At 40.4% G+C, this 72,089-nt stretch overlaps 1 long non-coding RNA gene across 1 annotated transcript; it reads left to right on the forward strand.

Moving 5' to 3' along the window:
* The first annotated feature begins 28,568 nt into the window (after positions 1-28,568).
* LOC110362883 (uncharacterized) lies at positions 28,569-33,882 on the forward strand. The gene is made up of 3 exons (XR_002420566.2): positions 28,569-28,802; positions 31,109-31,273; positions 33,283-33,882. It is a non-coding gene; the product is annotated as an uncharacterized LOC110362883 (long non-coding RNA).
* The last annotated feature ends 38,207 nt before the right edge of the window (positions 33,883-72,089 follow it).

Below are 72,089 nucleotides of genomic sequence, written 5' to 3' on the forward strand. Positions count from 1 at the left end.
TGAGACCCTCCCCATTATTTCCTGTCTCCCCCTTAGGCATGTGCTGGTGGTTTTGGATGTGTCTCATTGTAGACTCCAGGAGCTGACAGTGATTAATCTCTTTATCCTCTTGCACTTCTGTGAGTCATCAGGATTTAGTCATTATCTCTGTTTCAGAGTTGGCTGTTACGAGAAATTGCAGGAAGTTCTGTGCTTGGATCTCAATGACCTGCTACTGTAGGTGTCAGCAGCAAATGCTATTTTGCAATCCTTCTTCCGGTGTTTTCCACCTGTGCACTTATGTTCAGTCTAAATTCATATCAGCATAAACATTTTCTCTACAATTTATCACAGCCTTAGAAGATTCCCCAGCTTCTGTTTTCTAATACACTGTAGGCACGTTGATATATGCTGACAAGAACACAATAGTTAACTCTAATGATTCATGGGTTTTCGTCTCACAAATCTCCCAAGATCTTGGTATTGCCCCTAGTACTTTTGCAATATATTACAGTAAACTTTCCTCCTTCCTGCCCTAGGATTACGATTACTTCCTTCTATATAATGATTTTGTCTATAAATTCTAATCGGATCCAGTCTTCGTATTCTCTCTATTTTATTCGATTCTGGTGAGCTTTAGGATGTATTTTGCTACTTTCTCATCCTCCTTTACTCCCTTTATGTTATCCCTGTTTATCCAAGACAAACCAAAAAATATTCAGAGCAAAGGAAAGAGACACCTGCTGTTGGTAGGACAGACAGAAAGAAATCTTTTGAGTAATAATAAAAAAATGTTGCATTCATTTTTTAATAATATTCCAAATGCTCTTTGCTGAAGTTGTCATAATAGTCTTTCACTGACTTTGTGGCTGCATACTTGTCAAGGGCTACCTCGTGGCCTAATCAGAACTTTATTTGTTATATTAGAAATTTCAGGTGTCGTCAGATAGAGACCTTGATCCAAATTCTTAGTGCAGCTTTCATAATTGGGAGTGGAAACTGCACAGTGCGCAATGACAAATAGTTAATATGAAGTTCAGTTCCACAAATCTCAGTTATGAGAAAGTCGGAGTGTTCAGAGGAAAAGTGAGGTGTGCAAGAGTGAGGCAGACATTTTTGATAAATCCATATTGATATGAAGAAACATAGCTCAAAATATGGTTTCTGTTTCATGAGTGTATCAGCTGGTTCCTATGGTATTTTGAGGAATTACTTAGGGTCTTTTCCTTATTCTTCCCATGCATGTGTTCCTCTGAAGCTGACATGTTCTGGTTTTCCATTTTCATGGCAGTGTTGTGTCTTGCAGCACTGTGCAGAGCTCAAAGTCTGCATGGTCATCTTGTTGGATGCTTGACTGACCTGACGACCTTCCCAATCCCAAACACATTGGGGCTTATCCAACAGCTTTGTGAAGTCAGGGCCCCAAACCTGCCTTTTACTGTTAGGACTTTCCATTCTCATTTAACATTCAATTATTCATTTATTTATTTCTTGCTAAAGAATGTTTTAGTCATTAGATACATACACTTATACTGATATATATACTCAATTTATATATATTAATACATGTATATTTGCGTGCTATGAATGCACGTATAAATACATGTATGTAAAGTTTATCTATGTATACATATTCACATATATTTGTACTCTCTGTATATATTTATATGTAGAAAGAGAAATCTATATTTCTATTAAAATGTACATATTTAAGCATATAAACACTCCCTGGTTCAAAGGAAATGGACAGCTAATCAGGGATGCTCTTAGATCAAGTGGGCAACTGTCATATATTCTCTTGGCTTAAAGCTATCCTTATACAATTGGTATTGAAGGAGTGAATGTGGAAGGGACTGTTGAGAGGACAAGCAGAGGCCTTGAAAGTAAAGCCCAGGTTGGTGCCAGAGACCTCAAAGCTATGAATACAAATCACAGAAGTTAAATCACTAAAAAAGTGTGACCTTGACAGCTATGTAGAAGCAGTTTAGGGCTTATCCGATTTTTTATAGAATTGCAAAACAACCAGCTGCAGGTGTCCATGATGGACAGCACAGGCAAGGACACCTATAGATTGTCTATAAGAGTGTAATAACATTAACTCATTGAACAGACACCTCTCTTCAGAATGAGATCTGCAGAATTGGTCTCTGTGTTATCCTTTATAACTACAAACGTAAGCAGTGCTTTGTTATTATAAAAGAAAAATACACCTAAAGGGAGCAGCGGATGAACACCGTTGAGTGCCTGAGGGATACAGGTACAGATTGGGGGCCAGATTTGGCCAGAGTGTAATTCATTCCACCTTGGCCTGTGTGTACCAATTTCCTGCAGATGGAAGCCAATACATGTACGTGGATAAGGACACAAAGCAGTCTGAGCTCCTAGAAACCTCAAAGAGCCACTGTGCCCACTCATGCCTTGGAATTTTAAGTCAATATCACAGATTTCCAGAATCTTGTCTGGGAAGTGAGATGAGACCTATCATCTGGCCTATAGTAGGTCTCACAAATCCTTGTAGCTCAGTTTTAGTTCGTAAGGGTCCTGCCTTTCTTAATATCAACTGCTCAATGCCTTGAAGACTTTACGAACACTTCTTACTAAACACAGCTTCAACAGAGCTTAGGAAACATTGGATGAGCTGAAAACTCTCTTCAGGATTTGGCATCTTCCTTTTTTCCGTGTGAAAAACGGATTTTTAGTAGAGTTAGTAGAAGAAAATATAGGTATGAGGCCAATGGTAAAGAGTGATAAGGGAAATTTTTAAGGAAGATAAAGTGCCCAGTTATAATTTCAATCCTGAACTAAGTGCTGTTACATGTAACTACAGTCTGGCACTGCTTTTAATTCAATTTGTTGGGCTCATCAAGGAAAGTAGGCTAAAGCATGCATTAGTCTACTTTTTTACTTGACATTCCTGTGTCCATCAAGTAGTTTCAAGTAGCCTGCCAGTCATTTTGCATCAGGAATATTTTCCTATAAGTTAGGCCAAATCAAGCATGGAGAATTAAAATTAATTATTCAGTGAAAACAAAGGCTGAAGTGTGATCATGTTTGGCTGTGTTTGTTTGTTTGTTCCTTTCTAGGTACTTCAATTCCCCAGGCAGTGTCCTCCTCATGTGTCTGGCATTTTGAAAGGCAATGACAGATTGTAAATTCAACACAAGGTTGCTGAACCATTCAAGTAGAGTCAAGGGAGGCTTGATGAATTTCTTTTACGCATCCTGCATAAACGTCTATTATACAGTTGTTAACAACGTGAGTGATAGTCTGAAGTTTGTTGCAGTTGCGGTACGATCAATCACTGTACATCTATTTATATGGAAAATCTGTGCACCTCCTATGAGTTGCTTAAATGCTGTTGTGCATGATCTAGTATCCTTGAGGTAAGACAAATCCTGGCCCTATGTTTGTGTTCCTGACATTAAGCCTCAGCTTCAGCAGTTGTAGTATGTGAATATAGGTGTCCAGGACTACTTGAGATGCTGTAGGGTATCCGAGAAAACCCTGTGTAGTGGTTAGATGTGGCTTAGGCTTGTAATAGATCAATGGAGGTTCTTTCATATTGTTATGAAGTGATAGATTTTTATCATCCATGGTGGTCTGGCATTTCCTTAAAGTAGTTGGTTTAATGTACCAGAAATTGCAATACTAAAACTTCAAATAACCTATGCGTAAAGGCTGAAGAGTGCAGACTTTGTACAAGTTTTTTCTGAATTAAGTCCTGCAGATCTGGTGAAAAGGTATGCTCGTCTCTTTTTCTAATGGGATTATACATTGCACAGAAACCTATAGCCTCCAAGTTTAACGCCTGCTTCCATTCAGGAAGCTTATCCTTGTTGTTTTTAGTATGTTTACACTGAAAAAGAAAATTAAAAAAAAAAAGGGGGGGGGGAGGGGACATCTGCTTGAATCTGTTCTCCATATGTTTTGTTAAAAAAAGTAGATTTTTAGAATGAAAATTGGCTTCTCTCAGCTTGATCAAAAGTTGTGCTTCAGTGGTTCAATCTCAGAGGACTTAATAGGTAAACTGGCTGTTCCGGAGGTCAAAGCACATCCTGAGTAGCACATAGATACGGTAGAGTTGGTCCCTTGAAACACAAAGGACACCATAGTGGGACAGGAATTATGCCTGTACCAATAAGCTAAACACTGACCGGACACATCTGCCGATCCAGAACACAAGTACTTTACAGAGCAAAGCTACAGTTGTAGCCAAGTCTACAATGAAGCAGGCTGGACAAACAGAAGATAGTGGTCCATCTTTTTCCTGCTGAGTTTGCAAGTGTACAGAAATACAGTTTGCTCTATAGTAGCTCTGCCTTTAGCACATCTCTGAATATTAGGGAAACCGAGGCACAAAATCATCAGTCCTGGGCAAACGACAAAATTGTCTTTGTTAAGGTCTTTTGCTACTGGCATTTACAAGGAGACAAAGATGGAAAAGGTTGATTTTGTATCCTGTAATGGTACGCAGTTTAAATGCCAACTAAGGAAGAATGCAATAACACTGTGCAAATATCTGTAAACAGTTAAGGCAGGGAAGAAACAAGTCAAGGGACCATAATGAATGAGAAATTAGTAATAAAGCAGAGGACAATGTAGGCTCCATATCAGGAGGTTTTCATGGGTAATGCTGGATTCTTAATGCAAAGTTTTAATGGTCAGACAGATTGTAACATGGAAAATGTATTTGTATCCTGGGAGGCTGATTTATTGATATACATGGGTTAAAGGAGCTATGAAGATTATCTGGCCTAATTTCCTTCAGTATTTACCCAGGGTAAGATGGACAGGTATGAAGACTGCTTAAAAATCTTTATTCCTTCCCTAAAGCTTTTCCTTATTTTCAGTAAACTTTGAGCTTAGTGTGGTTATTTTCTAATTGTATTTCTTTTCTCGTCACCTGGTTGACACACAATGTACCATTGCTTTAATACAAGGGTGGTAGATCTGTACACCTCCATTCACCGAAGGCTGAAAGACTATGCTCACATGATTGCAAAAGTATGAAAACTGCTAGTAGCCCCAGAAATGTGAAGTCTCAAAGGATTTTGGCATTTAAAGTGGACCTTTACAGTAGCTGCTACTGCTTGCTTTAACTTGTGTGCACACACAGACCACTCAGCTTCCTACAGATAGCTTCAGCATCCTGGGATGTCTCCTTCTGACAAACCTGTTGTCTCAGATGATGCCAAAGTCCCAGAGGAGAGATATGAGGAGACGTGTGCCCAGGCCTGACATCTTTCTAGTGCTCTTGAGAAATCTTGGCAGGAGCAGCGGGCAGTGAGCAACTCCAGCTCTGGACTTGTGTAGGATGAGAGAAAATGGCCTCATGTTGTGCCAGGAAAGGTTTAGATTGGATATTAGGAAATATTGGATATTCATGGAAAGGGTTGTCAGGCATTGGAACAGGCTGCCCAGGGCAGTGGTGGAGTCACCATCCCTGGAGGGGTTTAAAAGATGCAGAGATGAGGCTCTTAGAGGTACATGGTTTAGTGCCAGTGTCAGGTTATGGTTGGACTCGATGATCTTAAGGGTCTCTTCCAACCAAAATTAATCTGTGATTCTATGGAGTGCAGAACATGGGGATGCCACCTAGGAATGCAAACCAAAGAAAAGTAGGGTAAGAAACACTCAGTTATTAACCATGCATAACATGCCAGCAGGGGAGAGTATTCTTCCAAGCAGGCTTTTCTTTCTTCTTCTTAACATATTTCTTTTGTATGTTCATTATTTGCTAAAAGGCAGAGTGACTTTCAAATCACTTGGGCTATCTGAAAGCTTCCCACAGAGATTAAACATCTCCTGCGTGGAGTTTTCTGTGTGCGCACCATCAAAACGTCAATCTGCCTTCACCTGGAACCAGAGTGGAGTATTTTAACTGGATGTCTTTATCAGATCTCTGCTGACAGCCTGTCAAAGTATTCCTGAAGAATAACTCATTTGCAAATGGCTTTCCTACCTCTCTCTTTTCCCTTCACTCTTTCTTTTTCTCTCCTGCTCTCTGTGTCCTTAAATTACATGCTATAAATAGGTCTTGACGATGGAGAGTTTGAAAAGCAGTGCATTTCATATAAATCAAGAGTAGGTTGTTGCGAGGGCTGGAATTTCCTGCAGAAAAAGGTGCATCCAAGCTGTTTTTTGCATAGTTCTGAGTATGACTGTCATAGTCTGTCATTACCTGTCCTGACTGCTGTCATGTTTGTGTTGGTGACTGGCTGACCATTTTCCATGCCGTTCCTAGGAGGAAAGATTATTTCCAGTCCTGAATATCTCTCGTCAAGCCATTGAGCTGTTGTAGTACATGAAGACTGATCTTACAATTTATTTCTCTTATGTATACGTGGCGTGAGGACCAAACTGTTAATCAGTACTGGGAAATATATTTGATTCTGGCTGTTAATAACACCCTGATATATCTCCTGAGATCATGAAAGGTTGAAAATTAAATTCTCCGTCAAGGAAATTTCTCCTGAACTTCCTTTGCATTTCAATGCTTCTAGCTTCAAGACCTGTGAAAAATTAGTATTTTCTATTGAAATTTCCCCTTACTTTGCATCAGAGGTCAAGAGCAAGGCAGTTTTTATTGAATTCATTTCCATAGGATGCATATTCTGTATCATTGGAGACATATTAGTGCCTCCTGCAAGGGGCATCCCTTATTCCCCTCTGACTTGTTTTGTGTTCCTTCCTACCATTTTGCTCACCTCCCGCCACCTCCTTGGGGGACATCTTACACATAGATATTTCAAAACTAAGACAAATTATCTGCCAACCCTCCGCTCTCTCAGATCTTTTCTGCTACTAAGTGGTGTAAGATTGGACTAATCTTTTCTCTCTCACACATCCACACTCTGTAAATTGAGTTCAAATGATTTGGAGGAGTATAAATCAGGCTGGCACCACTCTCATGAATATCTAATCAACCTAAAGACAGTTTGAACCCAAGGCCTTTGTGGATGCAGTTACTTGCTTTCAGTGTTTCTGAATTTGTTGTATTGAAGTTAATCAGAAAGAACAATACGAAGAATCCAGTAATAACCCGTATCTGTTATCTCCATACAGTGACGAGAATGCTGCCAGTGATGCAAGTCCCAGTGATTTCATATTTCTCCATCTGTGTATAGGCAGTACTCTGCTTTACTTAGACTAATTAATTGAAGAAGCTAGAGATAAACTAAAAATATATTCACTTATATGACCAGTGGCTTTCTTGCTTTATAACCAGTTTTAATTGGCAAAGGTTAGCTTTAGCCCTAGGAGGTGAATTTTCCTCTATAGCCAGCAGAGGAGAAAAGGGCAATTCAGCACAAAAGGCTGACAGAGGTGTTGATAAATCAGCCTGAAGCTGTTTAAAACAGAAAGAAGGGCTGAAAGCTGATACACATAGCACCAGCTCACAGTTTGGCTCTATGAGCGGCTTTTTTGTATAAAATCATGCAACTAGTGAGAATTCAAGCCTTTACAGGGAATGGGGGCTTTCCTTCTATTCTGCCTCTCTGATCATCACTTAATGCCAGGACTGTACCCTGGTAAATGTTGGGGTATCAGAGAAGCCTGCAGGACCACAGGAAGCCCTGGTCCTCCCACTGCCCAAGCCTATTTGTGCTGAAGCCACATCTAGTTGTGTTCTGTGATCAAACCACGGTAAGAGGATGTATTTGCATGTGCTAGTTAGAAAGGATGATTTTTGTGTCCTTGGCTTCTGAGGTGCAATTCTGTTGCCTAAATCACAGAATCATAGAATAGTTTGGGTTGGAAGAGACCTTTGAAGCTCATCTAGTCCAACGCCCTGCCATGAGCAGGGACATCTTCACCCAGCTCAGGTTGCTCAGAGCCCCATCCAGCCTGGCCTGGGATGTCTCCGTAGATGGTTCATCCACCACCTCTCTGGGCAACCTGGGCCAGCATTTCACCACCCTCACTGTAAAAAATTTCTTCATCATGTCTAGTATGAATCTCCCCTCCTTTAGGTTAAAGCCATTACCCCTTATCCTGTCGTATAGATGTCATTGCCCTTGGAGATGCTGTGTGGTAGCCCAAGAGGCCATCCATCAAGATTAAGGTCGTCCACAGGTTCTGTGTCATATCTGCCTGATCGTTTTGTGTGCTCTGGATTCCTAAGGCTGTCTCAGATGATACCAGGGTCCAATATTTAGGCCATGAGACTGTACCTTAAGTATCCAGCACACTCTGACCCTGGGCTTTCCAGACTGGTTCACAGTCAGTGGAGATCTCGTCCATGCAAGCAGTGGGGTTTATGGAATGATTCACTTGAATAATTGGAGGCTGCTAAAAAGTCCAACAGTGAGAAAACTATTCTGACTCTAAAAGGAGTCTTCAGTGAGTTTCTGAGACAGAAACTGTACACTGTAGATCCACAGATTTAGACCTTTGAGTTCATCCTCTAGTGTTTAACGAAGGCATTCCTTAAAGCAAACCCACAAACCCCTTGCTTGAAAATGGACTTTCGGGTTGTGACTTCTTTCAGGAAACCAGCTTATCACCCAACCAGAAGCATCCATGTTTGTTTGTTTGTTTGTTTGTTTTTCCTTTTTTTTTTCAGTGAGGAAAACGGGTTGAAAATAAATGATTAATCTTGAAGTCACTGAGACCAAATCTGAAGGCACAAATAGCACAAAAACCTTTGTAAGAGCTCCTTTTGTGCAAATCTAGTTACAAATGAAAGAGGTGAACCAGTGGTGAAAGTGTCAAAAAGAGGCTTTATTTCACTATGTGCTCATTCAGCTATGAATCAGCTTAAATGGGAATGAGATACTGGCATAGGAACTGTCATTGTTTTACAAGTGGTGTGAGGAAGGGATTTTTTAATCTGAATTTTTAAGTGAAAGCTCATGAATGAACATTTCTGTCTGAAGAGACAGGAGAATGATGTTATCTGCAGATATTTACATTGTAGTCAGAGACTGTAAATAATCTGATAAATGGCTTAGAGTGTTTAGAAGGACATGTTTGATTTAATAAGGAGCTAATTTTTTTATAGAGTTTTGCAGGTTGCAGTGCAGCCTGTTCATTGAAGAGCCTTTTCAGTGTGTTTGACTTCATTTGTCACCAAGAGAGATAGGAGAGAGTGGCACTTGTAGGTTGCATGGACGTCACAGACAACAGAGGTGGCTTCCTTCAGCTGTAGTCCCCTCTTCTCTGACAAGGCTTGTCACTGTATTGTTTTTATTCCTCTTAGCGATATAGCTGTACTAACAATATTTCCAATAAGGAAATCCTGTACTTTTTTGCCGACAGCATTGTGGAAGTGCAAATTATTTGGAACTGATCATGCTTTGCAGCAGATAAAAAGAAGAAAGGCTTTAACTGATGTTAAATACTTCAGATATTTCAGAGAAAAAGAAAATGTGTTAGACTTTGAATGAAAGACCAAAATGCGGGTCATTGGGTGATAGATGCCTTTGTTTTGGAGTTCTCCTCTCATCTGGGATTGTGAGTTAGTAGACAACAGATTTCTCTGGTGCTGAGGATGATTTTGCTGTTTTCAGTCTAGATCAGACCTAGAATCAACCTAGACTTCTATTGTATCTCAAGAAGGTTTAAGTCAACGGCAGAGGAAGCGTACAAAACTGTGTTGGATGTTGCTGTAAGTTTTCTGTGACCAGGTACAGGTTGTTTCATTTTTTTCCTGAGTATTTACAGGCTAGTTTAAGACTTGAAGCCTGAGGACTTTTAGTCTGATTAAACTTTTTTTGCTTTTTTTTTGCTTTTAATCTCAAGAGTTTGGCTGTTGTAGTTTTCCTTAAAAAATAATTTAACTGGGTGTTGCATCTGGCTGGCTCTTACTTTAGTGGTGCCTTGTGACAGTCTGTTCCACTGTGGTAACTCACAGAATCACAGAATCGACTGGGTTGGAAAAGACCTCAGAGATCATCAAGTCCAACCCTTGGTCCAACTCCAGTCCATTGACTAGATCATGGCACTAAATGCCATGTCCCATCTCAGTTTAAAAACCTCCAGGGCCGGTGAGTCCAGCACCTCCCTGGGCAGCCATTCCAATGCCTGACCACTCTCTCTGCAAAGAATTGCTTTCTAATAGCCAGCCTAAATTTCCCCTGGCAGAGTTGAAGCCCATGGCCCCTTGTCCTATTGCTGACTGCCTGGGAGAAGAGACCAATCCCCACCTGGCTAGAACTTCCCTTCAGGTAGTTCTAGAGAGTGATGAGCTCACCTCTAAGCCGCCTCTTCTCCAGACTAAACAAGCCCAGCTCCCTCAGCCTCTCCTCATACGTCTTATGTTCAAGTCCCTTCACCAGTCTTGTTGCTCTTCTCTGGACCCTCTGCAGCACTTCAACCTCTTTCCTGAACTGAGGGGCCCAGAACTGAACACAATACTCCAGGTGTAGCCTCACCAATGCAGAGTACAGGGGAAGGATCACTGCCCTTGTCCTGCTGACCACGCTAGTTTGGATACAGGACAGGATACCGTTGGCCTTCTTGGCCACCTGGGCACACTGGTGGCTCATGTTGAGCTTCCTGTCCATTAGTCCTCCCAGGTCCCTTTCTGCCTGACTGCTCTCCAGCCACTCTGTGCCCAGCCTGGAGCGCTGCATGGGGTTGTTGTGGCCAAAGTGCAGGACCCAGCACTTGGTTCATTGTCTAAGAGAACTTTTATTTCCTATTCTTTTTATTTTCCTTTTGTTTATACCATATTTCCTTTTACTTTCTTAATTTTACGATAAGCAAAGGTGAACAGAACTCCCGATCACCTACTCATGCCATAGCTACCAAAAGCAAGTTGGTTTTGATTAGGAGTATTTCTGTGCTACAGTGTGGAGGAATAGACAACTCAGCACCTTCTACAGATAAACCTGATCACTCTCTCAAGCTAAACTGCATCTTTTGCTTCTTTAAAACAGTCCTGCTTTCTGCTAATCGCATCTAGTTCCTTCCAGCTGGGTTGTTAGTTCAATAATTTTGTTTTCTACAGTTACTCCACCATCTGTTGTATTTGTACCATGAGTTTGTTCTCCCTGTGGGAGGAACTTTGGGAGACTTTTTCCACACTACACCTTTCCTGTTTTGAATAAGTGACTTTTTAGCCAAGTGTTAATATGTTTATATGAACCCGCAGCTTCCTTTCCTTTTCAGCCTAAATGCTCTGCACATCAAAGTAAAAAACTGCATTGTTTTAGACTATTAGTAGATCCTTAACTCACATGGGATACGTTCTTTTAAAATTCTATAGCTATACACTTACAGCTACTTCTGAAATTCCCAGAGATGTACAGCCACATTTTAATTTCAGGGTTAAAATGTGACTGTGGAATCAAAACTTCATACCACTAAATCCAAAACTCCCAGAATCATTAAGTTCTGCAGTCATAAGAAATTTGTTTTAGCCGTCTAAGCCCAGAAATAAATGATTTCATGATCGTATTTCCTCTGTGAGCTGTAGCTGTCTTTTTAGCCAGGTAACTTCTATGACTGTTAGATAGGTTCACCACATGTTATAGTTTAACTCCAGCTAGCAACTAAGCCCCACGCAGCCACTCACTCACTCACTACCTCACAGTGGAATGGGAGAGAGACTTGGAAGCATAAAAGTAAGACAACTCATCAGTTAAAAGTCAGATTAATAGGTAATGTAAAAACCATGCATGCAAGCAAAGCAAAATAAGAAATCAACTCAGCATGTCCCATCATCAGGCAGGTGTTCAGTCATCTCCTGGGAAGCAAGGCTCCATCACATGTAATGGTTACATGAGAAGACAAATGCTATTAACTCTGTTCCCCCTTCCTTCTTCTTCCTCCAGCTTTATATGCTGAGTATGACATCATATGGTTTGGAATATCCCTTTGGTCAGCTGGGGTCAGTTGTCCCAGCTGTGTCCCCTCCCAACTCCTTGTGCACCCCCAGCCTACTGGTGGGTAGTGTGAAGAGCAGGAAAGGCCTTGACTTTGTGTGAGCTCTGCTCAGCAATAACTAAAACATCCCCGTGTTATCAACACATAGTGCCATCCTAGTTACGATGGAAAATATTAACTCTCTCCCAGTCAAAGCCAGCACACCACAGTTGACAGGATGAGAGAGGTCTCAAAGATATCAACCTCCTGTAAATTTTATTACAGTAGGTGGAAAGGTAATTCAGCTGTTATAGTGAGAAGAGAGATTCAGTGACTGCCCCTCCTAAAATGGGATCTGTAATGGGAACCCAGCCCTTGCAGCACATAACAGGACCTGGGTGTATGATGCTTTGCTGGTTCCTCTGCTCACACAACACACCATGAAATTTCTGTTCTACACAATTGCTCCCAAGCAGCCCAGACCCTAAAGATGTAAAAAATTCAGGCGTGATGGCAAACAAGAAGAACCACCTTGACACTCCGGTATGTTTACCATTCCTTTTAAGTCTCGTAATATTTAGCCAAGCTCTTGATTTTATGGGGTGAGGGGAAAAAACTGATGACTGGATGTTGAATTCTTTGAGTCTGTGACACTGAATCTCTATAATTCAACAGGGAAATACAATGCTGCATTACTCCAGTAGATGGCTAAGGAAATCTGAACAGAGGATGTGTTGGGAAGAACAGGGAATATGACAAACATAGAAGCTGTTTCCATGTAAAGTCACATCATTTGATCTCTGAAGGCAGAAGAAAATAATGTAATACTTCCAGAGCTACACAGGGTCTCTTCAAATTCAGCTGACAAACTGTCCTACATAAGGACAAGAAATCATTGCCATACTGTGAAACATGAAATCTCTTGCTATATGTGCACAGTTATGCTTCTTGTCTTTCTTTTGACTGTGGAAAAGCAAATATGGCTGTTTTCTGCCGTACAACAGCTGTTGTAGTAACCACATCATGGATCAGACAGGGAATATGCGCATAAGATGCTTCTGCCTAGGGAGTCCTCCCAAGAATAAGTAGGGAGGGTGAACACAACCCACTGAACTGGGGAAAGCAAAGGAGCAAGAAGGTAACGTTAATTAGGAAATGGGGATGTGCATAACTACGTATGTGTGTATGTCAAAATGGTAATTATCGTGGCTTCCCCATCAACACCCTCCATCCATTTGGGGTGAAAGGAGGTGATGGACAGACCACTTTTGTTTCAAGTAAATCCATTTAATTCTCTTTTCTTCCTGGTCCGAGCAGAAGGTCTGTGTTTTGCTCTCCTATGTGCCAGGAAATCAACACGTATTCAGCAGTGACCGACCTAACATGGTTTGCTTTCAATTTTTTATATATTTTTTTTCTTCCCTAGCAGCACAATTAGAGATTCGTTACATTCTTTTCTCTCCTCTAGCGAAGTAACCAAACATTTTTGGTCTTGTTACAAAAGGGCAGTCACATAAGTAGCTAAGTTAGGCAAAGTCTATTCCAGACTAACTTCCTAGTTCGTTTACTTGACTTCAGAGCTCCCCCATGAGACATTTCCATGCCAAGATTTCATCTCTTGGTATGACAGATGCTAGTCCATGCTGTCTTTTATATGCCTGGGATTTTGGTCTGTAAACCTATGTTTTCAGTCGTAAGTAAAACATTTGGAGAGTATGCTACAGGGATTAGGTTTTGGCTGTTCTTCCCCATCTGCACTTTGGAGCTAAGGAGGATATTTGTGAGGATAACTTTAGTAAAGATTGGGAAACATTCAGATGGTGCAGGGATGGGAAATTCATAAATAAACTGTATAGAGAGAAGCACAAATTGCATTTAACAGCTGAGCCAATGAATCACCGTTGTTAGAATACATTTGATTTTCTTTGTGCACAGCAATTAAAGGAAATAGCTTGCAGGTGAACGTAGAGGGGATAGATTCAGGTCTCTGCACAACAATGATGGCTGATATAATGAAGGTCTAATGAGAACAAAATTGAGATTCAGAGTTACAGATGGCATTCCTTTCCATCACTATCTGGGACATTATTTTCTTCAAGGATCTGTAGTATCATTTTTCTGTGGTGCTTCAGAACAGAACCAGCTGTCAGTAGGAATAGATACATAATGGCTGGAGAGTGTGTTAGGGGATTAAATCATCTAATTTTAGCTGTCTAAAAAATAAGAGCCTTGTCTAAGTCAGCTCTCTGTTGTCCCTGTAGATTTGGTGGAAATAAAGGCACCTCACCACTCTTAGCACCCAACTCAAAGTATTAGGTCCTGAAAACCCTACAGAATTTCTGCTTTGAGATCTTCACATTCTCAAACCATCCCAGTTTTTGCCAATAGTGTGTCCCATCTCTCTCATTTCTATCAGGGGGTACGTTGACAACATTCTCTTTGCATCTAATCAGGTTCATTTGGACGAAGAAACTGGGGATTCTTCCATCTCTCTTGTCTGTGGTCATTTACTTCAGAACAAATCTGAATAAGACTCAGGGGACCACACAGTTTTAACAGTTCTTTTCTGACTTAGGGCAGTTCAAACTCTTTTTTTTATTGTCTTTAAAACCATGCTTCCTACCTTCTGTGACAGCTCAGAACTTCATAAATGAGACAAAACTTTGCAAATGTCTCAGAGGTGTTTCCATGCTACTGTATTTGAGGCGTGAAAGGATTGACCTGGCACAAGCCACCTTACATCAGAAGGCAAATAAACTCAAGCTGCAAAGCCTGTTTGAGAAGAATCAAACATCAGGTTTGCTGTAATGTTTTGTGCCCGAGGCTACTCTGAGGTCTACAACTCATCCTGTGTACTGCAGTGCAGATCTTCTAAGCTGAAGCTGAAACTGCCCTGCAGAGTTAAAATATTGCAATATTGAATTTGTATCCTCTCCATATTCAAAATCTAGGGGTCATTGAGTTCTATGAGGACTTCATAGAAATAGGTGAACTGAAAACAGTCACACTAATTCACAAGTCTTATGAGGGGTGGTTGAGGGAACCGGGGCTGTTTAGCCTTGAGAAAAGAGACTGAGGGGGGACCTTATTGCTGTCTACAACTGCCTAAAAGGAGGTTATAACATGGAGGGGGTTGGTCTCTTCTCCCAAGGAACAAGTGATAGGACGAGGATATGGCCTCAAGTTGCACCAGGGGAGGTTTAGATTGGATAGTAGGAAAAAATTCTTCATGTGAAGGGTTGTCAGGTATTGGAACAGGCTGCCCAGGGCAGTGGTAGAGTCACTGTCCCCAGTGGGGTTTAAAAGGCATTTAGATGAGGTTCATAGGGACATGATTTAGTGCTAGAGTTAGGTTAGGGTATGGTTGTATTTGATGATCCTGAGGGTCTCTTCCAACTGAAGTGACTCTATGATTCTATATCCTGTTATTATTTCCAGTTGCCACATACCTTGTACCACTCTGATCAGTAGCAGACTAAGGAAAACACAAACTTTCCATAGTTACTTTTCTGTTTGCTACAAAGCGAACCTCTTCCCTGGCCAAGTGCCTCTTCACTCTTCTCTTTTCAGGGAATGTCTCCTGTGGGTTGGTGTTGAAAAAAGAACCAGCTTTCACATTTATGAGCAGCTGCTGCTGTCTAAAAACCTGTGGAGATGCTGAACTCAACAGCTGTTTTGTGGTAACTGTCTTCACCTTGTGGCTGCTGCTCTCTCTCTACTTTTGTTGGGGTCTGTTGGGCTCTGACAGGCTGCTCAACAGCTCCAAGGAAAGCTGTGGAGAGCAGGGTTTTGAGCCTCCCTGCCTGTTTAAATTAGCAACTGGAGCTTCAATTTGGCTCCTTCTCTGCAGTGGGAGGCTGTGAGTCTCAACCATGTGCTGTGCAGAAAAACCATCATCAGAATGCTGTTTATCTCTGTCCTGGCTCTTGTTGGCTTAGCTGGTGAGGAGCCCACATGTTGGATCAGGCTGATAAGCTGCTCTTGTTTCCTTTCTGGGGTTGCAGGCACCAAATTAAGACATCTTTTGATTCCTCGTAGTGATGTCACAGGTGATGCCAACCAAAGCATTGCCATATCTGCAGCCTTTTCTGCTTCTCTCCTCATCTGCTTATGTTCTCAGCATGGTGGTTTTGGTTCCTACCAGGGCTCTGCATCTCCCTCTACACCTTCAGAGCTGTGAAAACATTTTTGCAGCTCAAGCCATAGCAGTAGGTGGTTCTTTACTTTCACCATCGCTGTTGCAGTGTGGTCCCTTTCTGAAATTCAGGAACAGTTAATTTCTGCCATCTTGTCCTCAATGTTTGTCAGGATGGAAAAACAACCACAGGCCTGAAAACTCCTTATATCCTACTCAATCCAAACCCTGGTTGAGGACTTCTGCTAAATTTTCATGTAAGCTCCGGTAATAACCCTGAAACCTGTGAGCTCCAACCTCTTAATGATCATTGTTTGGAAAAACAATGCAGAATCCTATTGTATTTTCTTTTTTTTTTATCATCATCGTGTGACACAGGGATACAAGTGCATAGTTTTTCCTATCTGTATTTGCTTTCTGCCCTGCCTGTGCAGGCTGTGAACTTCTCAAGGTAGGACTGTCCTTCCTGAGAAGCTGGACATTGTTTAGACAGGAGGCAATCTCAGCTGCACTCTACTTACTGTAGGATGATCAATAGCCTGTAAACATCATCGACAGAAATGTTTAACAACCTATTGAAGGTTGTATACCTCAGGAGAACAACTTCAAGGGTCTCAGCTGCTGTAACCCTTCTTGCCTGGGGAGGGATTCTCACTCTTTCTTGTCCAATTCAGTGGTCATTTATTTCCAGTTCTCCAAACCATCACACCATGGGGGATGGCAACACCTGTGTCATCCCCTCTGGGAAGATCTTCACCTCTGCAGTTCCCTAATATCCATGACAGCTGCAGCAAGTCTGATTTAGCTTTCTGCCTTGTTGTTCTGTTTCTTTTTTGGGGCAATGAGCATTGTAATCTGTGACCAAATAGCTGCCGTATGGAGAAGTATCAGTTATTTAGAATAAAGACCCTTCAGAGAAAGCAGATGCTTAAAAGCCTCAGCGAAGCAAACTGTATGTAGAGATGCCTTCCCTGGCAGACTTATCAATCCCTGATTGTGATAAAACCCACCTCCATCAGACTGTCCCCCAGAGTTGCTTTTTATCTTTGTGTTTGCATTGTCCCCTTGAAAATAGCTTTTCAGCTCCATATGGGACTTTTTTACTTCCTTGCTCACTGCTAGTCTTAGGGTGCTTGGGAGGGGTAACTACCAGGAGCTGAGATATTAATAATATTTCTTTAAATTCTTTTTCACTGTGTGTTGTTTCCTTCACAGTGCTGTAGGGAAAATGGTCATATTTCAGTATTTTCAGTTTTAAAATCATTCCAAAATTTAAAGTTTAGAAAATGCCCTGGCCAAAAACACACTAAGAGTTTTCTAGAATTTACACATGCTTTTCAAGATGAGAAAGACTAAATCCAACCAAAACAATTTATTTATCTACCTAGAGAATCCTAGAATAGGATAGAGAGTGCTTCTGGTAAAGGCAAGAAGACGTTTCAGTAACAATCTCTTTTTAGTGTTAACCCAACTGCAGCCCTATATGATGCTAAAAGTAGATTTTTTTACTTGTCATAAATATTAACTTCTCACCACCCTATGTAGAGAGAGAAGTGTTTGCTCTTCTGTCTGCTGTTTTCTGTGGTTGGCAAATACAGTAATATTATTATTGTGAAATGAATATATTTACTCCAGATTTGCTGATTTGCACCAAGGTAAGAGAGACCAGAATCAAGCTCTAAGTCTCTAGTGCAGGGAAAAACAAACAAAAAAACCTCCAACCAACTAAAAAATTAGCTATGTGGGTGAAAATAAGTGCTTAAGGTTTCATCCCTAAGCCCAAGAAAGTGTGAGGCAGGGAAATGTCGAATGTGGTGAGCTCCCTGCAGAGCATTTCCAACACGGGGAGACCCTCTGGAGAAGGAACAAGCTGTCACACAGTTATTTACTCTGCTATTTATGGAACAAACCACACACATTTTCCTGCCATAGCAACTGGTGCAGCACTTGGTATTTGCAATGCACACAGAATTTCTATGAATCATCATTAAAGTAATCATCTTTGTGACCAATGGACTCTAGCAAGTGACTCATTAAGAGAACCACTGGAAAATAATTAGCACACATACTTGTTTATATGCCTGTGCCTTTGCAGAGGTCTTGTGCTTGTTGTGCTTTGGTTTAACTCCAGGGGAATTTTGCTTTCAGTGTAAAACACTTGTTTCAATCAAGGTAATTACCTGAGCAGTACAGTTTTGTGTACAGTGTTTCCATTAAACCATTCTATTTGTCATGAGAGTAAATGAAGCAGTTATAGTCAGTTTTAGAGCAGCTCTTGGCAGTAGTCCAGCCCAGTGGCTTTTTTGTGGGGGACGTGGCTATGCTGATTTCAGCTTGAGCATCTAAAATTGTATCTATCTCTCTAAAAACCTCATTAGAAAATTATTCAGATGCAGAGATTGCTGCCTCAGGTGCTTAGCAGGTTCTTTGAGGTCACAGCCATCTGTGACAGTGTGGATTTATTTTGAAAAGGAATCTCTGGGTTTTTTTTCCTGTGTCTTGATGTAGCTGACTTATGTGGGAATGGATCAAAGTGGCGTTTGTTTGTGCGAGCGTTTGGGAAACGCTCTTTTGTCAGCCACGCTTCAAATGTGTCCTTTATCTGGATCCACTGCTGACTTCTGAGCCTGGCGCTTTTCAGCATTTGCTTAGGAAATGTTTATTGTGTTTCTAGCAGAGACTTACTTTGAAGAGTTAGAAAATTGTTTATACCTCCTGGGCAATGAAAAATCAAAGTCAGGAGCAGAATTAAATTACTTAAACATAAGTGTTTAGTGTTGTTTGGGCTATTGCAAGGTATTATCCAGGAAAGAATGACTTTTCTAGTGTCCATTTTTTCAACTACCAGCTCAAAATGGATGTCTTGCCTCCTTTTGCATGGGCAACTGGGTCAGCTTCAGGTCTCCGCTGACTATAAATAGAGGTAAGGTGGCAAGTGTAGGACTCAGCTACTCATGGGGCATCTAGAGCCCTTTGGGTTGTCTTCCTATCTTTTTTCTGGTCTCTGGATGCTCCAGGAAGGCTTATATCTCTTGTGTGTCCTGTGGGGTATCTGCCAGCATGACACAGATGTTTTGACTACTTTATTACATCTCAAATGACATCGGATTTTTGCATTTAGTCAACTGAATCATGATCATAAGATATTTTCATTTAGATACCTAGAGTTAGGTGTCTCCTTCCCTCATGGAGTTTGTTGCTGGCTCCAATACTCTGTTGACTAAGCATTCGATTTGCCATTTCATGGAAATGCATATAATGTATTGCTGTTGATTTGTTCAAAACCAGATATCTTCTACCTGTTCCTGCTGCGCTGCATGTTTTGAGCAGCCTGGCTTCACAGTATTGTTGGGGGGCAAATTAAGATGCACACAACATTTCTGTCATTTAAGATAACAGAGCATGCCTGTTATCTGCAATTAAGTTGTGTGTGCTCAGTAATACCTAGTTTCACTCACTCTGTTTGACATAGGTTAAAGAACTGCTACGAATGCCTCTGAAATATAAAGCATAAGTATATTAGCTATACTTCTAGAATAATAGAGAGCTGCAGAAAGGCACTAGTGATTAGACTAATGGGCTTGATGTTCTCAGTCATTTGAAACACTGATGAGACACCTATGTTTGAAGGATTTACAGAGTAGGAAATGTCCAACTACGCTATTTTAAGATCTGTCCCATGAATCGACTGCATATATCGCTAATGACTGGACCTGTGCATATTGATGAAATAATTAATCAGTTAAGAAGCGCTCAATGTAGACATTGTAAGACAATAACCAAAGGAAGAACAAGTGGTGTCCAAAGGATTTCTCAGATTCAAGCTGTCAATTTGGATTCCAAATCGTGCTATTCAGGCACCTATGCTCAGTGGTACTGTTCTTATCTACCAAACTGCCTTGAAAGAAACCTCTGCCTGACAAATCTGGTGTTCAGTCAAGCCATACAAGAGGGTGAAAAACCTCTTTTTTGGTGAAAGACTTGGAGTCTGTAAAAATATAGTATACATTTTAGGGAATATAAAAGCAGTCTAGAAAAATACAGTTGTTGTCAACAAGAAAGCATGTCCATCCAGGTGCGCCAGTAGTGAGTTGAGGTTCGCCTAGACCTTAAGGTGGCCACTGGAACAGGGTGAAGGGCACAGAAGGTAGCAATTGACCATTTTTTCTCATTTTTCTAGTGAGAATGATTTAAAAAATTGTCTTAGTTGGAACATCTGGGTCTATTAACCTTTTTTTTTTCTTTTCTCTTACCACCTTCAGTGTTGTCCTGTGTCCTAGGAAAGTTGAATAAGTTGCATTTTCAGACAAAAATTGAACTGTTTTATTTTTTCTCATTTTCCATTTATTACTGATTCTGAAAATTACCCTACTTCTAGGCTTTTCCCAGGAATTCACGATTCTTTTTAGCCATCCTAAAGCTACATTTATTGACAGATAATATTTTTGACCAGAAGTATTCTGTCATTCTGATTATGGTACTAAAACTCAAGGAGAAGAGTCATCTCACGAATGGACAATAAATAGTGGTATCCATCACTCCCAGAAATCAAAGTTTGTGTTCTATGAATTATAGACATATTACATTGATGAAGGCAATAACCTGAGATATAATAATGGGGGTGACATAAGAACTCGAATAGAACAGGCTGGAAGACTGTCTGAAAACATAAACTTTCAGGAGTTGATGTCCTTTCCAAATAACATCTTGAAGGAGAAGCTGGATTTTATGTTTCAGAATATGTTCAAACTGAACATTTCTGTGCAGTAGAAATAAAAAACATAGTTCCCATTACAAGAAAATTATCCCCCAGGAACTCAAATCTACCATAACTGTTTGGGACCCAAGGTAGCTGGTTGTTTCTAAGCTGTACCTTGTTGTAGAGGATGTAAAAGCATATTTCTAGAGGCACTTTTATTTGGAAAACGTGACAAAATTTATTATTTACTGCAGCTGTAAACTATCATGCTGTTAACAAGCAGCCTGAAATTGACAAAAACAATCTCCAATTGTGGGTTTAGTTTTAAAATTGTCACCTAATATTGTAATTATACTGAATGAATCTCTGGGACAGCTACATGAGAAGTCAGTGGCCAAATATTATCTGTTTTTCTTGTTAGCAAGAGCTAAATCAAACTAGTAATCCCAGTATGACAACATTGAAATTCAGAAGTGGATTAGTCTATCCACAAGTGAAAGATCGTGACGACCTTAAAATCAGTCATTTCTTTTGGTTAACCCAACATTAGTTCCAAGACAAGCGTATTGAGTCACAAATATTCTACTCGTGTACTTGAACTAAATGTAATTCATTGTGGGGTTAGGCAGTCCAGTAAAAGAATCAAAATAAGTTAGAGCTTAAATTCATCTTCTTATTCTATTTTTTATACTTGTCATTTCTGTTGCATTTACTGTTTAAAGCAGAAGATGAGTGGATACCACAACTTTTTTCAAGCAGCAATACAGCAATATTTTGTTTCATAGTGTTTATGCTCTGATTTATGCTGGTGCCATAGCATTAGCCCCAGTTGCATATCCAATTCTATTCTTAATGTTGCTTCTACAATTTACAGTGTTGGCATCTGAAAATGTAAACATTAGACTCTTGCTCATCTACCCTGTGGTAGATTCTGCTCATGGTGAAGCTTCTGCCTTTTTTTGTGTATGTGTGAAAAGATTTTAGGAGATTTTCATTAAAGTCCATGAATGAAATGCTGTGAGCTCACCTAATGGAAGACGTTGATGGAAAACTAAACAGCTGTAAGAAAGAAAACATTGCTTTTGGAAAGGCAGAATTATCTATTAGATCATGATCCTCGTTAGTATTTTGTCCTCTTATTTGAAGAGGCAAGTATCTTGACAGGTTTAAACTTGGACATCAAAATAATGAACTGGAATCCATATCTACTACAACTTAGCCCTTAAAAAAACAGGAGCTTAGTCTAAGGTCTATGTCTGGGATCTCATAGTGCTCAGTAAAAAGAGATATGTGCTTCCACAGAGTGACCCATCTCACTCACATTAAGCACAATAGGGAAGGATTAAATAACTGCAATTTAGATTTCCATATGTAGGTGACGACAAAGGGACTAAGTGTCTAAATTACCTCTATAAACAATGGCCATCATGTTAATACAGTTAATGAAATAGAAAGAGCTAAGATCAGGAAATCGGAGCATTATTAAGTTCCCTAAACACAGACATCGGTTGACATTCAGGTGCCCTAGGGAGGCGTGTGGGCTGGCAAATATGACAGTCAGAGGTGGTCTACACCCTTCTGAAAACTGTGTGGGATGCCCTATAATGCCTAGAACTCCAGTAAATTCCCATGGTTGGGGAAGTAAATGTGCCACAGATGTCTCTTGAGTTAAATCAGAGTTTTGTAACCAAACATATGTGAAAACATCATTTAGACATTTCCCCTGGAAATTCTCATCCTGGTTTATGATTGCATGAATTGTGCTCTGAAGGTGTTTCATTCATTGCATCAGCTAAGACATAGATGACTATCTCAGATTAGATTCCTAATTTTTAGATGGTTGAAATTAGCTGACATAAATTTCTCTTTCCCTTTAGGGCTTAAGGGAAAAACTTTAATTTCAGTGCTGGAAATATTGTAGAGCTATTACATTTTACAAGCTAGGCACTAAGCGAGGAAATGTGATGTACCCTTAATAGCAGTTTATATTTGCATGTTTAAAAGCCTGAAAAGCCTCATTGTACTTTCACAACTTTTTTTTGCGTGACCGGTACAAAAACAGACAGATGAATGAAATAATATTATGCAATTTTTATGCTCGTGGATGAAGGAAGAGAGCAGTTCGGTATGTCATGAAACGAAGTGGTTTCATGACACAGTATTCCATATGTGACTTGGGTAAGAATTACAACAGACATTCATAATACACAGAGTAGTAGAAATTTTGGAGCTGATATTAATGATATTTCCACTCTGATCCCAGTGTTGTGCTGTAGACCTTCTCACAATTCATGCTATAGGCTCAGATCCTTTCTAGCTCTGCTGGTTGCTTCAACACACGTGTGCTCTGCAATAGGTTTACTTTGATTTGGTGATTACGTCCCTAATTCAAGACTCAATGAAATCAGTAAGAATCTTTCCATCCAATATGTCAAACTACGGAGTAAGTGCAAGATGCTCAGTTCCACTGTACATGCTGTTTTGGTGCATGGGGTTTGGTAGGTTTTTTTCCAAGCTAAAAATCTTCCAGGAATTGTATTAGTAGGTGGAAATGATGGTAGCAGGGACTCTCAAGGTTCTTCAGACACTTTCATTTTGGGTTGGAATAACCATTTGCATCTCCTAACAGAAAGCATCAAGCTTCGTTTGACATTGGAAGCAATGGAGTTGTCTGTGATTGGGCCATAGAGATTTGCATTGAATTTCTTATCGCGCCTAGTCTGGCTCACTACCCAAATACAGCCCCCTGTAAATGTGCTTGTTTGTTCTTTTTATTGCAGCTATCTCCTGCAGACACGTAAATGGCTGTTATCAAATGCCCCATTGTATTCTGGCTGGCCAGATGGCTAAAGGGGCATTACTGTTCTCTCACCATAAAGTGTATGCTTTGCTACAGGCATTAACAAGGCAATATATTTTTTAGGAACCATTAAATACTTAAGATTTAGGTAGTAGCAGGTATTGCAGTTGTGAGATTAAGGATGGTTTTAAAGTCCTTTCTTTGCTTTGTCCTTAAAACTCTGCTCAAATGAGGTTGCCTCACGAGACAAATTAAAATAAAAATAACCCTTTAAAAGCAGAGTTTCGTAGTGCTCCTGAGATCTGCTTCTGTTAGGAGTGGAACCTCGTAGGTTGTGAAATGCCTTTTAACTTTCCTTGAGAGACACAGATCCAGATTTCCATGAGCTCAGTAATGATCTCTTTTTAAATTTTTAAATTGTTAGCCTGCTTCATTTACAGGTGTGCCTGTTTCTAACACCTCAGAGCAGAGTGCCTCTAGTCCAGAAAATCCAATTAACGAAACAAAGCAAAGCAACCTGTGAACCTGTCATATTTCTTGTGAGAGGCCAGGCTGCCAAATATTTAGTGAACATTTGCTCTATGACATACTCTGTGCTGTGTAACAACAGAAGAGAACTCTGTGCTTGTAAAACTAAAGTGTTCTGTAGTTAGAGAGCCATTTACAGCTGCTCTGTAACCTTCCAGCCATTCTGACTCCTACTGCCAGCACTAAAGTCTTCCCCCTTTCCCTCCTCCAACATATACAGTTTTCCTTCTAAGTGGTGTTGTGTTTCTCCAGCTGAGGTTCACTTTTGTGAGCTGTAAGGCCACCACCTGTGAAGTGTTTACCACCAGAGAGCCTACCCGATTTGATATACATGAAAGACCAGATCTCCAAATAGTATGCTGCAAAATGTTGAGATTTACTAAGCAGAGCTCTTGTCTCTTGGGAGCCATTGAGTGAAGAACCCTTCACAGGTTTCTCTGGCCACCCCACCTGCTTCTGATTACTCACTTGTGAGTGTTTGGGCTTCCCACTCACAACATCCATCTAAGGAAAATATAATTATTCCTATGAGACCAACGAGACACCAGAGCAATTAAAACATTAGCTGAATCCTACTTAGTGCTTTCTTAGTATACCTGTGAATGAGCCTTGATTTTGCTTTCAAAATCTGTGAGGTCTCTTCCCAACCCATAAGGTCTAAGTGCCACCAGGAGCTTCTGCTTTCCTTCTATCCGTGAGGTCAATGATGTGGTTGCCTGTTGTTTAGATTTGTTGAAGGCAGCTTTATACCTTCTCCCAAATGCGTTGCCCTTGGGGCCACCTTGCTGTTCTTTTCTAATCCCTCCTAGTTCATTACTAGATTATGACACTTAGGCTAAGAGTCCATGAATTTGGCCAAATCATAGCTATTACTTCCTCATCTTCATCCTTCTGCACCCATCTGATGTCTTGGTCTGGGTTTATACAGGTCATGACACAGAAAGAACCAAGGCCTATAATCTGTCGCAGGGTTTTGATGCACAATATTAATAAAACCACTCTTCATCATTAATTTCTAATGCCCTGACTCCACCACTACCCCCTGGCTCTGTCTTTGCAGACTATTGATACCCTCACACTCTCAGGCTTGGGTGGAGATGATATCCTGTATTTTCCAACTGGAAGAGAATAAAGTGAGTCTAGGGATTTGGTCACTGTCCTGAGCCTCAATAGACCTGGACTCAGCTCACTAACAGACCTCCTGTGCTTGCCTTGTCCTCTGATAACTGTTGTCCTACCTCCTTGCTGAATTTTCAACAGTTTCTGTGCTCATATGAAGGTGCTAGCAGCAGGCAACCAAAAAAGTGCCACCCCATTGTTCCTCACGTCCTCAAGATTTTATTTTTCAGCCAGGCCTACTGAAAATCTCCAGCAAACAGCTTATTGGGATAATGGCTTGTCATGTTTGTGGTTGTATTTTTATTCTTCCTGCATCTGGCACTAAGGTGATTTGTTGTTTTTCTGTATCGTGTACAGAATAACAAGCAGAGTAAAGTCTTGATATGTACTTTTTGGCATAATATATCTATCACGGTAATCAAGATTACACAGACATATCAATACCTGCTGTGTCTGCTCTGGTGGATCTCACATTTGATAAATGTCTATTTAGACAGAAAACATTTGCAAAGCAAACCTGAATGCTTCATGGCATCATAAGCATTGTCACATAATGTATGTTGATCAAATACACAATGAAATAAGTAAATTTACAAGCTGCAAGGCCATTACTAGTTTCTGAGAAGTCTGCCATAGACTTTTAGTCCATGGTTGTATCAAATAATTTCAAGTCATGAAGAAATGTGAAAAAAATCAAATCCTGTTAAATGCATAGTTTGCAACATGAACAAGAAGTTAAATCCATCTAATGATTTACTCAAGAACTAGTTTGCCTGGTCTTTTACAACAATCATAACAATGGGAACAGGAAAGTTTGCAGGCAAATTTAATCAATTTGTCTAAGCTATAGTAATTCTATTTCAAGACTATGCAAATCCAAAGTTATTTTTCTTTTCAAAAACAAATTGCTGCTCAGATTTTGATAGCTTCTATTGTCTTTCCTTTTCATTGTGTCATTGATGTCACCTTATTTCATTTACACGGATGTTTTTTGTTCATTAGGGCACCTCAATCAAAATTCAGATTTTGGTCCTGGACTTTCTCTGAGACTGACAACAACAAGCAGGTCAAGTCAGGACATCAGGGCATTAGAGAAGAATCGTAATTATCGTCTGTAATGCTAAGAGTTCATTTTTATCTGGAGGATCTGTTTCACATTGCCTAATGATTTCTCAGTTTCATTATCTATTTCAACTGGTGCTTGTTATTACAATGGTGATATTGCTTTTGGTGGATGAGGTTTTAACATAATTTTTCTTTCAAACTGTTACTAATTTCCAGAGTTATACAACTCTTTTGTCCAAACCTTAATGAGTCATTATGTTCATTGTCTACCCTTAGAAATGTTTCAGTCTGAAGAGCTGGCATTGACTGAAGGTGGTTTTTGAGTGTCACCTCAATAAAGCGTCTTTGTGGACTCTGACCCCATGAGACTTCAACCCTAACAGGAATAACTTGTTCATGCACAAGTCTCAAGCTCTTTCTTGGAGTTGGTTACTATGTGTTTGGCTGCACTCCTTGTTTTTTATCTTGCTGTTTTTGGGTTTTATCTGTCTGTCCTAAGGTATCTTTAGACAAAATCTTGCTTTCATAATGCAAAATGGTTTTATTTTGTTATCTCACTCCATTTTAAGTTTTTATAGGGCAGAATGAGAGAACAGAGGAGAGGACTCAGGAAAATTATCTAGCTTGGGCAAAAGCATCAGCATCCACCTCTAGGTCCTGGTCCTCCTGAGCTCAATCATTGCTGCCCTGTATGAGAGAGATAAGCCTCCTTCTCCACCCCTGAACTCTCTCAGAGATTTGCTTTAGACCTTAAAGAACTCACTTCATCACTAGTGGACATAGTGCAACTACATTTCAACTTAAGGCTTTCACCTGAAGACCCTGTGCTCAGCCAGTAAAGAGAGGAAGGCTAAGAACAGTCCCAGGCTGTGTGTTCTTTAATAAACTAAAGATGCAGCTTTTGCTACCCATGACATCTTCTGTTGAGCATCCAAGTCAGCAGTGTACATAAGGGAAAAGTCAGACAACTAAAGGATTTACTCATCCAGTTCAAGGAGTAGTAGCTGCTCATGCATTCAGCAGTAAAAAAAAAGTCATATGTCTCCACCGTTTATATTTCAGCAAAATATCAGTTATTTGTCAAGCTTCAACCATAATTTTGCACCAAAACTAAGTGTGATGCAAGAGGAAACCAGAGCGCAATTCCAAGCAGGGCTGTAAAGCTGATGTTTCCTCATTGTCTGTTCTTCCTAAAATCACAATTATCCTTTGCAAAGGGGGCAGTTCTAGGAGGGCATAATAAATTATTTCAACACAGGAACTGAACTCAGTGGATGCTGCAAACTGATGGGAATATAGCTAATCCATGAAAACAGATATTTCCTTTTGAAATAGAGTATTTTTTCCAATTAAATTAATTGGGCTTGCCTTTTTATTTGCTATAGTGACAGCAGAGTGCAGACAACAAGCAATAGTAGAAAAGGTGTTCATATTTTATTTTAACCAGTTGTCCCCATATTAATAAACCCTTCTGGAATTTTCACCTTTCTTAGTTCCCAGATGTTTTAGAAATAAAATGAAGCTGTTTTTCCTGGAGGCAACAGGGGTTGTGTGACCACTTTTTGATATCATGAGACATATATTAGGGATGTGACTGATCTTCCCCAGTTTGAGGTGTCTAGAATGGGTTTTTTAATCTGTAAACTGATTCTGTGGACAACAGAAATCTTAATCAAAGGCATTTATATCTCATCTGGCCAAATGTAGGCTTGCCTTAAGCACCTTTGACTACACTGAGTAGAACTCCTTGAGTTGTAGAAGCTCCACACAGAGGTCTCCTGCCATTTCCCCCTTTTGGATAGACTACGACATGGCACTGGATCCTATGGTGGTGCAACTCAGACTAACAGAAGAAAATTGCAAATAGGCTCAGGTCAAATCAAACAGGTTAGAATTCTTTAGTTTCAATTGAATGAATAAAAATAGAAGCAAATATTGATATCTGAGAGTGGAGGGTTTTTTTAATCAAAACAATCAAATGAGTAATTATGAATAGCAATTTTCATGATTTCCAATTTTAAAAAAGTAATCCTTCTATTTTAAGTCCGATGCTGAGGCAGAAAAATATTTCAAAATCTTCAGTAATGCAGAAATCTCATTTTTGATCTCTTCTAGTTATAAATCCTACAACTCACAGATAGTTTTGTAGTATATAAACATTTTTCTTGCTCTTGGATTACTTGCCTATCTTCAGTGGGTTACTCACTTACAGTCAAGTTAAATAACTATCGGTCTGTAAACAAAAAGCTAGAAAAAAATGGGTTATTTTCCACAGGTTGTTGCCACCATCTTTGTCAAAAGATAATATTTTTGTTGTTAGGTGCCTAGAATGACGTATGAGGTAGTCATCAGTGGTCATTATGATCTGGCATCTGTTTAGCTAACTGTTATTTTTCTAATCTTCCACAGAAGCTCCTTCAGTCATGGTCAAATTCCTCCAGTGTTTTCATCTTCAAGGAGCATGGTCAATGTGCCTCCTCTTACCCCTGAATGTGCAAAGACAATTGATATTGTCACTTTTCTGAGCAACCTTCAGAAATGTGTGCATGTGGTGGAAGGAAACAACCACAAAGAAAAGAACTTTTACATTCAGGGGAGAACAACATGTCAAAATTCCTTAAACCATGATAAATGTACCAAAATCATCCAGCTCTATCCAAACAGCGGTGAGTGATTGTGATTTATGACCGTGGAGATTTTTCTTAAGCTACTAGTTTTTGCAGAAGAAAGAAAGGTCACTGTGAGTTAGGGTGTACACAGCTTATCATTTTCTCCTCAGTCTGCTATTTCCTTTGAACTAGCCTGTACCAGATTGGAGACCTGTGCTAGGGGACTACCATTAATAATCATCATTATCGTCATAACCAAAAGAAAATAAGGGGCATATACGCATGCACTAATACTTAACAAGCATTATATCTGTGAACCTTTTGACACCACCACGTAAGTAAAGCCAGTTAGTTAGTTGATGAGAAAAGCAAATCCTAACAGGAGAAAAAATAGCTGATCCCTAAATTGGGCAACAAAAACTAAACTAAAGAAGTAGAATGGAAAAAAATTCAGCAATTTGCACTGTGTCAGAAAGATTGGCCAATCATTTATAGGTAACAGCAGTGCAGTCCAACAAATGATGATGAAAACTATTGCATGGAAAGTGGAAAAAAAATGTTCTCCAGCAACTCTTGTGTCTTTGCCACAGGTATAGTAATATCACAGCAAACCTCGCTTTTTGGTTGGTCACCTTAGGGATTGCCTAGTTGCAATAAGCAATGGCATGATGCCCCGTCCCTGGAGACGTCCCAGGCCAGGCTGGATGGGGCTTTGAGCAACCTGAGCTGGTGAAGATGTCCCTGCTCATGGCAGGGGTGGCACTGGGTGAGCTTTGAAGGTCCCTTCTAACCCAAACTATTCTGTGATCTACAAAAACACTTGGGCAAGGTCAGTAGCCAGAAAAGAGAAGCAACTAGAAAAATGTATAGTGACAGCTCCTGAGAACACTCACTTTCCAGTCATTTGCAACTTTCTAAGCAAAACATAATCTCATATGGAGGCTTCGATGAGAATTCAGTGCAATTTTCTTGCCTGCCATCTATTGCCCATGGCTAAAATAGAGTTAGACAGAAAGTATGGTTGAGGTGTCTGTTAGAAATCTATAAACCTCTGACTAAAATCTAAGCATGTGAATCTTAAGTAAGTAAATAACCACAGCTTTGAGGTTATTTGGAAATGCTCTACAGAAAGATGAAAGTCACTTTATACAGCACATAGTACAATATACTGATAATAAAACTTAGCTGGGACCTCCTTCTTGCTTTCAGTTTTGGGGCTTGATTTCTGTTAAGAAGTGGATTTCACCCAGTAGAATTAAGCTGACTGATATTTCCTTTTTGATTAAAAATAAGTAGAGTCCTGCATCTGGTCAGGAACAACCCCGGTTCCAGTATAGGTTGGGAAATTACATATTAGAGAGCAGTGTAGGGGAAAGGGACCTGGGGGTCCTGGTGGACAGCAGGATGACCATGAGCCAGCACTGGGCCCTTGTGGCCAGGAAGGCCAATGGCATCCTGGGGTGTATTACAAGGGGGGTGGTTAGTAGATCGAGAGAGGACCTCCTTCCCCTCTACTCCACCCTGGTGAGACCCCATCTAGAATATTGTGTCCAGTTCTGGGCCACTCAGTTCAAGAAGAACAGGGAACTGTTGGAGAGAGTCCAGCGTAGGGCGACAAAGATGATTAAGGGAGTGGAGCACCTCCCTTATGGAGAAAGGCTGAGGGAGCTGGGGCTCTTTAGTTTGAAGGAGACTGAGGGGTGACCTTATTAATGCTTATAAATATATAAAAAGTGAGTGCCACAAGGATGGAGCCAGGCTCTTCTCAGTGGCAAACAATGATAGGACGAGGGGTAATGGGATCAAGCTGGAACACAAGAGGTTCCACTTAAATTTGAGAAGAAACAGCTTCTCAGTGAGGGTGACAGAGCCTGGCCCAGGCTGCCCAGGGAGGTTGTGGAGTCTCCTTCTCTGGAGACATTCAAAACCTGCCTGGACATGTTCCTGTGCAACCTCACCTAGGTGTTCCTGCTCCAACAAGGGGATTGGACTAGGTCCCTTCCAATCCCAAACATACTGTGATACTGTGATCTCTGATGGTAACAAGAGAAACCGGGTAGGCAGGAGATACCAAGTGACATCGCATTAATTAACAAACACTGTCCGTTAGTATGCTAGGTGAAAATATAGAAGTGTGCTTGGAGCTAAATAGTTGGGCTAGGAAGACCTGGAAACGCAAGAAATTTGCAGAGTGATCTGACAGAGGTGTCAGAATGAAATGCTGTGGAGACAAATGGCAGACACCATTTCAGAATAGTGCAAAAGAAGGATGGCAATTTATTTGTCTTAATATTCTGACCGAAAACATTAACTCCATGAATATCACCTTCTGAATTATCTAATATTTTCTTTTATATCTCCAGTGATGGAGATTCCACAGCTCCCTCAAGCAACTGGTTCCAGTTTCAGTTTGTGCTGACAGTCTTGCAGCAGATCTCGCAGAAGATGAAAAGAGTAGGAAGATGCATCCCAGAAAACTGTGAACGAGCTAATGAAGAAGCAGAATGTGACAGGAGGTTGCAAACTAGGTAGAAATGTCCCGTTCACTGTTTTAAGAAAAATATAGGTCTGGAACAAACTCCTCAGAAGAGAAATCACTGTGTGAATTTGGATTCACACAAATGTGGAAACAACTCGAAAGAAAATAAAAATACTTTCTGAATTAAACCACCTAAAAACTTATTACAGAATCTATTGGCCTAAGATTTGTTACTGTCTTGTAGCTCACGTGCAAACCTAATTAAGATATTACACTGTGTGAACCCAAAATTTACTTGAGGAGTTTTGGAATAAATTAAATTTATTTCCCTGTGGATGTGTGTCTTCTGGTAGATTTGCTTTGGCTTTAAGCAAAGCTTAAACTATGCCTGAAGATTTTCTTGTGCTTGGGGCACCTGTAAAAACTTTCTCCCAAGTGTATTTTCCCATGTATGCCAAGATTTATGCTTATTTATTTTCCTATGGTGGCAGCATCTGTAAGATCCGTCTTCTGCTTTCAGCCAATTTGCATGAAACGTAATTATCTATGAGGCTTCAGGCTCTTCTGTCATTTTGGTTAATGAGCTCAGCAGTTATTGTTGTTGCACATACAGACATACACAAGGTGACTAAGGCCACCTACGCTTCATCTTCATGGGAAACTAGGGTACAAATGGAACAGTTAACAAAAAAGGAGATAGATGGATCATTTATTGTGAGGTAAGCAAAAAGTTTAGTTTGAAGAGACTGGTTTAAAAGGACATTTTCAAAGAGAAAGAGACCACTTGAGGGCAGAGTTTGAGGCAAGGTATTTCCTACTCTGTAGTCTATGTGAAGCATGTGATGATATATCACACATAGAGTAAAAATGGAGGAAAGCGACAAGATATGTGAGACTTGTGGGGGCAGCCGAAGAGCCATGGAGGACCTGCCTGCCCCAGGAGACACATGTGCTGTGAGGACATTTTCTCTTCAATGTAATGTGTGCATCATGAGCTGTGCTGCATGTGAGCCGTCGCCCCATCACAGCACCATGGCCCGTGAGCAAGCAGAAAGCCCAGAGAGGGACCCATCCCATTATCCATCCTTATATAGCAGAGTTGCCTGATACTTCAACAGCATTTTATGTGGAGGACTAAAATGGACACCACTCAGGACATTTAGTTATTTTTTGTGTGAAAATTCAAGTTTTCCCATTAAAGTCAGAAATTAATAATGATCACTTGGTTGTTCTCTTTTCAAATCTTTGGTAGAAAAAAACAACCAGCCAATGGAAGAACCATGTATATATCACTGTTAGCTCCAAAGTATTGGAGAGCCTAATGTACAGAAGGACCTTTTCCCTGTCTTTTCCTTGCTATAAACAATTCCCATCAGTTCAGACATTCAGAAGCACAAGTGAAGGCATGGACACCCATCCAAACTCATCTAAACTGTGCACATGAGAATCCTGGCCACTCAAGTACGAAGAAACTTATAAATTAGGATCTGAACTAATGAATCTCACTAGGAGAGGTCAATACTTGATGTACATACATTATCCAGATGCAGCCATGACTATGACAAAAATTTTCTTACCTCCAGAAATATGTGCCCTTAATCAATCTTGTGTAACAGTAGGATCAAGCGAAGCACTGTCCGTGCCCAGAATGATTTTTTGATAGAAAATAAAGTGGTGTTATTTCAAGACTGTGATTTTTCAGAGCAGACTGCAGATGGTATGAACACAGAGACATAAGTCAGTCTGCATTTAAATAGTTACAGATATTAATGTTTACCTAGCTGCATTAGAAAAATAATGATAATGGCTTTTCCTGTCAGGAGGGTGTTTCACATAACGGATCACTTTGCTGATGTGACTAAATACCTTTCTGATATCGATCCATGCAGAAAAAGAGAAAAAAACCTAGGAAAACTCTTCAAGGTGCTATGAAACAGCCAGGGAGGCAGCTTGAGGATGTGGCAATGTAGAAGAGAATTCGTGTCTTCAGAACTGACACAAAAAGCACTTCTGAAATTGCCAGATCTTTTTAGAAAGAGCTGTTTCTTCATCTTGTAGGTGTCTGCAGCTTCACATGTCCTTCTGGAACAGATATTTGACTCCTGACATGCTGAGACCAAGAAGAGACCTGCTGTAATATGTAAATGTTGGCTGCACATGGCAGCTGCCCCTCACCTGGGAACTCCTGTTAGACAATACCACTCTGTTAGGAGGTGTTAAGACTTTAGTCTGTATTCACAGGAGGCTCTAGCCTGGATACACCTGGCTTAGCTCACACACCCCACCTGCATCCCAGGTAAGCCTGTTCTTGGACCTGTTTGTTGATTTGTTGACAGGCAGGATGCAGGAGTGGGATTCATTCAGTTACATTGATTTCTGTAGCACAGTGGATATTCAGATGTGTTTCATCTCACTCCAAAATAGACGGGTACATTTTTTACCCTCTAAAACTCCTCAGTCTTATTAACTCCATCTTAATTAATTCCAAGGAAGCCCAGGGTAACTTACTAAGAAGTCTACCCTGAAGTCATCTGAAGTTAGATAAGGTGACTCCTGCCACAGGCTTCAAATTCCTTTAGCATTTCAGCATGTTTACTAGCCTTGGTAACTCTCTGTCCAGTGACTAAAAGTACAAAATTGAGTTGCAGGAGAACTGGAGTGGAATACAGTTAGGTACAGTTTCTAGGGAACTTTTTTTTTTTTTTTTTCTTTATTTGTTCATTAGTTAGTTAGTTTGGTAGTTTTTCAGGGGACATGGTTTCTGGTCCTGACTGTGCCACTGCTTGAGAACATGGCCTGTTGCTGGTTCCTTTTCATCTTTATGCCTCCTCTCTCTAGCACCTTTTCACTATTTGGACTATAAACCTGTCAAGCTAAGAACATTTTGTAGAGCAGAAGCCTCACTCAGGACCTGATACTATAATAATATAGATACTATAGTGATAGCATAATCTTTTTATGGCTTCACTCTTGTGTTGCTGTGCGGTAAAGAGCTTCATTCTCCTTGTGACCAGGTGTAATGCCCTTAAAGGAAATCTCGCCCTCAGTGGTGGCAATAAGGAAGCACTGATTTCTATGAACTGGTCAGAGAACAGGGGTGGGAGCTCCTGTATCCATTCTCAGATGTTTATCTTTAAGCTAGAAGCTCTGAAGCTTTATGGGCATTTATAACATTCTTGTACAGATTTCCAAGTGTTTGATAGGTCGTGAGCTCAGCTTGAAGATATCAGTTTCTATTAAACTTTTGAGGACTTGATGTCTTTGAGACCTGTCCCTCTGTATCAAATTGGATTGATGCTGTCCAAGCAAAGGAAGGACCAACAGACGCACACTCACAAAGCATGATGATGTAAGCTTTACTTCCTCAAGAAACCATGCAAATTCTGTCAGCCCTTTTCAGAGAAATTGAATTCTTGCCCAGTGCCCATCTCTGTCCTTTTCTCTTTTGTACTTTTTTGTGGTTTAAACCAGCATATGCCTATGAAAGTGCACTGAAGAGGTCTGGAAAAATCCACTACCCTGGGCAAAAGAAGCTGATGTCATTTATAATCTTCTCAGGATCATAATCCCAGCCTTTTAGGTGTGTAGAAGAAAGTGCCTTGCCTCTGTCATGAAGAATATATTAGCTGTTATCATGCCTCTGGCTTTAGGTCAAGCAGACTTCAAATACAGCAAATGCAGTGTATAGAAAGTAGCACTTCCCTTTTAGATTGTTTTGGCTTCTGTTACTTAAATTTCTCAGATGCTGTGGGAATATTTGCCAAGATCTCTCTTGGGGACCAGTTTGCAAATCAGAGGGGATGCTGGTGACATACTCCTGAATTCTTTTCTTATCCAATCCCTAGAGCACAGGTCTGCTCATCAGAATGTAATTTGAGTGCCACAGGTTTGCAGTTCATCAGCATAATAAAAGAGATTGTTATACACTAGTTTTTCAAGTCCATGCTATCTGACCCCAGTACTCTGGAAAAAACAGAGAAGACTGAGACAGAGACACACGAAGAGACATATGGGGAATATACAAAAAAGTGTGTTTTTATAGAAGGCCTGAGTATGAAATCAGATAGTAGGGGTGGGATTTGGAGGGTAGGGGCTCTGTTGCCTTTTAAGGGATGATGATGTTAATGTGACTTTCATTCACATAATGATTCATTCAGCTGTCCATCTTCTGAGAATATTGATTTCAGGGTTGAATTTTTATGTTACTGTATAGAGGATCTAGGGGAAAAGTTGGCTAAAAATTGTGTGGAAATTAAATCTCAAATTTCCCTGTTCTCTGTCAGTAGTAAGGGAGATTTGCTGCCCCACCTTCCACAGTATCCTTAAATTTTTGTAAAAAGTTTAATAAGATAACAAAAGAAAATAAAATTAATATATTAATAATACATATACCAATAATAACAATAATAACTATATATATATATATAAAATAAGCAATGCACAAGGCAATTGCTCATGAACTCCTATTCTGTGCAACTGATTCTGGATCCTGGAAGAGTGGGGATCCAGATGGCAGTTTGTGTTCAAATCTGATCCCTCCAAACAGCCAGTCCTAAAAAAAGAGAGTGCTCTGGTTCCAAACAGCTGATTGTGAATACAGCAAAAAGGCAAAAGGCCAAAATGACAAAAAGCTAAAAAGCAAACTAACATGGAACTGACACAGAACTGAACTGCCCAAGCTGAAAAGCCAGCTCCAGCTATATATGGGGCATGATGCTAGTGGTAGGGAATATTTCATTGACCAGCCTGGGTATCAAACTAGGTGCTGTCCCATTTGTGTCCCCTCCTAGCTGCTATGCACCTGTATCTAGAAAGTTTAAAAAGCCCTTGATCTCCCTGGAAACAACCAAAACATCAGAAAGTTCTCATATTCATCTTTGTACCAACTCCAAAATACAGCCCAGCTACTGAAAGGAAAACGTTAATTCTATTTGAGGGAAAAAGCAGTGTGTTATCACATTATTCTTAAATTAAATTCAAAACAAAAGACCATACTAGTGACTAGAAATACAATATTCTAACTACTATGGAGCAAATTAACTAAATCTAAGGAAGCTAAACCAGCACAAGAGTTAATTAAATTCGTACAAGATTCATAAAAGCCTGGTAGATAAGTGATATCCAAACTGATGTTTTCCCTGGAAGTCTGGCGGAACTCAGTTGTGCATCCTGTCCAGCCAGGATAGATGATTGGGACATGTGGACTCACCAGTCTGCCAGCACACATGTAGATGTAAGCACACAGTTTCCTTCTAGTGTGAGCATCGTGGCAGGGTGGGATTATAAGGGAGGTGGTCAAGGGAAAAGAGGACACATCAAAAAGACAGGCTTCATTATTTTTACTTTATTATTTTTATTTCTCATGTAACAGGTTGCTCATGCTGCTGCTGGTGGTGGTCCATAGTGAACTCATTTTGCACAACTTGTGCAGCAGTCAGGAAGATGCAATTCATTTGGATAATTACTGTGATTCTTGAAAAAAACCAACTTCACAGAATCCAAGTGACCTTCTTATCAGCACCATTATTACTATTTATAGTTTTGTTTTTATTAATACAGTTCAGTTTGAGACCAACTATTTTGGACAATATATCAAACACAAATCAGAGACTCTAACCAAGATTCCTCTTGAAATCAGTGGCTCTGACCATGTACTTCAAAGCTGATGAGTGCCCCTCTTAACATATAGCTTCCTTCTAAGATTGTGTTATCAAACCCTCCTGCACATATAATGGATGAGTGACTGCAGTTTGCTTAGGAGGATTAAATAAAATCATATATATACCTTAAATCCTCTTCTGACTTATGTGCTTATCAATCACCACTCAGAGACCAGGCATCCACAAAGATATTATGAGTGCCTGAGAAATATTTTTGCTTTATAAAGAAAAGTTGATTCTTGTTGTTTGCTTTGTATTTCTATTGATCATAAAATTACTGTGGCCAGAGCCTGATTAAAAAAAAAAAAAAAAAAAAAAATCAGAATTCTACATTCACATACACCCGGACTATTATTCATTTTTTCAAGTCTCTGAATTATCTTTGTATGAAATTTTGATACAGAGTCTAAGTTTTTCTTGTTTCGATTCAAACACTGGAACAACTGTGGTTCTTGGAGATATATTTTTTTTAAGCTCCCAGGTGAATAATCTACTCTAAATCAATGTGTTTGCTTTAAACCTGAAACCAGAGAGAGAAAATGTCTTTCTACGAGACAACCCCAGCTGTGTAGTGTGGCAGCCAAATGCCATTAGATTTAATCTGCATACCCTCTCCCATTAATCACAGCCAACAGAATGAGAATGATCTCCTCAACTAATGGCTAAGACCTAGTATCAGATAAAGATTTACATCCAAGTGGCTCTGTGCTCAAGATCTCTTGGATACAGATTTTTTTCCCAGCTTTGCAGAAGAATGGAGTGATATCTTGGTCACTAGGCCATGCAAGTAGATGGTATAGGTGTATAGATAGGGCAGCAATTAACAATGCAAATGTTGGATTCTGTTATGATTTGAGGTCCTTTGGGGGATCCGTCCTAGTTTTCAACTCTATGCATTAGATAAACTCAGCTATTTAAGACATTTTCCATAGGCCTGCCAGATGTGCCACAGGACATATGAGAGGTGTGCTCTTCTGGAATGGCAGGTGGAAGGAGGAAGGAATCCTTTACAGCATTTACAATGACACTGCACATATATATTTAGGCTACCAAATTCCATCCATTAGGTCTGGGAAGGTCACTGTTTCTGGATCTGGATCCAAAGCCAAACTCCTCCAATGTGTAGCAGCTGTTTTTAGATCACCTTGGCCGAAACTTTTCACCAGGTTGTATTTTGGAGACCTCAGTAGGTGAAATGTGTCGCCCTGCCTTCTATGGGTAGGGATGCCTATGTTTCTGACATGCACAGTCAGAAAAGTTCCACCTGATTCTGGAATAAATTTTTAATTCCCTAAGCTCTCTAAAGATGACCTTTCTTAATGTAGGGTTATGAAGATTTTTGTTTTCTTTATAGACTGATCCCTAATGTGAGATATAATGATGACAACATGGACAGGCCTCATCTTATGCAATGCAGACCATAACAATATATTGTGGCCTTTTTTTGTAGCTGGCAAGAGTACCAGTCGACAGCAACTGAAATTAAAGAGCACTGATAGAATCCCATACCACATTTAGAACAACAGATTATGAGGTTAAAGGATTTACCTACAAAAATGGTTTAGAATGTGAGTGAAATCTTAACATCCCAAGAATTCAGATACTGAGGTGATAAGCATGGCATAAAAATGGAACCAGAACAGAGCAAAGTGTGGCTCTACATGAATCACTGAAGTCTTCTATTACACTTGCAAGCAAAACACATATTAAACAAAACTATAATTTGCAGTAAAAAGTACCTGATATTAGTTTTTCTAGATGCACTACCATTCACTCATTTCCCTTATTTGTCGAAACTAACTGTTAATACTTGAATCTTCTGGAATTTTTATTCTGTACTCTGCCATAAATGCTTACTTTATTAATTTTTAACCCCCTGACATAGTAACATCAACACATGGCCATTCGCTTCTCAGATGTGAGTTATATGTATATTTTTTCTCTTTTTCTGCTGTAGAAGGATTTTTCTTGTTTTCCTTCCATGAAGGTTGCAGTTATAGTTTAGTCCTTTTATGCTAGCACCAGCATTTCTAACATGTGTCCCCTGGATTTATATGGATCTAAATGAACAACTGCACCGAAGCATCTCATAAGCTTCTATATTTTCATTTTAGATTTAGTACTAGTAATTACATGCTGTGCATATAACAGAGGATCTAAAATCAATTGTGCACTTTACATTTTACTGGGTACTTATTAATTTCAATATCTATCTCAATTTAATTGACATTCCATGCATAAATAAATGTTGCTTTTTTTTCAGGATGCAGTGATAATCCATTAGTGACATTTATGAATACTTTTTAAATGGCTGGTGATGCTGTGACCTGAAAGAAATAAAGAAATATGGAATGATTGATGAGTCACTCCATCTTCTCCTTGAAGAACTGACTTCTCACGATTCTTTTTCCTTCCATATTTTTGCCATTATGAGTCCCAGAACATGTTCTTGAAATGCACAAATGATGTTACTTAATCAGATTTGCATGCCACAGCTTATAAAGCACTGCTCTTTTGGCAAGACTCTAGCCTTCTCTGGTAGTTAGTTCCTTCCTTTATTTTCCCTTTGCCATGGCTGAAGAGTTTTGCTCATGAGCATTGATGCTATACTGGGATGATGGATGGTCAAGGTCCTGATAAGTCAAGAGGAGGACAATGTATTTCATCACATGACAAGATGCTTTCCAGAGCAGCAGGTAAGGGACATCTGGGGAATATCACACATTGATTTTGCTCGATTTGCAAAGTGTTCAAATCTAGGACTGACCTTCCTCTGAATCTGCACAAAGCTTAATATCAGCTGCTAGCAGTAGATGGGAACAACATTTCACATTTCATTGCTTAGATGTGTACCTGTTCGCTGTCTCTCATGGGTTGGATGAATCCATTCAAGCATAGGTTTGGGTTTATGTTTAATTGATGGTGGGGGCATAAACATGTGATACGTTAAGTCCCAATTAAAAAAAAGAAGCATGACTTCTTGGGCAGTAGACGCTGTAAATCATGGATATATGTGGACACCAAGGCCTCCTGCAGAAACAGTTCATGTTCTTTTTTGGGCACATTTTTACTAGGAACTCTTTAGCTATTGCCAAGGATAGGTACGACTCCTCTTGTCGAGGTCTTCTCCAAGTCCCTTCTCTTTTGCATGGTTCGGGACTAGTCCACCATGCTACTGAAACACAGGCAATGTCCAGCCCCGTGCTGTGTGGGAGGGTTGTGTCTCGTGGGAAACCACATTGTGCTTGTCACATTGTACAACCAATTGTCCCTTCCCTTCGAGTGTGTAGATGTAGGAGCAAGGGATTTGGCTCATCTATTTTAACAGTGTAAAAATGCGTGTTTTCTCAGACTCCCTTCCTAATCACTGGTGAAGTGAAGGCTCTGTAAGGTGTTATTTACCTGGCCCATTTTAGACATCCATTTCTGATAAAGAGCATTTCACACTGTGATGCTCTGCGGGAGTTGGCTACCTGTTTCTTGTCTGCAAAGAGAGTCTGTGCAGGTAAGTTATGTCAAGACTTCTATATTTAGTCAGATATATATCTAAATAATGAAACCATTAGTTCTGGGGAGGCACAGAGATCACTAACGTATATTTTCTTCCTATGCCAGTAGTTAATAGATACATTGAATACATGCATAATACTGGCATTTCTATTTAAGTGTCACGGACAGCCTTAACTCTGCCCTCTCTGCTCTCACACAAGGTCAATTATATGATCTTTAACTACTCTTTTCTGAAATTATCATTAATCTGACTTTCACATGCTGTCACCAGGAGCAAGGGATAGAACCTGTGATTTTTGTGGCAGACAGAAATTCAACCACTCAGATGTTGGTGTCGTTATTCTCCGTCAATTATTTATAATTTAGGGCTCTTAGCTCTTGCGTGTTTTTATTTTCATGTTTTAAATGTTTGAACTCAGTTGCTTTAATGGCTGCAGAAAATTTGCCACATGCATTCTGAGGACTAGTCTCCCTAAAGAAAATTGAGAAATGGCTGGCAATCCAAGCAAATTCAGCTGAGAAATGATTAACTCACATGTCAATTAGTCACTCATTAACAAGCTGTCCTTGCCTCTCATTTAGCAGAATTAACAGAAATCATTAGTTTCTATCACCTGTGACCATATTTCCCAACATATGCAGATGATAGGTAGTCAGTTAAAAGGGAACTCTGCAATATGGAACTCAGTTTTGTAGCTGATCAAGAGAAAGACAATTTTTGCTGGGACGTGTAAGAAGACAACATCCCACAGCAGACAGTTCACATTTCCACTGACAGCAGATAAAAGACTGAGAGAAACATTAAATTTGTGGGTCCCAACCTATGCCTGCAAATTCCCGTTTCCCCTGTCCTGTTTGACCCCTCTTCCCAGTCAATGTCAAGTTTGGGAAATCTTCACTTATTTGGCCAAGAGGTGGAGAGCAGCAGCACTTCAGACTTATCAGGGATGAAGCCAAATGCTTCCTCTGTGCAATGTTCATTAGCCCATCAGCCACATACTTCAAGTAGGAGATTTCAAGTGGGTGGATTCCCCAACTTTGGACACTTTTAATATTCAGCTAAACAGAGTGCTGGGCCATCTTGTTTAGACTGTGTTTTGCCAAGAAAGGTTAGACCACATGATGCTTGTGGTCCCTTCCAACACAGTATTATATGACTCTCTGATTATTTTGCTCCTGCTGCGGTGCATCTCTCACTGGTTGGCACCATTTTCTGGGGGTACCCTGTGCACCAGAGCAAGGAGATGGCAGAATCACACCCAGCATCTGGGAGCCTCAAGGCCAGGTATAGGTAGCAGATTACTACCACATCTGCTTCCTGGAATGGGAAAAAACCACAGGGAATATTGCATTCCAAAAGTCCTCACTGCCTGGGTCACAAATGACAATCTCATACGCTTAAGGGATTTTTGTGTGCAAAGTCAAGGAACCCAATTTAGAGCTCAATACAGAAGACCTTATGTTTTAGGCATTACAGTCCCCTAGACATAATCTCGAATGTTTTTGGAGAGAAGGATTAAGCCCCCAAATCTAAACGATGCTTTAGACAACTTCTCCTTATAACTGCTTCCACACAGCTTGTCTAGCTGTTTGCCTCCCAGGCCTCGATCTCAGCTGAAGCATCTCAATATCATTGTGTCCTGGTTTTGTTAAAAACAAGTTTCTCTTTCAGTTAATTTTGTCTGTCAGCTAAAGCCTTCATATTAACTGCATTTTCCTGGAGAACCAGACACATGTTTTGGTAAACCTAGCAATGGAATGCAAACTTATTGATAAGCACGGATGGACATCTCGCGAGAGGGGCGACGAGAAGCAAGTGAGCAAGAAACTGACCAACTGTGTATAACATTCCATTCACGTGAATACTTCATATAAAAGTGGGAGATCACGAGGATCTCGTGTGCTTTTCCCTTTTCCCTTCTGCTTATGGCCGACATTAGAAGAGGACCTTGCTAGTCGTCCCTGCAAACTGAGGTCTAGTGGGAGACTGAATCCAGCTCCGATTGGCTGCAGAGTCTAATCCAGGACTTCAGGTGCCGGCTCTGCAGTTGCTGAGACTTTCAAGATTGATTTTGTATATTTTGTATTATTTTCTCTATTCTTATTAGTAGCATTAGTAAAACATCTTTAATTTCTTCCAACTCTCTTCACTCTGTGCTTCTTTTCCTCCCAATCGCCTCTCCTTAGTGAAAAGGGGGGAGAGGGAGGGGGAAGTGTGTGGGGGGGAGAGGGGGTTAACAATACATCTGCCAGGGTTTTATTGTCACCCCGCAATCTTAACCCTCTACATATTGTTACAGAAATCACAATCAATGCTTCACTCTAAGCCAAGACGTCATGGTCTGGTACCTCAAAGGTAGTCTCCAGTCAGTGCCAGTGAGCTTCTTGGAGTATGATAAATACCACTGTTACTTAGGTAGCTGAGACGCCATTTATTTCAATTTACTCCTGATGATCAGATACTGTATGACTGTCTCCACTTTGTTAGACAGCTTCTCTACTTGACATCCTTCAGTGGGATTTACCGTAAGGTTATCCAATAGGCATTCTCTGAGGTTTTCATTTTTATCTTAATGTAGACAGAGACACAGAATTGTCCATGACCCTCTTTTCTGACTGAATGGAACAGGAGGTACCCTTCGCTGTGGAAGGATATAAAAAGTGAATATGAGAAAGTAGATAATGCACTGCACACCTATTGCTCTGCTACAGGTCTGAAAAGGGAATGCCACTGGTTTAAAGTTGTCACCATTGACACTTGGAGCTGTCACTGATCAGGAAGTTATTTTCCACTCAGAGCAATTTCTTATTTGAAAACAGAGCATCAAAATGAGATCTTTTCCCATGTATAATGAGTTTTAACTCCTTGTAAAGCAGCTTACTCTTTCTGCCGTTTGTTATCCTCCTGACAGATCTGGAAGCCAACAGTATCCTGGAGGTCTGATAAATGGCACATCGAAAAATCTGGAGCTAAAAAATCCAGTCAAGGATCTGAAATCAGAGTATGTGATGTCTGCTCCTCAATGATGACAGAATCACAGAATCACAGAATCGACTGGGTTGGAAAAGACCTCAGAGGTCATCCAGTCCAACCCTTGGGCCAACTCCGGTCCATTGACTAGATCATGGCACTAAGTGCCATGTTCAATCACAGTTTAAAAACCTCCGGGGACGGCGAGACCACCACCTCCCTGGGCAGCCATTCCAATGCCTGACCACTCTCTCTGTAAAGAATTTCTTTCTAATCTCCAGCCTAAATTTCCCCTGGCAGAGTTGAAGCCCATGCCCCCTTGTCCTATTGCTGACTGCCTGGGAGAAGAGACCAATCCCCACCTGGCTAGAACTTCCCTTCAGGTAGTTATAGATGAGGTCACCTCTAAGCCTCCTCTTCTCTAGACTAAACAACCCCAGCTCCCTCAGACTCCCCTCATAGGTCTTATGTTCAAGTCCCTTCACCAGTCATGTTGCTCTTCTCTGGACCCGCTCCAGCACTTCAATGTCTTTCCTGAACTGAGGGGCCCAGAACTGAACACAATACTCCAGGTGTGGCCTCACCAATGCAGAGTACAGGGGAAGGATCACTTCCCTTGTCCTGCTGACCACGCTAGTTCGGATACAGGACAGGACACCATTGGCCTTCTTGGCGACCTGGGCACACTGTTGGCTCATGTTGAGCTTCCTGTACATTATTCCTCCCAGGTCCCTTTCTGCCTGACTGCTCTCCAGCCACTCTGTGCCCAGCCTGGAGCGCTGCAGGGGGTTGTTGTGACCAAAGTGCAGCACCCGGCACTTGGCCTTGTTGAACTTCATCCCACTGGAATCAGCCCATTTTTCCAGTCTATCCAGATCCCTCTGCAGAGCCCAATGATCTCTGGAAGCACAATAGACACAAAATAAACACAAGCCATTGAGTGGGGGGACTTTGAATAATGTGCTTGATCGGTTGCACTGGGAGGTTTTCTCTTTGCAAGAACACTTTGTGGTTGCCAGTGGAGAGACAGGTTATAAGGGAAATATAGAAGTCCCAGAATTGAAGTTGCCCTGTTACAGTTTTTGTTCGTGGGTACCACATCCTTGACTTTTTTAGGACTTGCCACCAGTTTTACCCTTTCTTCTTCCTTTCTGGGCCATAGCCCAAACCTTGGCAGTAACCAGATTCATCATTGCTTGTGCTGCAGAGAAACTTTGAACAGTGTCTGCCGACTATCATGAACAGTGGAGCTTGGAGAAAAACTAAGCTTGGCTATGGTACTGGCCAGTCAAGTCTTTATCAAAATGATGACGGGTAGTGACTAAATCTCACAAGAGCAGGATAGTGGAGGAAAGGTTGTTTAGCATTGGCTCTGAGTAGGTTAACTGTGAGACTAACAAATCTTTGGGAATACAATGACTTACAGGCTTGTGATTTTACAATGTCTTTTAGTTGTTCTCATCACACTTGCTTCAAAGAGATTCACGGATTTGTGCTCAGAAGCTTCCAGTGAAGGCTGTGGTGTATGCTACTATCCCTATTTAACAGTTGCATCAAGAGAGGGTTTTTGTGGTGGTGAAGTTTACCTAAGGTTAAAATATCCAATGAAACCGAGCCCAGAGATAGAACTTAATATTTTGCATCCCTTTGAAATAATTTCTTACAGCTACTGCTTGTAGAATCAGTTGTCAAGGTTGTAAGGCTCAACATGCTTAAACCTTGCACTGAAATTTTCCTTAAAGAAAAGAATGGTGACTAATACCTAAAATGTCTTTCACATCAAGACATATAGGGCTTAAGACATGGAGGTAATGTGAACTTCAGATGCTCAGATTCTTTGCAAATTTAGGTCCTTATTTAATAAACACTCAGAAAAATATGTCCTTAACATGGATCTAGGTTTCTAATTTCAGAATTCAAGTGTAAAAAAAATATTTTTGGATAAGACTGTAGGTATGTTAGGGAAAAAAATCTTCCTGTTTGCAAGGTAGAGACTGATACATTTATGAGCAGGATGACATGACCTGGTGACAGATTTAGTGGGGAAGGAGAACTTTTCCATTTGGAATGATTCCTGTTTCTGTGCATGCTTCCATTTCAGTGATTTGCAGAATAATCTAAGTGGTTCTTAGCTACTGGCAACCAGTTTCTCCATTCTTATGTCAGAAATGAGAGAGAACTTTCAGAATTAAAAAAAAACAACAAACTGTTGTGAAAGCTAGATACTCACTACTGTCTAATTTTTAATGTACCTTACTAAATTAAGAAAACTGACATTTTGGGAGAAAAAAAAGTAATTGCATGGGAGTCCTATCCTAAAACAAAGAAGTAGGGAATAGTACACTTATTTCTTTATTAAAAATATATTCTATTTTAAATCAGTGCTTAAATTTTTATATCAGCCTGAAGATTAGAAATCAAGAAGTCTTGCTCTTCAGTTGAGCGGTATGGAAACCCAACTCAGAAAGTTTGAGCTCATTTCTCAGTTTTGTGCATTTTTTTGACTTACTCTTAACAATTTTAACTGTCATTTCCCCAGGTATGAAGTTAGAAAAAAAACCCCAACATTTTCCTCCTTGATGTATTTGATTTGTAAGCTCCCCTGGGCAAGCACATTTTCTTACTGCAGATATGTTCTGTAAGTAGGAAAAGGGTGCAGTGAAACCCCTAAACAGACACTTAGAACCAAGATATTTATCTTAGTCAATTGTATAAATCATTTGGGTATGTAATTAAAATGTAAGACAATGAGAGAAAAAGTCTGTGGCAGATGAACCATTTTGTAGCTAACTTTTGTGGATTTATGTAAGTCTGTCCCAATCTGGTACCACCAACTTTCTCCCAGTTTCAGATGAAATGAGCGTAATACTTTGAAGACGAAAAGCAGATAGAGAGAGACAGGAATAAATGTGGAACTAATATGGAGCAGACTGGTTACAGTCTGGACTGATTTTAAGATTTATTCTGTTTTTCAATGAATTACAAAGTTAAACCACTATGGCAGCATTCACGGGTAGCAGTGACACAACATGTCGTATCTGTCTGGAAAATCAGGCCCAGATTACCGTTTGTGACCACAACAGTTGTTTTTCTAATCAGAAAATACTGTTTCTCTATAGGGCTTTGGTGCTGATGGGGCCCAGTATCTTCCAGAGACAATAGGGATGCAACAGGTTTCACAACAGGAGGTTCTAAGCACAATGATTTCCTGCTGATGCCATTTGCCTCTTGCTACACGGTGACTTATGCAGGGAATTGCACTTATCAGTCCTGGTTCACTTCACATCCACCACTGGATGGAGGGATGAATCCCTCTGACAGGTTGATTTTGAATTGCTTCCACAGCCTGGCTTCTGAGGTGATTTATACAGTAGCTCGGTGGCAACTTGTTTATGATGCAATGCCATCTAAAGTTATTTTGCTTGCATTTTAAAGTGAGCATTCATCTATCAACACATTCAGAATCACTCTCTTGACCCCTACAAGTGCATCTGGAAGGTTTCTTTGCTGTCACATTCCTCTATCTGTTCACATGCATTTGTTAAAATAATGAATTAGAATTAGTTAGGATGAGAGATTTTCTGCTGCCGTGACTCTGAAGAAGTTTGTTGCAGTGACACAGGCAATGGTCTAGGTCTCTAAGTCCTTCTTAAATTGCTTGGGAAATCACTTGAATCATGTTTTGTAAAGTGTTTTAGAGTGTCAAGGTGCCTCGCCTGGGTAATACTTTCTCAGGTGTGCTCACATTGAGGGGCAGGGAGGTATCTAACACAGAGTGATAGTGATGAGGTACCTGGCTGTCAGAACTGCTAAAATTTCTGGAAATCCCCCCTTAATGTTAAAGTTTGAGTCCATACTATATCTGCACACATTTTTACAGACTTAAATTCTTTCTTTCTTCTTTCAAAGAAAGATAAAGACTAAATCAATACATCTGAGCATCAAGATTGTGAGGTTATTTCAAAATCAACCAATTTAGTGCGTGGTTGTTCTGCAAAGATTACTGCCTAGTGTTCTTGTTTGCCATTGCTTAAGAGCCAGCCTTAAAAATTCAGAGCTTTCAGGTAATTAATGAATATTTTCAAACTGAAGTTGTTTCCAGGAGGGCATTATCATGACAGAACACCCTAGCACCTAATGACTTAGAGGTTAAATAAAATGAGGAAAGGAGAGGGATTAAAAAATATGAATTCTGATTGTGAGAACATGTTGTTTCTTTTATTTTAGCTGGCCAACAACTACCAAGACCAGCTGCTTGGCACTAAACATGAACTGGAAGCTGTACTCTCCCCCATCAAATTACACACAGCATTTCTGTGGGACACCTGCCCTCCAGATGCTTATCTCAGCTGCATAGACTTTCTCTTACCATCATCAAGATCTGTACGCAGCTCAAAGCACAAAATATCATGAACTCCTGTAAGTCTCACAGGATATATCATGGCCACTGAAGACTGGCTCGACTCTTTTGACTCTGTGGGACCAAAATGCCACTCTAGACTTGGCACTGAGCACACTGAAACTCCACTCATTATCTTGCTCCTTCTGCTAAAAATGTGATGGTCAAAAGGAGAGAGGATGCTTGGACAGTGGGAGATGAGCAGGGAAAATAGCCTGTAGTATCTCAGTGAACTGAGAGTTGAGCGTGGGAGGAAATACGGGTTAAAGCAAAATTTTTTCTGACACCTGTGAAAAGTGGAAGCCCTGTGGTGAGGCAGGAACTAATTTGCTCTGCCAGCTTCTAGTTAGGGAAGAATTACATCCTCTGACTGTACAGAGAAGAAAGTATCTTTTCATGCTCATGCATGAAGGGTTTCAGGCTTCTGTCAGTGAATGTAGGAGCTTTGCCTCTCCCAGAGAACTCATTTTACTCAGAGCTTCCCAGCTGACACACTGTACCTCCCTCCGTTTTTACCTCAACAGGAAAAATCAGGGGAAAATCCTTGTTTTCCAGTTTTGTGGAGAGCAAGATCCCCACTGGTTTGTAAGAAAACCCTGTGTAGACTCTGAGCAGGAGGAAAGGTCACTGCTGCTCTTCAGAGTGTTGCTACTTCTTTCTGACAGATGATGCTGTTAGAAGATGGGTGGAATTTTACCTTTTTTATCTTTCACATTATCAGCAAGAAAAATTTCCCCATTCACCCTTACAGAAGGTAGTTTAATCAGTTCTTATTGGCTGGGTAGGTAGTGCTAACCAGTGTGTCCAGATGTCTTTACTCAGATAAACTCAGGTCTAGTGGAGTATGTGGGCCACCTCACACTTTTCCACTTCAGTGTTTCTGTATATCAGCTTATTAACCTCTTGAATTTATCTATTTTCTCCAAGGTGGCTAACCCCAGGGACCTGTTGTAACTTCCTACAGAGTGAGCACAGAACTGGAAAAAAAAAAAGCACAGAAAAAAGGAAAAATCTCTTCACTGACATACCAAGAGGGTCAGGAAAAGTCAAGAACTCAAATTCGGATAGCTAAAGCACAGAGTTTGGATCATGCGCAGCAATACACAGAGAAGGCTTTGTATCACAAAAGAGAAGGTTGAGAGGCGATCTCATCAATGTTTATAAATATCTCCAGGCTGAGTGTCAAGAGGATGGATCAGACTTCTTTCAGTGGTGCCCAATGATGGGATGAGGGGCAATGGGCACAGACTGAAGCACAGGAGATTCCATCTGAATATGAGGATAAACTTCTTTCCTTTGAGGTACCAGAGCCCTGGAACAGGCTGCCCAGAGAGGTTGTGGAGTCTCCTTCTCTGGAGACATTCAAACCCACCTGGACACCTTCCTGTGTGATCTGCTCTGGTGACTCTGCTTTAGCAGGTGGGTTGGACTGGATGATCTCCAGAGGTCCCTTCCAACCCTGGCCATTCTGTAACACACAAAATACTCCAGTTTTCTTGATGTAACACTGACAGAATTGCAGTAAAAATTAAGTCTTTTTTCCCTTGTGAATCTTTGAAAGGGCCATTTCATCACCAGATGTCTATTCAGGCTCCGTAACTCATCCTGTCCCTGGTCCCTCTGTGGACACAGCTGGGAGAAAGCTGTGCTCAGTCTGGTCCCAGGGAATAATAGCAAGCACGATTGTCACTGGGGATGATGCCTACAATATGATTTCAACAGTTACCCCTACTTTCACATCTCTGCTTGTCTGTAACTAACTTGCCTGAAAAATAATTTGGAACTATTGTTTTCCTGGTTGCCTCTACTATGATTATTAATCAATCTTCATTTTTTATGTGGTGATCTGTACTTGCTTCCTGGCTAATATTTTAAATTGGTATTGTGTTGGTTTGTAATTATTAATAATGATACTGTTATTTGAGCATGATCACTGTGATTAGAGGTAAATGCAATTTCCCAATGAAAAATTATTAAGCTAAAAATACCAGCTTCATCAATTTCTATAATTTATGGGGACAACTTTGCAATTAATTCAGAAAGTGATACCTCAAATTAAAACATAGAACTTACATCCCAGCATTTTGCCAAGCACAAAACTCCTGTTATTGTCATGAAATCTAGAGAAATAATTGAGCTGTTTTAAAAATTTTATTGGTTGTACTTTGGATCACTGTTGCTAACTGCTGTACAGAATCATGTTTTTTCTTGAACAAAATATGTTTCTAAAGGAAGACAACTGTCAGTAAAGAGAGTAGGAAACATGGGTCCACACAGCTCGTGCTCCATTTTCTCTCAATTTATTTACCATACTCTAGATCATCTCTGCAATACTCTGCATCATGCAGTGACATCTGGTGTCTGGATTACATACTGCAAATAAACATATTTATAGGACATCAGGCAAAGACCACAATAACATTCCAGTTTGCATATAATGTGCCTTGTGAAAGGAGAAATGCTAATAGCTAAATTCTCTAAATAATGTGGAAAATACCTCCTAACCATGTCAGAGACTTTTTCAATCTCTATGACTGATTCTACTCTAATTTGTAGAGACGCCAATGCTTCCCATCCTTTGGGTCAAAATTTCAGTAGCTTTGGACAGCCCATGCTTGGGTGAGTCTTTAAAAGACATTTTCAAGATCCCATCTATGCTACAGAACAAAATGTGTCTGAAGAAAGAAGGAGAGATGTAACATAAAAATATTTAAATATTTAGAAACTAGCAAAGACATCTGGCTGTTCTTAATATTATTGAGTAGTTCTACTGCAGTATTAAACAAAGATGATGACTCGTTTGGGACCTATTTGCAGAGACAGCTATACAAGCATGGTATGCAGCTTTAGACCTTCTCAAAGGAGTGTGGAATCAAAATGATAAAACTTAATTGGTAGACGAAGTAATTCAACAGTAGAACATGGTGCATAGAATAAATTATGTATCACAGAGCTGCAGCAGGTAAATGGATAGGACAGGCAGATTTTTTTAAATCAAAGATGATATCATTTGTATGAAATGATCAAAGTTTTCATTATGTATACTGGCAATCACATGTGGAATGTCCTTAGATACACCAGATTTATAATCTTTTTCATATTTCCCAATCTCTGAATTGCTATTTGGGACCAGTCCAGAGATCTGATTCATTTGAAGATCATCTTTCTTCTCTCCTCCTTCTGCTTCCGTGTGTGTGTTTAATATTTTATAACAATTGACTGAGAGCAAGTTTAATATTTCCCTCTGCCACCAGCAGAATAGTAAGTTTTCATTAAATGTGCCAATTAGTCAATTCTTTGCTTCATCAATATGCGTTTGTCACCAGAGGCATTCACTAGCCAGACCAAAACACAATGAGGACACTGTCTAGAGAGTCTTCCAGCCTTGCAGCTGTTTGGGGTATTTCAATTCCCCTGTAGGAAGCTTAGACAACATATTAGAGAAACTGGTTAATTAAAACATAATTCCCAGATACAACGCAATAGATACCCAGGCTTGCTGTGTTACTTCTGTTTGTTGGGTTAATAAATCACTGAAATGATATAATAGTTTTCCTCAGCATGTGTGGAAGTGAAATGATTTTTGTAGTAGATTTGATGCCGAACACTGCAGCAGAATGCAACTTGATTTTTTCAAATCCCAGTAACTTCAGTTTGCAGGTACTGAACCTGATTAAAAGAAAGTCTGAATCATGTTTAGTCTTGTGGATGAAGGTAATTTGTTGGCCAAGGGTTTAGGTTTAATTTATTGATCAACTGCATATAACAAATTATGTGATACAACTACCGACACTCAAAATTGCCTTTTGTTAGGAGAGGGTGGTCTGGATTTGTTCACCTACTCTTCATTCAGAAACCTTCCTTAGGAATCCTCAGAATGTATAAATAGTTATTTATATGGTACTTTAGACATTTAAATTACTGTCACACACAACTTGTCATCTCCAAAGCCCCCCAGAACAAATGGGTAAATATCATGACCAGCAACTGTTATACAGATGAGAAAAATGAAGGTGTAGAAGGTAAAGCAAGCACTTTACAGTTGTCTACTAATTAAGCAGGAGAAAAGAAGCATCTTATTTTTCTTGCTAAAAAGTAAATTCTCAGAAAAATTTACTTTCACAGTGAGCACAATTATTAGTGAATGGATTGAGTTCAGCAAAGATTGACACTTTAAAAATGTGCATGGAGCAAAATGGAAAATACATGTAATTTCTGCAGTTCCTTTTAGTGTTTGTTTTTTGTTTTTATTTTCACTTTTAAGCCAAAAATTATGTTTTCATTTAGGAATTGATCATTTTCTTTCAGCAAGAAAGGAAAATAGTTAAAAATAGTCTGAAAACAAAATGCCATATCCCAATTTTCATCAAAAAGAACATTATGCTCATTCTGACACAACAACATGCCACTTCATTTAGATTTGTTTAAGAAACAAAGCAGAACAAAATGAAACCTTTCTTATCCCTAAACACCAGTTGGCCCCTGAAACAAGATTTCATTATTTTTCTGCTTTTAACAACTCTTGTTCCTTCAAAAGTGTTGCTGAATGACAGGTTCAATGTTAGCTGCTCACAGTTGAAAAAAATAAGCAGTTTTCTTTCCGTTGGGATATTTTTCTTGTATCAGATTGATGCTTTTTTCCCATCTGAAATTCAGATACGTGTAAATTATTTCCAACTCTGTCCTGTCCAGGTAGCAGTTTATAGAGGTGGGTAATTTCAGGTCCTTCCTATTTGATGGCTGATCCGATAATCACAAGCCATGTATTTCCAGTGTGATGCCCTCATCAACCTCACTCCTGCCCTGGTACACAGCAAGGTTTGTAATTTATATAACAAATAAAGCTGTTCAGCTGAAAGTTAATATCTGTGAAGGAGCCGCCGGACGGCTATTCATCTTGGCACTGACCAAGCATGCAGCTGGGCCTGGCGGGTCCAGCAACTTGACACTTTATTTTTATAGATGCTGCTTAAATTACCTATCTAGTCCTCTTTCTTCTGGTTCACAAAGCAGTAAGGGCTCGTATTATTTGCATGACCAGACGCCTTAATAACATCGGGTGCCTCTGCCTGGGTTTTATGTTCTTCCTCTTTTCTATGTGAGACCTCAGATCAGCTCTTGGGTATTGACCTAAAAAATTTTGCTCCATCTGATTTTCACTCTTTCTTGCCTCGCATCCTTGGTTCTGCAAGAAAATCGGATCTTCCCTGCAGAAGGTTAATAAAAACATATTGTATTTCCAACACGTCTATGACAAGAATTTTCACGGATTAATCAGACACCATGTGAAGAACTATGCTTTTTTTTGTTTTAGATCTGCCTTGTATTATCTTAATTAGATGCTTCCTGGTGCTTGTACTGGAAAAAAGTGAACATCTGCTGGTTACTCCCTCTTCCCATGTAATTTCTGATTTTATTGGCCTCTACTTTGTGTTCTCTATGTATGTAAGTAGGTACGATCTATGTCTTGTAAGCTGAAGAATCTTAGTCCACTTAGTGGCTCCTGTTCTGGAGAACTTTACCTATCAAAGTTCCCTGGCTTTCATTTATATCTGTTGGACTGTATGCAAGTTGACTGGTTAAGAAAAAATTATTGAGTGCGTGTGTGCACACACAAGTGGCATGTAACAGACACTCAATCCCATGGGTGCACATCTTGCACCACAAAACATCCTTCTAACTACTAGCATAAATAATCAAAAGCCGCAGAAACTCCAAGCTGCTAAAGGAGTAGCACAAGAGACACTGTCAATACATTAATTACTGAGATATTTTACTAGTCTTATTATTGACAGTAGCTTTTGTTTGGGAATTATCAGAAGTGTGTGACTGTGGCAGTGAGCTGTGCTGATTCTCTGCTAGCCTTATTAATCTACAATGATTCTGGGGACGTGAGGTATTTTAATATGTGGGAATTTTTTTTGTTTTGTTTTTCTTTTCACATTCTTTATTTCTTTTTATTTTTCCTTTTTTTTTTTTTTTTCCTCATTCTCCAAAATGATAGATGTAGGACTAATCCCATAGACTGATGGATGATGGAGCAATGGAGTGAGCGTTGTTCATTTTGACAGACTTATTGTCAGCCACTGTTTTTCTGAGCTCATACTTCAAACCCATTAGTTACAAACTGCTCTGCTCAGGGACCCCAGACACAGCACTGTGAGTCCATACACTCAAACCACACTTAAGAAGCTGCGAGGTCAGAAAAATGGTTCACAGATGAGCAGTGGCTTTGCGTGGTCAACAGCTACAAGGAACTTTCAGCAGTCAAGAAGAATAGAGCTCATTCACAAAGGTAAGCCATTATAAAAAACCTCATGACAATGCTACAGGTTACTGGTGGACAGGAGACCTTCGTGCATTTGCCCAGTCCCATCATACGAAAGATGGACTCTGGTTGTCATTACTCCTTTTGTGCATTTGAAGATCACTTTTCTCTTCCTTATAGTCTCTTTTTATTTGTCAGAACTGTTTCTGTACCACTGTGGTTTTATATACCCTTTGCCTGCAGCTTCCACTGGGAGATTAAATAAGGTCCATGGGATAAGGCAATGCTTGTTATAGGTTGGGGGGTGGGAGAATGGCCAATGTGGAGCCTTCATATTGAGTATGCATAGGTCTGGGGGAGGAACGATTGCATCACACCTTGCTGCCCGGTTTCAGAGGAACAGCAAGAGTCTTTCCAAAATGAGGGAAATTTATCAAATAGTTTTGTTAGGGTTAGACAATATTTTCCAAAACCATTAGAAGCTTTATTTCTGTGTTGGTAAACAAACTTTGGTAGTGTTTTATTCTGAAATGGCATTTTTTCATTGACTGAAAGAAAGGAAAAAGGAAAGAGAAAGAGTGATAGAAACAAGGAGATAAAGAGAGATAAAGAAAAGGTTAGATGAGAAGGAGAGAAGTTTTAAAGAGGACTGAATGACCTGAAACAGAAAGTTTGACTGTGGATGAGCCAAAAATTAAAGAAAGACAAATAAAGTAGTTAATCTGTCCACTACCACTTATTCTCTGTGAAACTTAGTGAATTATCCTTTCTCCTCTCCTATTCCACCTGTCATGCCATTGTATCTGCATTATCCTTTATTCTTGGCCAAGGACCATGACATTGTTCTCATTCCAAAATGGTAGCGTGAGGACCCAGAGCAGGACAGAGAAGGCAGTCTGCTACTAAGCAAGACTATGCATGATTTTGAGCTGGAAACTTCTGCCTCCAGCCCAGCACCGACCCATTGTTAACTAAGTGAGCTGTGAAAGCATCAGATATCCAGTATCAGCATATGATATGACATTTGGCATCCCACCCACTGGGACTTCAGGAAGCTGAGAGGCATTTACAACTCCTCCTCATACTCAAAAAGAAATCGTAAAATTCTAACAAGGATATTGCAAGTTCAGCAGAAATACACCACAAAATGGTTGAGTTTAAGTCTGGAAATATGGAGGAGGAGTCATAGCTTGATCCTGAAAACAAGATGTGTGTGACATTTTGGAAAATCCCCCAGATCCATTGGCAGAAAAGCACTTAAACGTTAATACACTCACGTTTTCTCCTTGTCAGTGTGGCTTTGCTAAAACCAACAGCAAGGGGTATGGATCTCCATCTGTAGTGTATAATAAAGGGGGTGTTGTACATTAGACAAATGATATGATTTATATCCAAAAGAAGAGAGATGCCTCAGATCCTCGTGCTCTCAGGGACTCTAATTTATTGCCTAATTAAACACTTGTTGCCAAATTGTCCATCCTGTCATTTTTAATTCCTGGTCTAATATTCCAGACAACAGAACACTCAAGGAGGCTACCTTCTACAAGTGAGGCTTAAATGAAGAAAGATGTTAATGTGTGTTTCCTAATCAAAGTCAATAGTCTATCAGGAGCAATTATGCTCAAGTAGGTCTGTTCTTCTGGCACCCTGCAATGTGTGTGAATCTGCCAAGGTCTGTTGACACCTTATCCTCTTGCTGTACTGGTAGAAGGCAAGGTCAGCTACTCAAAACTGAGCAAAACCCCTGAGAGGGTACTCAGGTGACAGGGATAAACAGAATGTGTTCCTATTTATCCTAAAACTAGGTTTGTTCTTTTCAACAAGTATTGTTGGCAATGAAGGCCAAGGTTTCCTGAGGAAAGGGAGACCTTAGGACATAACATTTAGGCTATCAAGTGCTCTTGGATGTATTTACCCTTGCCTCATTCGTCTGAGACGAGGTCATGGTGTCCCATAGCTGGTAAAACAGGGCCTAGTCCTGAGCTTTACAAAGTCTCAGTTCTTCTGTGAATCTGGTCTAGAAGTCTTACAGAAGGCTGCAGAATAAGTTCAAAATCAGACTGATTCTCAATTGGAGTCATAGCTTTCGTTTGACACAAGGGAACTGTTTGATTTGGTTTGCTTTTGATGGAGTGCCACACAGGAACACTGTTTAAACAGGAATATCTGAATATCTGAAATTATGGGACCACACTGAAAGTCTTAGAGTAAATGGCATTGCCAGTTTGCACCTCATCCACATATCTGATCATCACATCACCGAAGGTGATCATGTTGACCAGGTGCAATTCGCATTTGGTAAATCTGTGTTGGTTATTTCCAAACATGACCAAGCAGATTTATTAAGGTTGGAAGGGACCTCAGGAAGTCTCTAGTCCAACATCCTTCTCAAAGCAGTGGTCAACACAGAAATCAGATTACATTGCTTAGGATTTTGTTCAGTAGGGTCCCAGAGCCTATGGAGATACCTCAGCCTCTCCGACCTCCTGTTCCAGTGCTTAATTGTCCTTGGAGTAAATGTTTGTATTTTTTTTTCTGATATCCAGACTTCCGTTGTTTTAATTTTTGACTATTGACTCTCACATCATGAACCACTGTGAAGAGCCTGTATGTGTCTTTTTGATGACCTCCCCATAAATACCGGTATGCTGTTATTACAAAGTCTTCATTTCTCCAGGGTAAACAAACTCCCTTCTCCCACTGTCTCCTCACACAGCATGTGACCACTTTCTTGTCCTCAAGTGCCTGGAAATAGATTAAATGAGGCTTTACTCTGTAACTGCATGAAGAAATAAGGCAAGGCTGACCATCTTGTAGTTTCCTGTATCCTCCTTCTTGACTGTATTGAAGATGGGCGTATTGCTTCTTTTCTCCAGGCATCAGCAGTGTTGATAGCATCTTGCCTTGGCTTTCTCTTGGCTATATATCCCTTTACCCAGTGTCTCTATGGATACTGTATCCAGGATGTCAGCAAAAGCATGTTCAGTTTCTGTGCCTCTGGCATTTTGAGGTTGGTTACCCATTGTGAAACCCTCCTCACAGATTCTCCCATCTGAACAGGAAGGCATCTGGAATGGTGATGGCCATGGCCTCACTTCTCTTCAGATCCAGCAAATCCCAGTAGCAGGAAAAAGTTTTCAATGTTTATGAAAATGTCTCCAGGTTCAGGGACAGTACGGCTGCAGGTAACCACCACATATTAGGTTTTTGTGAGAAATTCATCTCCTCTGTGTCTCTTTCCTTATTCATTCCTCCTTCTCTATTTAGCTTTTTTTTTTATCCCTCAAATTAATAAAATTATGTTTCCTGCATCTGTTTTGTTTGACAAGTCAGCATGAAAGCTGGGAATATGGAGATCTGCTGTATGCTGCTCTAATTAGCACTTTGGATAAACCCAATATTATCATATGGCAGAATTTATACCCGTATTATAACCAATTCCCATTCATAGTGCCTCTTAGTAATTGCTGCCTGTTGATTTTTTGTCAAAAAGGCATATACATTTGTGTCTGTGTGTGAATGCATGTATATGTACATAAATACATTTTTATCAAGATTTTCTTTTCTGTAATTTCATTTGTCTAATGACATTTCAATAATGTAAAATAAATTTTCCCCACTATTTATATTTTTCTTTGTGTCTTTCCCAATCAAAAGCCTCTGTTTCTTTTTTCATCCTTTTTTTAAAGCTTCAGCAGAAGAAGCCAATACCACCATTACCCTCCTTACAAATGGCATACAAGGGCTTTTTCAAATAAGCCTTTCTTTTGGTGAAAGCTTTGAATTTCCCTTCAGGTTGGCAGTCTTCGTGCTCTCTTTCTGGGGTAGAGCTGTTCAATATGTCCTGATCCACCCTTTTACCTGAGCAAATCCAGGTGTCTGCTTAGGGTGAACTAAATATTCACTGATAGGGCTGCAAGTCTATTGCTTGAACAATGGAAATTAGGTCCATTTGAGACAATGGAGAATACACCCCTCTCCCCCAGCTCTGAGGCCTCCTGCAGGTACTTTGTCCTGTCTATCATCTCTATGCCAGCCCTTAGATAATTCAAGGTGTCTCTACAGCTACCTGAAAGGAGGTTGTAGCATGGAGGATGTTGGTCTCTTCTCCCAGGTAGCAAGTGAAAGGACAAGAGGAAATGGCCTCAAGTTGCACCAGGGGAGGTTTAGATTGGATATTAAGAAAAAATTCTTCACAGAAAGGCTTGTCAGGCATTGGAACAGGCTGCCCAGGGCAGTGGTGGAGTCACCATCCCTAGAGATATTTAAAAGGTGTTTAAACGAGGTTTTTAGGGACATAGTTTAGTACTAGAGTGGGGTTACAGTTGTACTCAATGATCCTGAGATTCTCTTCCAACCAAAATGATTCCACAATTCTATATGACAACAGATATCTACATGTAGCTGGCTGAGTCAGGGCCCATGTCTCAGCTCCTATAATGTTTAGACACCTAACACACTTATAGGCTCTTGTGTTTAGACACCTGTATTATAAGACTCAATGCTAATCTCACTTAGACATTTAGCTGCAAAAGAATATCATTCCTCCAGTTGCTGTGGTATCCCTTTTCCCTGATACTATATCTGTCTTGCCTATATAGGACAAAGATTTCAGATTAGGATGTTCTACTCTCTGTTCTGAACAGTCCCTGTACAGCTATGGCACAACAGAGCCTTGACTTTAGCTGGCTTTACTGTAACAGAGACTTTTCTTCCTAATACGTTGTTTGTTCTACACTTTGTCTTATCTGTTTCAGTGCAAGCTCCTCCGTTTACAACAAGAAGACGATGAAACAAGACTAGACTTGTTTACCTTGGGGACAACAAGGTCTTATTGAATGAAAAAATAGATTTTCACAGGGAATTAGTTTTAACCTTTTTTCCTTTGTTGGGTCAATAAAAAAAAAAAAAAAAGGAAAAAAGCCTTTCTCCTCGGGCTTGAGGACCTCAGTCAGCAGGCTACAGAAAGAAACTAACTCCAAGGACTTGCAAAGGAATTAACTGGGGAATTGGAGAGGACAAGTTAAAAGAAGGCATGCCATAGGAATGAAGCTGTAATAACCAGAGGAAAGATGCTCTGTCACTTCAGGAACCCCTCTCTTTGGGCCAAGTTGTCCTTCCTTACAAGTCCAGTACCTGTGTATGGTTGTAGGGATGGAAGAGACATCTGATCAAGTCACTGTCTCTGGCTCCAAAGCAGCCTTCTCACAAATGTGTTTCGGAAGACACTGGTGAAGTTCAGGTGTTGCCTTCTCACTTCTGAATGACTGTTGCTCATACATGCAATGAACTGACATAGTTGTTCCAGCCTTACCGTGGATGGCTGGAAGCAAGTCTTTTGTGACAGTTTTGAGCTCTGCATCTACTCAGCACCTTGCTGAAATTCTAAGCTTTCTTTAAAGCTGTTTTTTTGCCCAGATGGTTAGCTTTCTCCTTCCACCTCCCATGACCACACTGCATCTGGTTTTAAGGTAAGAATATTAAAGAAAACTCATCTATATCTGAATGGTGTTACACTATGCCATGTACACAGACACAAAGATTTGTGTAGGATAGTGTTTATGCTTCCACACTTCAGCTGTCTATAATGTGTATGTTACATCTGACTGAGTTACATAGGCTCCTGTTCTAGTCAATGGAGAACCAGTTAATGTACTGAGTTGGGCTCAGTTCAGTTTACTAAAAAATCTGCTAGTGTTAGGATGAGGTGTGATGTCGCCCACTCTGCTGAATCTGTTGATTTGGTGTCTGACCTCTTCAGATGTAGATGCCAACATAGCAGACCACTGCATTTACTCTGTTCAGTCACACCTTTCATAACAAATGCTCTTGGAGTTCACTTTAGAAGACAATGAAGACATGAATTCACCTGGAACATCCAAATTAATTCTCCTGATGCCTGACTGAACCCTCACAGGAAGGCTTTTCTTCCCTTTATTGCCAACTTGTGCTGGATGGCCAAGAAGCGCTGCTCCTGCTGTGCAGTCCCAGGAGGAAGAAGAAATCTGTTTAGTGCCCTGAGAAAAACTACCTTTCTTCAATTTTGCCATGAGTTATCTTTATTTCTTCACTCCCAAGGTGCAGCTGCCAGTAAAGTAGCCTAAATTGCTACTAGATGTTGAGGTTTCTCATTGTCTGTAGTACAGTGATAGGGAATGTTGCAGGCACCAGATTCCCTCACTTATAAATTACCAGTATTGAGAACTATACATTTTCCTTTGATATTTTTACCTAAATGTTGTTCCAAGGATAGACACAACAAATAATATTTTAATTTCATCCTCTCGTCACTGAAAAGATGCTCCACAGACTTACAAGGAACAAGATAGCATGAATCTTAGAAAACAGCCAGAGTGCATGAAAGAACTGTGAAAATAGGTGTATGGGGACCTGGGGGGTATTCAGAAAGGAAAAAGTGGCTAGAAAAAGCCCCAAAGAAAAGAGAAGGAGACCAAACTATAACTCCAGTGCAAAGATGACACAACACAAAATCTTTTATGTCCTCTGGAACACAACTGCATTACAGTGAGAAGATTAGAGTTATTAGTTTAATTTACTTTTGTTTTAAGTGTCCAGAGGAAATTCTTTTGTGCTAAGAGATAATTTTCATTCAGGACTGTTACAATAACTCACATAAGTTTTAAGTATTAAGCAGTGATTTTGTGAATAAGATAATTAGAAATGTTAAAGGGGTCTAGACATAACAATGTAAAAGTAGGGAGAAAAACTCCAAGACACAAAGGTGTCACAATGGAGATATACAGCAAATGTATGGAAGTTTGCAGCAAGTATAGAAATGGAATTCAAATCAGTTCGTTTAAACCTGTTCAGCAATCACATTTTAAAAAAAAAGCTCTAGCTGATAATTTTTCTAGGGAAATGCTGCTTTGAACCATCGGAGAGACCTTCTCTCCCTCCTTGCAATGCAAATGAAAAACTCCCCCCACCCTCGAAGTTTGTCTCTTAGGATTTCCTTCCCACTCTGTCACCCCCCAAAAGCTTGGCCTTCAAGACATGCTGCAAAAGTTAGTTCCATTCAGACTTTAGAATTATTTTTTACAGATGTATAATGGGACTTTCACATACTTCATGTTTTTGCACTAGGTGGAGAGACTTTGTGAGCATAATATCACCTCCAGGAACCTGGCAAGATTTACTTGCATGGCTAATTAGCTGATGGCTAGCTTTATTAGCTCAGGTGAAGTGGAGTGCTGACACAGCTTTGTTACTTCCAGTCTGGAGTTAATTGGCCCGACCTTTTTCGATGTCCTTTGGATCTCCAAGCTTAGACATCTTTGCATTGAAAACTATTGCATAGTAAGGATCTCTTCGATGTCTTTTTTTTTTTTTTTTTTCTTTGTAGGAAACATGAACATGCAAGAAGTACTACCGTTTATTTAAATAAATAATGCTGATTTTGTGCTACGCCCTATCTCTCATATTAATGAGAAGGGGACATTTCAGAGGAAAGTATAAGAATCAGAGACACAGATTTCCTTCCAGTCCTTAAACTAGGGACTGCTCTCACTTATGCTCTTGATTCATGGTCACCAAGGATGATGGCTTTCACTCAATAATTGATAGACTCATGAAGTACCTCCAAAAGTACTGCAAAGACAATAGAGCAACTTATACCTATCATTTGTAAATTCATGCAGAGGAATTTGTGATCTCTACTGATAATTTTTGCAGAATCTGAACACTGCAAGGGGACTGAAAGGACCTTCTGGCACTTTTCCTCTTGACTGAAAAACATTATTCCATGGTTCTCCACTCAATACCTGGCTAACCCCAGAGGGTCTAAAAGATAGAGGAGGATTGAGGGAAGCAGCCCTTGCCATAATGTGAAGATAGGATCATAAATGGCTGGGAGAAGGCAGCAGAGAAGCAAAGGAAGCAAGAGCATCCTCAGAGCCTGAAAGAAATTTAAAAGACATGTGGACATGGTGTTTAGGGACATAGTTTAATGGCATACTTTGCAGTGTTAGGTTTATGCTTGAACTCAGTGATCGCAAGAATCTTTTCCAGCCTAAATGATTCTGTGATGCTATGATGCTACAGAAATGGGATTCAGCTGCTCAGCAGTTTATCTTCAATGCCTGGATGTCCCTGATGTTGGACATCATTCCACGAGGCTCCTTTGGTGACTGAAACTTGTCTCTCTGTCTCTGACTCATGCTCATTCCCCACCTGAGCAATAGCATCAGGGTTAAGCTCATGGCTCCTCTGCTGGCCTCAAATTCAATATCTAAATTGGTGAACGATATAGGGGCCCTGGAGAAATATATGAGTGTCAGCCCAGGGATAGAAATGGATGTTGCCATAGCTAAAACTTTAGAGCGTGAGCTAAAGAACTAACATTTGATAGCTGGAGATTAAAAAACCCTATCTCTAAGATATGGTTGAGAAAATCTCTCCTTGAGTGTTTACAAGTGAATGCCTTATTTAAGAAGGAGAAGAACTAAAGGCTATAAAGCTAAACTGGATTTGGCTCTGGATTTCTCAACTTTAGCAAATTCCCAGTGAGATCTGCTTTTACACCATGTGTCTTTATGGAACACTTGAGCACTGTTAGATGAAGGCCTTGATTCAAGAAATAGTCTTTCCATCAGTCTCTTATGGAAGGAAAGCAGGTTTTGTGGCAAAGTCACTCCATGCCTGTGGATACATATGAAGTCTTAAATTTACTTGAAAGTCACATTTGGGAAAGCACCAACTTGCCTCCCAGCAGCACCGATGGGGTGCAAACAGTTATTTGAACCTAATCTGACAAGTGGAGGAGAACAGCTTTTCAGCCCCAAACCGCATTCCTCTGCAATTACTGACATGACAGCTCTGTGATTATTGAGATGATGGCTAAAATCCATTATGCCATGAAAATGCCACTCATTACGCTCTACCAACTTCAATTTTGTGCCTTTTTCTCAGAGGCACGATGTACCAGGGTGCATTTCTGTTGTGAAGAGCAAACAGGGCCATTACCTCCTGGGTGACAATGAGAAGAAAACGAATAGAGGCTGAAATATGAAGTGCCATTATAGGAAATTGGTTGATTATTAGCCTGTATTTGCTAGTGCTGTTACAGAGCTCAGCTCTGTACATAAACAACCCCCCCCCCCACTCCCAGAAAACCAGAAAAACAGTTTGTGGCTCAAATTTCAGTTGCTGGCAGCCTTTTGGTACTTGAGTAATTGTAAGTGGAGACTTGGTGGACCTCCAAGCCTTGGACTTCCTTGTCAATAACTTCCCTGATTTGGAGGCAGTGGGTTGACTTTGATTTATGTGACTCTGGTTCAGTTCTTAACTTTGTAGAATAAACATTTTTTTTTTTTCTTTTTTCTGCAAAGCTAAAAGGAAGCTACCTGTTTTGATCAGAAGTATTTTTTGGGACAAAAGGTATTTCTCACTGTGTACCTAGCATAATCAGCATTGATCTCAGACGGCATCTTACTTTAATACAGTAATTAATGAAACAGTAATGATATTTCCCTTGTGCTAAGATCCATGAGTAGGTTTCCATGGCAACAGTCCATGCACAAGCTTCTTGCCTGTAGCAAATGTGAAGTTATTTGAAACATTTAAATTATTTTAGAGAAAGAGGACTGGTGTAACTCAAATTAACTCAGATTTACTACAGGATGAATGTACACACAAGGGCAGTTACCTCAGGTTTGCTGATGCACAAAACCTTTTTACCCTGCATTAACTCACTGTTGTGTTTGAACCCTCCAAGCTACCAGTGGAGCTTTTATTCTAGAAATGTATGTATTCTCACTATATTTACTTTTTCTCTCTCTAGCCATTTTCTGTCAATAGAATCCATGCTAATTTCACACTAGGATTACAGTTGGCATCAGATCTTCATCTTTATACACCTGAGAGGGAAGAAGAACATATTCTTGCCTCACTTCTTCAGCAGCTATAATGGATGAACAGACAATCCCTGGGCTGGGTAAGAGGCAGAATAAACAGCAGTAGGAACTCTCTGCTGTTTCATTATCTCTTTGCTTCTCTGGGAACTGAGGTCTCCCCTAGAAATAAAATCACACTGACCCCAGGTTGCTGGGGTGAACACATCACTTGGGTTCTAGGCTCAGATCATGCTGGCTATATGAAGACCCAGACAATTGAGTGGATTTGTTTAATTTGATTGTCTGGAGGGAGAAGGAAAACAGCCAAATAATTTGACATTTACAGGTGACAAATGAGTGGAATAGGAGACCTGCCATTTAGACATACTAGCAAAACCTCTGCCCATTTTCGTTGACCTAGCGCGAGGTCAAAGAAGGTTAAGGGACATGGGATCCCATGCAGCATGATCCTTTTTGGCTGCTGACCTCTTCTGCCAAAAGAGATGTTCCTTAGGAGCAGATGGTGAGGCAGTTCTAAAAGATGAAGTTTGGAATGGGAAGAAGTATTCAAGACCCAATGCTTTTTATAATTTCTTTGATGTATCAGTCAGTACTTTGTAACCAAAGAGAGGTAAAGGAGCAAATGGCTTCTGGAGAGAAAGGAAAAATATTAATTATAATGCAGATCTTTTAGGCATTTTCTTTCTAATGCATGAGGAAGTGCTTCAGCAGATCAAGAGATAGACAGTATCAATAATGACTTTTTTTCCCCTCCAGTGAGAAACTCTGAATACATCATTTTTAAAAGGCTTCACTAACAATTTTTAAGGAAAAACACAGCAAATATTTTCTTCCACTGGTTTTGTTCTTGTATGTATTCAGCATCATAGCTTAAAACTGTTGCTTGGCTATATGTATAAAACCTGTATGGACCTGATTTTTTAGGCAAATTCATACTGCAGGGATGTAAAACATACTGAACTAATTGAGATATCAACAAAACTTATGATCAGGAGATGATCTGGGATGGAATATTAGACTTGGCTAATCTAATATTATCAGTAGGTATCTAAAATAAAAACATGAGTTTAACACCCTGGTGACTTGGTGGAAGAAGGTTCTTGGCCTCTACAAAATGTAAGGACAGAGTGAGGCTTTTGAGAAAATAATTTAATTTCTGGTCTGTGGACCATGGATGTCTTGCACCACAGTTGTTTCAATGTTTTATTTCAGATCACTCCTAGAGACAAGGCATTAGGCTAGAAGGACCATGTGACTAAACTCTTAGACTCATTCTTCACACATACAAAGTCTGGAAACACAACCCACTAAATTTAGGCCAGGAAAAGGTCCACATGGTAAAGTCCCCGAAGAAAAGAGAAATCTGAGTTATTCAAAAGCTCCCACATTCTTTGTTTTTCAGGTCTGAAAATACTTTTATATAAGAGACTTCAAATCGGTTTTTGTGCTAAATACACAAATGGAAATCTCACTGCACTACACACATTATTTCGCTAAAATAAATATTGTTGTCTTTAATATTTAAAGAGGTTTTTGAAACAGCCACAGAAGATGAAAAATACAAGCCAGCTAAAATGCTCCGTGTCTCGGAGCCCTGCAGAGGCGTATTTTAACTCTCTTGCTTTAATTTCTTTAGCTCTCAAGGAATTCCAAGGTCTCTGAAATGGCATGCCAGGCAGGGGAAACAGAGCTATTGTCCCCAGGGCATCTTTGGCTCTTTATTATTCACAGTCATAGGAATTTTCATTCAGTGTAGGCTGAGGAACTGCATCATATACTCCTCAAAGGTGTTGGACTGGCAAATGTCCCAAAAACCAGCAGGCACTGTCTTATCCTTAAGGTAGGAAAGGGAACACGGGTTTTCCTTCCTTCTGTCTGTGCCTCCAGAGCAGAATGCAGCACCTGTTGAAGTTAGCAGGAACTTTGCTGTTTGGTTTACTGGGTTGAGGAGAATTAGCATGAACAAAGAGACTCTTGTCCTTCTGAGACTGATTGCAGATGAGGTTCCTTGTCTTAATCCCACCCCAGAGCTGCATGGCTGATCCTCTCAGACACTTAACAACTGAGATTGTGTCTCCATGATGCTGAGGAGGAAGCATGGGTGCCACACAGTAAACAGCAAATCTGTACTCCAAACACCAGTCCATCCAGGTGAGTTCCCTGCAAAACTCAAATTCTATTTGTTATATAAGTTATACAAGTAGATTATAAGCTTAGAAAGCTGTGAGGGAATCATGCAGGTGAATTGTCAAGCAGAGGATAGCTGGCCAAATCCAGAGCAGTACTGAATGCAATTGATCACCCTTGCTTGGACCAGAATTGCTAGCAAAAAACAGCCACCATTTCTCTGCTGGATTCCCCTAATTCCTTTCATGTTGCATACAGTAAAGGGAGGGAGAAATAACCCATTGCTGATTCATTCATTGATGACCCTGGCGAAGGGTCCAGAGACCAAGTCTTATGAGGAACAGCTGAGGGAACTTGAGTTGTTTATTCTGGAGAAAAGGAATCTGAGGGGAGACCTTATTATGCTCTACAACTACCTGAAAGGAGCTTGTAGTGATGTTAGTGTCTGTCTCTTCTCCCGGGTAACAAGCAATAGGACAAGAGCAAATGGCATCAAGTTGCACCAGGGGAGGTTTAGACTGGATATTAGGAAAAATTTCTTAATGGAAAGGGCTTTCGGGCATTGGAACAGGCTGCTCAGGGCAGTGGTGAAGTCACCATCCCTGGAAGGGTTTAAAAGACCTGTAAATCTGGCACTTAGGGACATGGTTTAGAGGGGGACTTGGCAGTGTTAGGTTAGTAGTTGGACTAGATGACCTTAAGGGTCTCTTCCAATCTGAATAATTCTATGAATCTATAATCCTGAATAGGTGAGCTATGAGAGCTGCTGCCATCAGAATAAATATCTATTGCTTTGGAGGCTAATTAAGTTAGGAGTACCCTTATTGCTCAAGTGTATGAATGCATACACGTCTGTACATGTGCTTAACCATTATTGAATTCTGTGTTTCTGGATTAACATTCTGGGATCTGATTTTCATCCTGGAGTTATCCCAGTGTAACACTGGAGTCATACCATGATGAATTAGATCATTTCTGTACACAACATGCACAATCATATCAATTAAATATAATGCAGGCATTGTAGCCAGTGAACTTAGGGCTGTGTTGCCATGTCCATTTAAAGCAGAATTCAAATGCCTTTTTTTTCCTCAGTGTGTTTCCTGGTTATTGCATTTCTTTGTAACAGTTATTATGTATATTCCCCACATTTGGCACCACAGTCCTTCCCCAGGATCATTTTGTTCTGCCTTCTCCCATTTAACTGTAATACTTCCACTCAGCTGTGGAGAGGAAGGATTGTCAAAAAAGGCTCATTTAAGGACTGTTCTCCTCCTTTATTTTCCATGGACTTACACTCTTTAAAAGTCTTATTTTACAAGCAGTCAGAGAAAAGAGGCTTGAAAGGCTCCTGGCAAGGTTACCTACTCCAGCTGCCGGCCCTCGGGCAGGAGAGATTGTCTTTATGGACCATTGAACCATTCGTTTATGGAAATTTCTCACAGAGTTTCATCACATGGTGCCAATAGTACCAAGCACACACTCAAGAAGACATTCCATTGAGATTTTCACTGAAAAACTCCTCTTCCTCCTCCATTCCTAGTAGATACTTCAGGCTACCACAGCACTTGGACATCACACATACCCAGGACCCTTCCTGGGCACTGAGCTCACCAAGAAGAGACTGAAGTAATCACTGAACTTTCTTGCTGCCCGAACCAGGATAGTTGAATCCAAACTTCCTTTTGGAAACCTTCCCCATCTTGTGCCAGTGCTTCAACTTCATGCAGAAATTGTGCAGCAGAGAGTTAGCTGGTCCAGGCTGCGACAGTTTCAGGGACTGCTGTAGCAGTTTAGCAGAATAGATAATTTAGTTTGAGTGTTTAACTCTGTCCCTGCCACTGTTTATTGCTAGTATAGGTGAAGCTTTGGAGCTTCCCTTCACTACGTGCTGAGCAGTCTGATCTTGGTCTCACGCTATGAGCAGTGCTGGGCACACTGTTAAGTCAGCGTGTGGCTAGGAAATACTCAGGGTTGGTGACTTCTCAGTTAATTTGAGTTGCAGGATGTTAATTTACCATTCTGATCACATTTCATTCATCAGAGTTTGCTGTGGAACAAAGGAGACGTGTTCACTACAGACCACTGCTTAAAAGGAAATTCCGTGGCTAAAAAGGATGCCATTTATTGGGACAGATGTGGCAGCTTCTGCCCTGTACAATGATGCAAAGCAGGGTCTGAGCTGATTGCATTGCAATGGAATATCTTAGAATCATAGGATAGTTTGGATTGGAAGTGACCTTCAAAGCTCATCTAATCCAACCCCTGCCATGAGCAGGGACATCTTCACCAGCTCAGGTTGCTCAGAGCCCCGTCCAGCCTGGCCTGGGATGTCTCCAGGGATGGGACATCCACCACCTCTCTGGGCAACCCGGGCCAGTGTTTCACCACCCTCAGTGTCAAAATTTATTCCTCATGTCTAGACTGAATATCATCTGATGCTGATGCAAAAGGAGACCTGGGCTCTTTGGGGACAGGAATGTCCAGCCTGTATCCCTTGTACTACTGCAGCTGCAGCCAAGCATTGCCGTGCAGGCTGCATACTGAAGCATTCATCAGTGCTTGCAGTATTACTATTTATATAGCAGCCATGTCCCCGTCTCCTTGCCTTTCTTCGATCCTGCTGCCACAAAATGATGCCAGAGAGGGGCTCAGCTGGTTATTAAGAATATACTTCCCAGCTTTGCTTTCCCAATCGTTGCCTTTCCTGCTAAGGGGACCTCTGCTCTCCGTGAAAATGCTGCAATTAAATCTCTTCAGCCATCTCCTTACTGGCCTCTTGGTGGTAGTCTTAACACAGCATATTCAGTAGCTGCTCTGGCTGCCTTAAAGGCATCAATCTCCACACTACTCTAGGAGAACTAACGTTTTTAAGTAGATACTAAATATATACAAAGTTTATGGACACAAAGCAAGATTTTTAAAGGATTTGCCAGAGATACAGCTCTGCCATGCGGGTCCATGCTGACCTACTTCAGGGCTTCACCTGTTATGCAAAGCCTGGTGATGAGATCCGTCAGATATCCCCAAAACACAGATGTTTGGATCCAGTGCGTACAATGAGGAAGCGAAGGCAAAATGAATAGAGAGGTCGTAATTTGCATACTTAGCAGTTTGTTTAGTGCCAGGCAAAAACAAAAACAAAAACAAAAACAAAAACAAAAACAAACAACTAAAAAAAACAGAGTGTTTTTCTACACTGTTGTCAGGAACGTGCTCTAGTGAATATAGTGTCAGGTTTAATTCAGTGTTTCCTTCCTAATGGTGACCCAAATAGCCAAGGAACAGCCTAACAGAAGAAAACACCATGTTGCGTCTGAGGAGTTCAAGGTGAAGGAGATTTATTAGAATCTTCCTGCTAACATCAGTCCTGTGTGTCAAAACAGGGTTAATACCTATGTACATATTTAGAAAAGTCTCCAAAAGCATCTAGATCAGGGTGAAAATAAGGATGGTTTCAACTAGTGGTTAGAGTCAAGGTCTAAGCATGAGACCTAATCATGTGCTAAGAACAACTTAACTGACCCAAGCTCAGCTCTTGATCAGCAAGAAGCCATTGGCAGATAAAACTGACTATGAAGTTTGGGACATCTGATTGAAATAAGTAGAATTATGCATTGCAAATAAAGTTACTCAAACTTAATTTTTCCACTGTGGACCAGGCATAACCTGCAAATAATTTTTCTCTTTTTGCTAAACATTTCTTTATGCATTTAGGGCACGATTCATGCCATGGGTCTGCTCACAGTTCTCTTCGATGGTTGCCTTGGCCACTCAAACTACATATAGCTTCTGCTCTGTAATGAGTTGAATGAAGGCTTTTGTAAAGCAGAAAAAAGTTACTAAGGAGACAGTACATAACCAATATACAAAAAGATATTTGCTAAATACATGTTATATACTGAAGATATTTATTGTGGTTGCATTTAGGCTGGGGGAATTGCTGCCCCTTTCAAAGCAGGCTGAGCAGGTATGAAGCTGGATGGTCCTCAATGCAGAATTACTCTGAAAATTCATAAGTTCCTGTGGTAACAACTCTTTTTGCAAATCTTCAGGCTCTCCCCATATTCCAGCAAGATGTTTTTTACAGCTAAGGTGAGCACCAACCGCTTTTACACCGGTGTCATCTCTTCTAAGCTGTTGGATTCTCCAGGATTTCCCAAAGATACAAAACAATTTTCCCATTTTGAGGTCTTGGGAAATAATTTCATGCAAGGTAGTTTTTCCCATTTACCCTGTGAAAAAGAATGAAAAGACAAGATGGAGATTAGAGAGAAAGGAAGAAAATGAGACATGACTGTCACGAGATAAATACTTCACATTTACAGAAGTAGAAGCAAACAGCATTACAAATACTACAGAGTTATGTTCAACCCTTTCTCCTCTCCTACTAGCCCCATCAGGTAATGGTTTAAACAAAGTGGCTCTCATACCCTTTGCCATTCTCTGAGACCACTAAAATAGAAAGCTTCTAACACCTGCTGCAAGCATATTAATAATCAGATGAAAAATTAATGCCTACAAATCCTCAGAGTTAACTCTCCCCTTCAGCCATTCTCAATTAATAAGAAAGAAGAATGCCTGCAGGAAGGAAACAGGCGCTAAATATCTGCCCTAGGAGATCTCTTTAGAGATCATAATTGCAGGCAGGGTAATTATTAGGACATGGGGACTTTGCTGGCTCTGTAGTGAAGGATGGAAACACAACCCTTGTCACTAGTACAGCTACAAGGTGTGCAAAGAGGCTATAAAGTCCCCTTCTTCCTTGTGTATCGTAGGACACATGCCCTTAGTGGCCCAAACATCATATACGGGAGCCAGGAGAACTGGTTCCAGTCCTTGTTTTGTGACTGTCTGGGTCAAGTTGGTCAGTTGTCATCCCATGTCTGTGCCTCAGTCTCCCTTCCCATAAATGCCTTGACTAGGACATCATTTTCTGTAAATATCTTTAGTAGAACATACTAAAATTGGTCTCTTTGTCTGAGGTTTCACCTCTATTATGTATCATAATCTAAAAAAAAATATCAATAATTTTGCTGGTCTTCCATTATTCCTTTAATTTCTCACCCTTTTTGAACTCAGCCTTTAAACCTGCATCATTTTGGCATGACAGCTGCCCACAGAGTGGCCGCACTGACACCACGGAGGCTCATGCACCATCCCATCCCCCAGGTCTGTACTGCTGTGACCTCCTTGGACTCAGTATAACCCCAAACTCCACACTCAGGATGCTCTTTTCTTTCTCCTGCCCTGCTGCTGACTCCATGCACATCCCCTTGGAGATGTGAAGAACCACGATGAAGGCAGGAACAAAGCCACCAGGTTTAGTACAATCTCTCCCAAGGACCTTTCCTTATCTGCTGCTTGCTGTCTGCCTCTGTTGCCTCGGACCACCTTGAGCGGCCCAAATATAAACAATGTCAACAAGACCCTTTTGGAGCAAACAAATAATTTTTACTCCATTTATCTGAGGAAAAGCTCTTATGACTCATTTATTGTCTCTTCCCTTCTATGTCTCTGCAGCATGGAAACAGCTCTGACTGGAGCTTGAAAGCAAAACCTCCATGCTGCTCTTAGATGCTCTTGGCCTCACCCTTGCAAAGTCACAGGGCAACAACTCTCTAGGGTCTCACTGGGAGTGGAGAAAGGCCTTTGACAAAATTGGATTGCAAGCAGTGTGGAGACAGAATGAAATCCAGCAACTTTGTGTGTGCCCAGCTGAGCTGTTGTAGAAATGAAAAGTTGATGACACTTTTTTTTTTCTTGCTCTCTCCCTCTTTGCTTTCTTCTGCTGGAACCTTGGAGCTCAAGCAAATGGGTGCTATTATGTGCTCCGTGTGATTTACAGTGGCAGAAAAGAGGCAAACTGCCCATTAAGGGTTACAATTGCCGGAATAACAGAATCAAAATATCATCTTCCTCAAGTACCTGCTATCCCTCACTTTGTGGCAGTGGCAATGTGAATAAGTCTCTGCAGACTACCACATCAGACAGGCTTCCTCCTCCATGGGTTGCAGAAGTTGAAGCACAGGGCAGCTGATAGGCAGGTCATGTGTTG

This window comes from Columba livia, chromosome 2 (genome assembly GCF_036013475.1).
Source record: "Columba livia isolate bColLiv1 breed racing homer chromosome 2, bColLiv1.pat.W.v2, whole genome shotgun sequence".
Classification (NCBI taxonomy): Eukaryota; Metazoa; Chordata; class Aves; order Columbiformes; family Columbidae; genus Columba; species Columba livia.